Raw genomic sequence first — 62235 nt, 5'->3', positions numbered from 1 at the left:
TTCCATAAGGAAAACTATAAAATACTGCTGAAAGAAATCATAGACAACACAAACAAATGGAAACACATCACATGCTCATCGATGGGTAGAATCAATATTGTAAAAATGACCATATTGACAAAAGCAATCTACAAATTCAGTGCAATTCTCATCAAAACACCACCATCATTATTCATGGAATTAGAACAAAACAATTCTAAAATTCATATGGAACCAAAAAAAGAGCCTGCATAGCCAAAGTAAGACTAAACAAAAAGAACAAATCTGGAGGCATCACATTACCTGATTTCAAACTATACTATAAGGCTATAGTCACCAAAACAGCATAGTACTAGTATAAAAATAGGCACATAGACCAATGGAACAGAATAGAGAACCCAGAAATAAATCCAAATACTTACAGCCAACTGATCTTTGACAAAGCCAACAAAAACATAAAGTGGGGAAAGGACACCCTTTTCAACAAATGGTGCTAGGATGATTGGCTAGCCCCATGTAGGAGAATGAAACTGGATCCTCAGCTCTCGCCTTATACAAAAATCAACTCAAGATGGATTAAGAACTTAAACCTAAGACATGAAACTATAAAAATTCTAGAAGTTAACATTGGAACAACCCTTCCAGACACTGGCTTAGCCAAGGATTTCATGACCAAGAACTCAAAAAGCAAATGCAATAAAAACAAAGATAAATAGCTGGGACCTAATTAAACTAAAGAGCTTTAGCACAGCAGAAGGAACAGTCAGCAGAGTAAACAGACAACACACAGAGCGGGAAAAATCTTCAAAATCTATAAATCTGACAAAAGGCTAATATCCGGAGTCTACAATGAACACAAACAAATCAGTAAGAAAAAACAACAACAACAAAAAAACTCCATCAGAAAGTGGGCTAAGGACATGAATAGACAATTCTCAAGGAAAGATATACAAATGGTGAATGAACATATGAAAAAATACTCAACATCAGTAATGATCAGGGAAATGCAAATCAAAACCAAAGTGCGATACCACCTTACTCCTGCAAGAATGGCCATAATAAAAGAGTCAAAAAACTCTTTAGATGTTGGTGTGGATGCGGTGAACAGGAAACACTTCTACACTGCTGGTGGGAATGTAAACTAGTACAGCCACTATGGAAAACAGTGTGGAGATTTCCTAAAGAACTAAAAGTAGAACTACCATTGGATCCAGTAGTCTCACTCCTGGGTGTCTATCCAGAGGAGAAGTCAATTATTCGAAAAAGATACTTGCACACGCATGTTTATAGCAGCAAAATTCACAACTGCAAAATCATGAAACCAACCCAAATGCCCATCAATCAATGAGTGGATAAAGGAACTGTGATATCTATAGATATACATATAACAGTAGTATTCCATCGTGTGTGTGTATATATATAATATGTGATATGTATATATGATTATTCCACATATATACGGATATATATATGATATATGATATATATTCCATATATATTATGTGGAATTATATATGTGGAATAATATATGTGGATAATATATGTGGAATAATCATATATATGAATATTCATATATATCGCATATAATATGTGATATGTATATATGATGGAATATATGTGATATGTATATATATGATGGAATAGATATATCATATATCACATATTATATATATACACACACATGATGGAATACTACACGGCCACAAAAGGAATGAATTAACAGCATTTGCAGTGACCTGGATGAGATTGGAGACTTATTCCAAGTGAAGTAACTCAGGAGTGGAAAACCAAACATCGTATAATCTCACTGATACGTGGAAGCTAAGCTATGAGGAGCAAAGGCATAATAATAATGTGGTGGACTTTGGGGACTCTGGGGGAAGTGTGGGAAGGGGACAAGGGATTAAAAGACAACAAATACGGTGCAGTGTATACTGCTTGGATGGTATGTGCACCAAAATCTCACAAATCACTGCTAAAGAACTTACTCATGTAACCAAATACCACCTGTACCGCAATAACTTATGGGGAAAAAGTCTATTGCATGTTTATAAAGCAAAAACAGGTAGGACAAATAATATTTTTATAAAAACAGGAAGAATATAGGAGTCATAAGGAAAAGTCCTTTTTTGGTTTATTATCTATATGTTTTTGTTCCCATTTCTTCAGTGGTAGCTCTAGGGCTTACAATTTGCACCTTCAACTTACCACAGTTTAGTCATAGTATATGACTTTGTGAACTATGTAAGAGCTTTACAACAATACACACCCATTTCCTCTATTTCTAAAAATAAAATATTTCTATTATAAGCACCACAATACATAGCTTTATTCCTTTAAAAAATTAATTATTTTAAGAATAATTTTCAGCACAGTGGAGGAAGTAATGCTACCCCGCAGAGTTGGCGTGTGTTCTAGATTCATCCCGGCACCACCATGTCGAAGGTTTCCTTTAAGATGATGCTGACATCTGACCCGATGTCTGATGCCATACAAAGTACTCTGTATTCCTGAGAGTACACCTTTCACAGCAGTCTTAAAGTTTGCAGCCGAAGAATTTAAAGTTCATGCTGCAACAAGTGCAGTTATTACCAATGATAGAATAGGAATAAATCTTGCACAGACTGCTGGAAATGTTTTTCTAAAACAGGGTTTAGAACTGCGGATTATTCCTAGAGATCATGTTGGAAGTTGTGAATATCTACTACTTGGGCCGGGCGCGGTGGCTCACGCCTGCAATCCCAGTACTTTGGGAGGCCGAGGTGGGTGGATCACGAGGTCAGGAGTTCAAGACCAGCCTGGCCAAGATGGTAAAACCCCATCTCTACTAAAAATACAAAAAAATTAGCTGGGCATGGTGGCACGCGCCTGTAATCCCAGCTACTCTGGAGGCTGAGGCAGACAACTGCTTAAATCTGGAGGGCCGGAGGTTGCATTGAGCCGAGATCGCGCCACTGCACTCCAGCCTGGGCGACAGAGTGAGACTCTGTCTCAAAAAAAAAAAAAAAAAAAAAAAAAAAAAAAATCTGCTACTTGGAACATACGATTTGGAACTTATGATTGCCTTTCAGAATAAATATTGGTATTTTTGTGGAAATCAGGCATTTAGCATACTATGAAAACACCAAGAGTCAATGAACAATGAAAGGTGACTCATCTGTTTTTTTTTTTTTTGGTCCATACTCTTCATATGAAGAGGTAATGCATAAGAATTAAGGCTCCTACACCCACAGAAGATCATAGTCTTTGATTGCTACCTCACAACACAAACAGGTAGTTCACGGTGGGGGGTTGGGGGGGCGGGGAAATGAATTAGCGGAACTGTGTTAACTGGAAGCTTCTGATAATTTTATTTTTTAGAACAATTTGGAACATTAAAATGTACTGAGTCTTATATATTCATCTGAGTTAAAAATATAAAAAGAATTATGGATCTTAGATGGCAATTTGCTTGATAGCATCTGATTTGCACACTCATAGTTTGATTTTTAATTAAATATATAGGTTATGATGAAGTCAATAGACGTATCAGTGAACAGTTAACTATATTAAATTTTTATAATTTACTTTTTTAAAGATTCAGACCTCATGTATTATATAAATTTCAGTTTAATATCCATCAAAAAAATTAAAATTATAATCTAACTCTTATATGTATAAATTGATGTCTCATACCAGGTTTTAATGTTGGACTTGCAGAATCCAGTACTTGTAATGGTGGGAATTCACAATAAAGTAGAAGCATCCTTTGCTGAGTTATAGATTCCTTTATCAATCTCTTTTGATACAACTTTTAAAACAAGTATCTTCAAGAAACCACTGGTGTTTTGAGGATAATATTTCTAAATAGCATTCAGGAAGATAATATTATTGCACAGAAGATCTGATGATTAAAAAAGCAACAACAAAAGCTCAAGGAAATGCAGATCAAAAGTGCTGACGAGTTATATTTACTGAAGATCCAACTTTTAAGGAAGTTCTGAGATTAGTCACTCATGTGAATAAGAAGCCAGGAAAGGAAAGATGGGGAAGTCCAGATGACCAGGCTTCTGTTAAGGAGGAAAGCAACAGAGGAAAGCAGTGAAGGGGAACAGAAAGGTGTAGCAAAGTGTTACAGAAAAGCCGACTGGATAGGCAAAACTGCAGAAGGTAGAGGTTGGGGAGAACTGAAAGGGAAAACAAAATACTTGACATAGTCTGAAGTAGTAGAAGGCAATTAGAGAAAACTAAGTATCTACTGGCCTTGTCAACATACAGACTTCAAACTACCCCTTATGAGAATCTAAAGAATGACGTAAGGGAAGATTTTATTTGCCCTTCCAGAAGAAATCAGTATCTATGTAAATCCTGAAAGATGAAATCAAAGCTCATAATGATTCACATTCAGTGCTTGCCCTGCTGTATTCTGAATGGTGAACTCTGGAAGCAGGGATTGTGTCTGTCTGGCTCTTTTTTAGAGCTGGAAATGTAGTGGCTTTCATTAAACACTTGCTGTGAAGTCTCTCTAAGACCAATTGTTACTTTAGTATGTTTCAATAGCTTCTCTATCGTAGGCCCTAGGTTCATTGGGGAAAAAAATATATAAGAAAATTCAACAGAATCAGCATTTGAAGTGTGCCATTGGTAGTTGTTTATGAAGTTACCAGATATTCATAAAAGTGACAAATGAACAGCAGGATTATGAATTATCAAAGGAAAAAACATTTGCTGAGGTGAAAAAATCTGACGTTTGGGGAAGTTTTTATTTTTATAAACAAAATCTGATGTTCAAAGGCTCCTGTTTCTTACAATAACTATTGAGCCTCAGTTAACCAGAAATTTATGAACACTCATTTCCTGACTTTTTGCTTTAACTTTTTCTCCACTCTGCAAACACAACAGTTTGCCTGCTGTGTTGCAGAAATAAATTTATGTTGTCCTCTGCCATAAAGTGATGTATTTAATATTTTTATTCTTTGTTTTTGAAAATTATGAGTTTCTAAAAACGTTTTATTAAACTAGACATTTTGTTATTAAATAAATGTGATCTGTAATTTGTGCAAATGATTTGAGGTATTGTATTTAGTTTACATGCATTTTGGGTTCATAATTAATATCCGATGAAAATACATTTTGTCGTATTGAAAAAAGAATAATTTTAAGTGCAAAAGGATTTTTTATATTTATCTACATATTTACTATCTTCTGGGCTCTTCACTGTTTTTTGTAGGTCTGAGTTTCATTTAGGTATCATTTTCCTTCCACCTAAAACACTTCCTTTAATATTTTTTCATAAGAAAGATCGGCTGGTGACAAATTCCCTCAGATTTTCAGAACTCCTTTTTTTTTGTCTGAAGTCATTACTTTGCCTCCATTTAGGTAGGTCTCTTTTTTTTTGTGGTTGTTATAGGTTGTTATAGGATCCTAGGTTGACAATCTTTTAGCACGTTGTAGATGCATAGTTCCGGATTCGGTACAGGTTTGCACAAACTATCTGTAAACAACATGTTAAAGAAAAATGGAGAAGCTGGAATGAGAGAATACGAAGATTTACTGAAATGAAAAGGTGGTCATTGAAAGAAAGTGGGTTATGAAACAGCATGAACATTATGACCTCATTGTAACAAACGTGCGTTACATACACATATGTGTAATATATACGTACGTGTATCCATATACACATTGTGTATATATACTGCAATTCGTTTTACTTACTTACTTTCGCCTCCACTGGAGCCTGTATTAATCAGCCCCGCATTAATCGCTGCTCGCACCTTTGGGCCACTCAGCATCAGTGAGAACTGGGCCTCAGACAGAGCCGCCCGGGACATCCGCGAGGGTCCCGCAAGGCTGGCAGCACGGAGCCCGGCCAAGGGCGAGCTCTCGGCCAAGGATGGGGAGTTGACCAAAGAGAGGAGGATTACAAAATCCAAATACTCGGACAGGTGCTAAATACTCGGGCGGGTGCTAAAGACTGCAGTAGGGCAGAAAAGCAGAACGCTGGCTGGTTTCTTTTGTATCACGAGCAGTGTGACAGTTACCGGGGTTGACCAAACACAGCGCACCGGCCGCCGTTAAATCCTACTCTGGCTCGGGGTCTGCGGAGCCTGCCCCGGCCGCAGACTCCATAAACCCAGCCAGGAACCAAGAGTGGACCAATCTGCACACCTGCCCCATTTGGCAAGGGAACGGAAGCGGAGGCCCGAAACAGAAGCGGAGGCCCAAATTCTTGCCCCGGTCTCCAAGACCCACTTTCTGGGGCGTTGGGGAGAGAAGCTCAGCTTGGGGTCTGGGCAATTCGAGCGGGTTGGAATGGGAAAGCTCTAGCGAGAGCTCAGGTGGACTCTCCGAGGGGTACCTGGAAGGTGGGACCGCAGGCACCGGGAGAGAAGAGGTTGCGAGGAAGGAACCGGCCCACCCCGTTGGAAGCGCAGGAGCAGACGGCTGCGTGGGCCTGGGAAGCTCTTCTCTTTCTTCATAATCTTTATTCTTTGTTTTAGTGTAATCCAGATAGATCAATAGACAGATGATAGGGAGGGAGGGTTGGATGGAGGGAGCGAGGAGACGGAGGAAGGGTGGCAAGAAGGGGGAGGAAAAAAAATCCCCAAATTCCCCGAAACTAAGACACGTGGCAACAGTCAGGAAGTTGGGAGCTTCCAGAAAATTAAACGCTGCAAAGAGTTCGCGGGCTTAGTAGACCCGCCCATTGGCGCGTGCATCCTCTGCGTGGGAAGTGCACAGGATGGCGCCAACCCGCTAGTATATAAGGACCCGACCTGGGCGCTTCCAGGGAAACGCGAAGGGGGCTTCGGACGCGCTGGAGCTTGAGAGGTAAGAGAGGGTCCCGGCCCCTAGCCTGGGACTCCGGAGTTCCGTTTCTACCCGTGCTTCAGGGTCTAGTCCAGCTGAATCCCCGTTGGGCTGTAACTCGAATGCCAGGTTCGAGAAGAGAGCAGCACCCGCCCCACCTCACTCCAGCCAGGGTGTGGGGTGTTGGGGGTGTGGGGAGGGGCTGGAGGGGTGCGGAGGGTCTGGGGGTGGAGTGGAGTGGGGGTATCTGTGCTTTTCTCCCCTGCCTGGGGGCCCAGCTAGTTTGCTCAGCAGGTTGCCTGAAAAGCGGGCTATGGAGGACTGGGAGGCGGTGCGCGGGTGGATAATGGCTGCGGAAGGCATTGGGGGCGGGGCGGGCCTGACCTGTGCACCTGCTCCCGCTAGAAGTTGGAAGAGCCCCTGGCCAGCGAGCAGCGGTTTCTGGGGGGCGCGGAGCAGGAACCGAAGCCTGGGAGGTCACAGGGTCAAGTGCACCTTGGTGGCTCCCAGGGCTGCAGGTCTCAGGCTTCAGAGTTCTTGGTATTGTAGACTTGAGAAACTAGTTCTACAGGTTTCGTGTGACCGACCAACCGCTCTAAACTATGTCCCTTAATATAGAAACTTACAGCAGAATTAGAATTGCCATTACCCTGCGGGGAGGTTTATAATCTAGAGAGGGGAGAAATGAGAAAAATGTCTCCCTGTGGACAAGATCTGTAGAATACACGTGCTATCCAAGAAGGACAAAGAGCTCTATGTTTTAGTTTTCCAAGAGGGCACGTCTGTCGCAGCCCACTTTTCTTTCTTTTCTTTTTTTTTTAAATTAATTTTTAATTTCTGTGGGTACATAGTAGATGTATATGTTTATGGGTTACATGAGATATTTTAATACAGGCATGTCATGTTTAATAATCACATCAGGGTAAATGGGGGTATCCATCACCTCAAGCATCTGTCCTTTGTGTTACCAACAATCCAATTATGCTCTTTAGTTTTTTATCTTATTTTATTTTTGTAGGTACATAGTTGATGTATATATTTATGGGGTACATGAGGTGTTTTGATACAGACATGCAATGTGAAATAAGCACACCATGGAGAATGGGGTATCCATCCCCTCAAGCATTTATCCTTTGAGTTGCAAACGATGCAGTTACACTCTTTAAGTTATTTTAAAACATACGATCAAGTTATTATTGACTGTAATAACTGTTGTGCTATCAAACAGTAGGTCTTATTCATTCTTTCTTTTTTTTTTTTTTTTTTTTTTCGAGACAGAGTCTAGCTCTGTCGTCCAGGCTGGAGTGCAGTGGTGCGATCTTGGCACACTGCAAGCTCAGTCTCCCGGGTTCAGGCCATTCTCCTGCCTCAGCCTCCTGAGTAGCTGGGACTACAGGCGCACACCACCACGCCCGGCTAATTTTTTGTGTTTTTTAGTAGAGACGGGGTTTTACCGTGTTAGCCAGGATGGTCTCGATCTCCTGATCTCGTGATCCGCCCGCCTTGGCCTCCCAAAGTGCTGGGATTACAGGCGTGAGCCACCACGCTCGGCCATTCTTTCTAATTTTTTTGTACCCATTAACGCTCCCCACCTCATCCCTTCCCTTCTACCACCCTTCCTCAGGTAGTCATCCTTCTGCTCTTAGAATAAAATTGTTTTGATTTTTAGATGCCACAAATAAGTGAGAACATGCGATGTTTGTCTTTCTGTGCCTGGCTTATTTCATTTAACCTAATGATTTCCGGTTACATTCGTGTAGTTGCAAATGATTGGATCTCATTCTTTTCTATGGCTGAATAGTACTCCACTATGTATATGCACATCATTTTCTTTTTCTTTTTTTTTTTTTTTAGGTTTAATATTTTTTTTTAAATTTATTTATTACTATTATACTTTAAGTTGTAGGGTACATGTGCATAACGTGCAGGTTTGTTACATATGTATACTTGTGCCATGTTGGTGTGCTGCACCCATCAACTCATCATTTACATCAGGTATAACTCCCAATGCAATCCCTCCCCCTCCCCCCTCCCCATGATAGGCCCCTGTGTGTGATGTTCCCCTTCCTGAGTCCAAGTGATCTCATTGTTCAGTTCCCACCTATGAGTGAGAACATGCGGTGTTTGGTTTTCTGTTCTTGTGACAGTTTGCTAAGAATGGTGGTTTCCAGCTGCATCCATGTCCCTACAAAGGACGCAAATTCATCCTTTTTGATGGCTGCATAGTATTCCATGGTGTATATGTGCCACATTTTCTTAATCCAATCTGTCAATGATGGACATTTGGGTTGATTCCAAGTCTTTGCTATTGTGAATAGTGCTGCAATAAACATACGTGTGCATGTGTCTTTATAGCAGCATGATTTATAATCCTTTGGGTATATACCCAGTAATGGGATGGCTGGGTCATATGGTACAGCTAGTTCTAGATCCTTGAGGAATCGCCATACTGTTTTCCATAATGGTTGAACTAGTTTACAATCCCACCAACAGTGTAAAAGTGCTCCTATTTCTCCACATCCTCTCCAGCACCTGTTGTTTCCTGACTTTTTAATGATCGCCATTCTAACTGGTGTGAGATGGTATCTCATTGTGGTTTTGATTTGCATTTCTCTGATGGCCAGTGATGATGAGCATTTTTTCATGTGTCTGTTGGCTGTATGAATGTCTTCTTTTGAGAAATGTCTGTTCATATCCTTTGCCCACTTTTTGATGGGGTTGTTTGTTTTTTTCTTGTAAATTTGTTTCAGTTCTTTGTAGGTTATGGATATTAGCCCTTTGTCAGATGAGTAGATTGCAAAAATTTTCTCCCATTCTGTAGGTTGCCTGTTCACTCTGATGGTAGTTTCTTTTGCTGTGCAGAAGCTCTTTAATTTAATGAGATCCCATTTGTCAATTTTGGCTTTTGCTGCCGTTGCTTTTGGTGTTTTAGACATGAAGTCTTTGCCCATGCCTATGTCCTGTATGGTACTACCTAGGTTTTCCTCTAGGATTTTTATGGTATTAGGTCTAACATTTAAGTCTCTAATCCATCTTGAATTAATTTTCGTATAAGGAGTAAGGAAAGGATCCAGTTTCAGCTTTCTACTTATGGCTAGCCAATTTTCCCAGCACCATTTATTAAATAGGGAATCCTTTCCCCATTTCTTGTTTCTCTCAGGTTTGTCAAAGATCGGATGGCTGTAGATGTGTGGTATTATTTCTGAGGACTCTGTTCTGTTCCATTGGTCTATATCCCTGTTTTGGTACCAGTACCATGCTGTTTTGGTTACTGTAGCCTTGTAGTATAGTTTGAAGTCAGGTAGTGTGATGCCTCCAGCTTTGTTCTTTTGACTTAGGATTGTCTTGGAGATGCGGGCTCTTTTTTGGTTCCATATGAACTTTAAAGCAGTTTTTTCCAATTCTGTGAAGAAACTTGTTGGTAGCTTGATGGGGATGGCATTGAATCTATAAATTACCTTGGGCAGTATGGCCATTTTCACCATATTGATTCTTCCTATCCATGAGCATGGTATGTTCTTCCATTTGTTTGTGTCCTCTTTTATTTCACTGAGCAGTGGTTTGTAGTTCTCCTTGAAGAGGTCCTTTACATCCCTTGTAAGTTGGATTCCGAGGTATTTGATTCTCTTTGAAGCAATTGTGAATGGAAGTTCATTCCTGATTTGGCTCTCTGTTTGTCTGTTACTGGTGTATAAGAATGCTTGTGATTTTTGCACATTAATTTTGTATCCTGAGACTTTGCTGAAGTTGCTTATCAGCTTAAGGAGATTTTGGGCTGAGACAATGGGGTTTTCTAAATATACAATCATGTCATCTGCAAACAGGGACAGTTTGACTTCTTCTTTTCCTAACTGAATACCCTTGATTTCTTTCTCTTGCCTAATTGCCCTAGCCAGAACTTCCAACACTATGTTGAATAGGAGTGGTGAGAGAGGGCATCCCTGTCTTGTGCCAGTTTTCAAAGGGAATTTTTCCAGTTTTTGCCCATTCAGTATGATATTGGCTGTGGGTTTGTCATAAATAGCTCTTATTATTTTGAGGTACGTTCCATCAATACCGAATTTATTGAGTGTTTTTAGCATGAAGGGCTGTTGAATTTTGTCAAAAGCCTTTTCTGCATCTATTGAGATAATCATGTGGTTCTTGTCTTTGGTTCTGTTTATATGCTGGATTATGTTTATTGATTTGCGAATGTTGAACCAGCCTTGCATCCCAGGGATGAAGCCCACTTGATCATGGTGGATAAGCTTTTTGATGTATTGCTGAATCCGGTTTGCCAGTATTTTATTGAGGATTTTTGCATCGATGTTCATCAGGGATATTGGTCTAAAATTCTCTTTTTTTGTTGTGTCTCTGCCAGGCTTTGGTATCAGGATGATGTTGGCCTCATAAAATGAGTTAGGGAGGATTCCCTCTTTTTCTATTGATTGGAATAGTTTCAGAAGGAATGGTACCAACTCCTCCTTGTACCTCTGGTAGAATTCAGCTGTGAATCCATCTGGTCCTGGACTTTTTTTGGTTGGTAGGCTATTAATTATTGCCTCAATTTCAGAGCCTGCTATTGGTCTATTCAGGGATTCAACTTCTTCCTGGTTTAGTCTTGGAAGAGTGTAAGTGTCCAGGAAATTATCCATTTCTTCTAGATTTTCCAGTTTATTTGCGTAGAGGTGTTTATAGTATTCTCTGATGGTAGTTTGTATTTCTGTGGGGTCGGTGGTGATATCCCCTTTATCATTTTTAATTGCATCGATTTGATTCTTCTCTCTTTTCTTCTTTATTAGTCTTGCTAGTGGTCTGTCAATTTTGTTGATCTTTTCAAAAAACCAACTCCTGGATTCATTGATTTTTTGGAGAGTTTTTTGTGTCTCTGTCTCCTTCAGTTCTGCTCTGATCTTAGTTATTTCTTGCCTTCTGCTAGCTTTCGAATGTGTTTGCTCTTGCTTCTCTAGTTCTTTTAATTGCGATGTTAGAGTGTCAATTTTAGATCTTTCCTGCTTTCTCTTGTGGGCATTTAGTGCTATAAATTTCCCTCTACACACTGCTTTAAATGTGTCCCAGAGATTCTGGTATGTTGTATCTTTGTTCTCATTGGTTTCAAAGAACATCTTTATTTCTGCCTTCATTTCGTTATGTACCCAGTAGTCATTCAGGAGCAGGTTGTTCAGTTTCCATGTAGTTGAGCGGTTTTGATTGAGTTTCTTAGTCCTGAGTTCTAGTTTGATTGCACTGTGGTCTGAGAGACAGTTTGTTATAATTTCTTTTCTTGTACATTTGCTGAGGAGTGCTTTACTTCCAATTACGTGGTCGATTTTGGAGTAAGTACGATGTGGTGCTGAGAAGAATGTATATTCTGTTGATTTGGGGTGGAGAGTTCTATAGATGTCTATTATGTCTGCTTGCTGCAGAGATGAGTTCAATTCCTGGATATCCTTGTTAACTTTCTGTCTCGTTGATCTGTCTAATGTTGACAGTGGAGTGTTGAAGTCTCCCATTATTATTGTATGGGAGTCTAAGTCTCTTTGTAAGTCTCTAAGGACTTGCTTTATGAATCTGGGTGCTCCTGTATTGGGTGCATATATATTTAGGATAGTTAGCTCTTCCTGTTGAATTGATCCCTTTACCATTATGTAATGGCCTTCTTTGTCTCTTTTGATCTTTGATGGTTTAAAGTCTGTTTTATCAGAGACTAGTATTGCAACCCCCGCTTTTTTTTGTTCTCCATTTGCTTGGTAAATCTTCCTCCATCCCTTTATTTTGAGCCTATGTATGTCTCTGCGTGTGAGATGGGTCTCCTGAATACAGCAGACTGATGGGTCTTGACTCTTTATCCAGTTTGCCAGTCTGTGTCTTTTAATTGGAGCATTTAGTCCATTTACATTTAAGGTTAAGATTGTTATGTGTGAACTTGATCCTGCCATTATGATATTAACTGGTTATTTTGCTCGTTAGTTGATGCAGTTTCTTCCTAGCCTCGATGGTCTTTACATTTTGGCATGTTTTTGCAATGGCTGGTACCGGTTGTTCCTTTCCATGTTTAGTGCTTCCTTCAGGGTCTCTTGTAAGGCAGGCCTAGTGGTGACAAAATCTCTAAGCATTTGCTTATCTGTAAAGGATTTTATTTCTCCTTCACTTCTGAAACTTAGTTTGGCTGGATATGAAATTCTGGGTTTAAAATTCTTTTCTTTAAGAATGTTGAATATTGGCCCCCACTCTCTTCTGGCTTGGAGAGTTTCTGCCGAGAGATCTGCTGTTAGTCTGATGGGCTTCCCTTTGTGGGTAACCCGACCTTTCTCTCTGGCTGCCCTTAAGATTTTTTCCTTCATTTCAACTTTGGTGAATCTGGCAATTATGTGTCTTGGAGTTGCTCTTCTCGAGGAGTATCTTTGTGGCGTTCTCTGTATTTCCTGGATTTGAATGTTGGCCTGCCCTACTAGGTTGGGGAAGTTCTCCTGGATGATATCCTGAAGAGTGTTTTCCAACTTGGTTCCATTTTCCCCCTCACTTTCAGGCACCCCAATCAGACGTAGATTTGGTCTTTTTACATAATCCCATACTTCTTGCAGGCTTTGTTCATTTCTTTTTCTTCTTTTTTCTTTTGGTTTCTCTTCTCGCTTCATTTCATTCATTTGATCCTCAATCGCAGATACTCTTTCTTCCAGTTGATCGAGTCGGTTACTGAAGCTTGTGCATTTGTCACGTATTTCTCGTGTCATGGTTTTCATCTCTTTCATTTCGTTTAGGACCTTCTCTGCATTAATTACTCTAGCCATCAATTCTTCCACTTTTTTTTCAAGATTTTTAGTTTCTTTGCGCTGGGTACGTAATTCCTCCTTTAGCTCTGAGAAATTTGATGGACTGAAGCCTTCTTCTCTCATCTCGTCAAAGTCATTCTCCATCCAGCTTTGATCCGTTGCTGGCGATGAGCTGCGCTCCTTTGCCGGGGGAGATGCGCTCTTATTTTTTGAATTTCCAGCTTTTCTGCCCTGCTTTTTCCCCATCTTTGTGGTTTTATCTGCCTCTGGTCTTTGATGATGGTGATGTACTGATGGGGTTTTGGTGTAGGTGTCCTTCCTGTTTGATAGTTTTCCTTCTAACAGTCAGGACCCTCAGCTGTAGGTCTGTTGGAGATTGCTTGAGGTCCACTCCAGACCCTGTTTGCCTGGGTATCAGCAGCAGAGGCTGCAGAAGATAGAATATTTCTGAACAGCCAGTGTACCTGTCTGATTCTTGCTTTGGAAGCTTCCTCTCAGGGGTGTACTCCACCCTGTGAGGTGTGGGGTGTCAGACTGCCCCTAGTGGGGGATGTCTCCCAGTTAGGCTACTCAGGGGTCAGGGACCCACTTGAGCAGGGAGTCTGTCCCTTCTCAGATCTCAACCTCCGTGTTGGGAGATCCACTGCTCTCTTCAAAGCTGTCAGACAGAGTCGTTTGCGTCTGCAGAGGTTTCGGCTGTGTTTGTTATTGCCCTGTCCCTAGAGGTGGAGTCTACAGAGACAGGCAGGTTTCCTTGAGCTGCTGTGAGCTCCACCCAGTTCGAGCTTCCCAGCCGCTTTGTTTACCTACTTAAGCCTCAGCAATGGCGGGCGCCCCTCCCCCAGCCTCACTGCTGCCTTGCCGGTAGATCACAGACTGCTGTGCTAGCAATGAGGGAGGCTCTGTGGGTGTGGGACCCTCCCGGCCAGGTGTGGGATGTGATCTCCTGGTGTGCCTGTTTGCTTAAAGCGCAGTATTGGGGTGGGAGTTACCCGATTTTCCAGGTGTTGTGTGTCTCAGTTCCCCTGGCTAGGAAAAGGGATTCCCTTCCCCCTTGCGCTTCCCAGGTGAGGCAATGCCTCGCCCTGCTTCAGCTCTCGCTGGTCGGGCTGCAGCAGCTGACCAGCACCGATCGTCCGGCACTCCCCAGTGAGATGAACCCAGTACCTCAGTTGAAAATGCAGAAATCACCGGTCTTCTGTGTCGCTCACGCTGGGAGTTGGAGACTGGAGCTGTTCCTATTCGGCCATCTTGCTCCGCCATGCACATCATTTTCTTGATCCATTCATCTGGTGATGGATGCTTAGGGTGCTTCCAAATCTTAGCTATTGTAAACAGTGCTGCAAGAAACATAGGAGTGCAGATGTCTCTTGGATATATGATTTCCTTTCTTTTGGGTCAATACTTATGAGTAGAATTGCTGAATTTTGTGGTAACTCTATTTTTAGTTTTCTGAGGAACCTCCAAACTGTTATCCATAATAGTTGTACTAATTTACACTCCCACCAACACTGTATGAGTGTTCTCTTTTCTTCACATCCTTGCCAACATTTGTTATTGCCTGTCTTTTGGATAAAAACCATTTTAACTTGGATGAGATGATACCTCATTGTAGTTTGGATTTGCATTTTTCTGATGAACAGTGATGTTGAGCACCTTTTCACGTGCCTGTTTGACATTTGTCTTCTTTTGAGAAATGTCTATTCAAATCTTTTGCCCATTTTTCAACAGGATTATTGCATTTTTTCCTATAGAGTTGTTGGAGCTCCTGTTATATTCTGGTTATTACTCCCTTGTTGGATGTGTAGTTTGCAAATATTTCCTCCCATTTTGTGGGTTGTCTTTTCACTTTGTTGATTGTGTTCTTTGCTGTGCAGAAGCTTTTTAACTTGATGTGATCCCATTTGTCCATTTTTGTCCATTTTTGTTTTGGTTGCCTATGCTTATGGGGTATTGCTTAATGAATTTTTGCCCAGATCAATGTCCTGGAGATCTTCCCCAATGTTTACTTGTAGTAGTTTCACAGTGTGAGGTCTTAGATTTAAGTCTTTAACCCATTTTGATTTGATTTTTGTATGTGACAAGAGTTAGGAGTCTAGTTTCATTCTTCTGCAGATAGATACCCAGTTTTCCCAGTGCCATTTATTGAAGAGAATGTCTTTTCCCCAGTGTATGTTCTTGGCACCTTTGTGAAAAATGAGTTCACTGTAGGTGTGTGTATTTGTGTCTGGGTTCTCTATTCTGTTCCATTGGTCTGTGTGTCTGTTTTTATGTCAGTATCATGCCATTTTGGTTACTACAGTTCTGTAGTATAATTTGAAGTCAGGTAATGTGATTCCTCCAGTTTTGTTCTTTTTGCTTAGGATAGCTTTTGCTATTATAGTTCTTTTGTGGTTCTATATAAATTTTAGGATTTTTTTTCTGTTTCTGTGAAGAATGTCATTGGTATTTTAATAGAGATTGCAGTGAATCTGTAGATTGCTTTGAGAAGCATGGATATTTTAACAATATTGATTCTTCCAGTCCATGAACATGGACTACCTTTCCGTATTTTGGCTCTTCAATTTCTTTCATCATGATTTCACAGTTTTTATTGTAGAAATCTTTAATTTATTTGGTTAATTCCTAGGTATTTAATTTTATTTGTGGCTATTGTAAGTGGGATTACTTTTTTTATTTCTTTTTCAGATTGTTCACTGTTGGCATATAGAGATGCTATTGATTTTTGCATGTTGATTTTGTATCCTGCAACTTTACTGAATTTATCAGTTCTAATAGTTATCTGGTGTAGTCTTTAGGTTTCTTCCAAATATAAGATCATATCATTTGCAAACAGGGATAATTTGACTTCTTCCTTTCCAATTTAGATGCCCTGTATTTCTTTCTCTTGTCTAAGTGCTCTAGCTAGGATTTCTATGTTGAATAACAATGGTGAAAGTGAGGATCCTTATAGTGTTCCAGATCTTAGAAGAAAGGCTTTCAGTGTTTCCCCATTCAGTATGCTACTAGCTGTAGGTCTGTCGTATGTGGATTTTATTATGTTGTGGTATGTTCCTTCTATACCCAGTTTTTTGAGGGATTTTCCATGAAGGGGTAATGAGTTTTATTAAGTGCTTTTTCAGCATCAGTTGAAATCATATGGCTTTTGTCCTTCATTCTGTTGATATGATGTGTCACATTGACTGATTTGCATATGTTGAACCATCCTTGCATCCCTGGAATAAATAGCACTTAGTCATGATAAATGATCTTTTAAATGTATTGTTGAATTCAGTTTGCTAGTATTTTGCTGTAGTGTTTTTTTCTTTGATATGTCTTTGGTTTTGGTATCAGTAATACTGGCCTCATAGAATGAGTTTGGAAGTCTTCCCTCCTTCTCTATTTTTTGAATAGTTTGATAAGGTTGGTATTAGTTCTTCTTTAAATGTTTGGTACAATTCAGTGGTGAAGCCATCGGGTCCCAGGCTTTTCTTTGCTGGGAGACTTTTTATTATGGCTTTATTCTCATTACTTCTTATTGGTTTGTTCAGGTTTTGGATTTCTTTATGGTTCAATCTTGGTAGGTTGTATGTGTCTAAGAATTTATTTTCTCTAGATTTTACAATTTATTGGCATACAGTTGCTCATAGTAGCCACTAATGATCCTTTGAATTTCTGCAGTATCAGTTGTATTGTCTCCTTTTTCATCTCTGATTTCGTTTATTTGGGTATTCACCTTATTTTCTCAGGTAACCTGGGTAAAGGTTTGTCAATTTTGTTTGTCTTTTCAAACAACAAACAGGTAGTGAAGCCAGCCAAGCTGTGTTCTTTTCTTCAGAGTGGCAAGTTCCCTCAGGACCTAGGTGAGTTCACGGATGCTATCCAGGAGTCAGGGACTAGAGTAAGAAAACCTTAGAAATCTACCTGGTGTTCCATTCTACTGTGGCTGAGATGGCCCTCAAATCATGAGACACAGTTCTTCCCACTCTTTCCTCCTTTTTCCACAGGCAGAGGAGATTACCCTGTGGCCATCATGACCATGGGTCCACAGGGAGTACTGTTAGCTATTGCTGATATTCACTTAAAGCCCAAGGGCTCTTTAGTCAGCTTGTAGTGAATGCTACCAGGTCTGGGACTCACTCTTCAGGACAGTGGACTACCCTCTGACCCAGGGCAGGTCCAGAAATGCTGTCCAAGAGCCTACTTGGTGCTCTACCCCTGTGGCTAAGCTGGTATATACGGTGCAAGACAAAGTCCCCTTTACTTTTCCCTCTGCTTTTCTCAAGCAAAGGTGTCTCTGCCTGTATGTGCCACAGCTGGGATTTTGCTGAGTCTCACCTGAAGCCAGCAGATTCTCACCCAAGACCCACGGCATATTACCTGGGTATCATTGCTGATTACTCAGGGACCAAGGGCTCTTTAGTCAGCAGGTGATAGATCCTGCCAGGACTGGGTCCTTCCCTTTAAGGCAGCAGTTTCCCTTCTGGCTCAGAGTGTGTCTAGAAGTGTACAGGAGATAGGGTCTGGAATGGGTGTCTCATGACCCTGACCAGTGTCCTATCCTACTGTGCCTGAGCTGACATCCAAGATGCAAGACAGAAGTCCTATTTAGTCTTCTCTCTTCTCTCCTCAAGTGGAAGGAAGTGATCTTTTTGGAGCTGAGAGCTGCACTATCTGGGGTTGGGAGGGGTGTGGTGCAAGCACTCTCTTAGTTGCTGCAGCTGGTATCTCAGTAGGTTGTGTGCCCTCCAAGCCTACTGGCTCTGAGCTCAGCTCAGCACTAGGACTTGCCTAGGAGTTTCAGTCCTTATGGCCTAGAATGCCTTTCAAGTTTATTTAGAGCACCATAGCACTTCAGCTACAGTGGCGAGGCTTGCTGGAACTCAGGTTTCAATTGCTGGATGGACAATTTCTATCTCACTAGGGCTGGTCCAAATTCTGCCTTCATGGGCAGGTATAAGCTGGATTCAGCCTGGTTTTGCTTTTCACTGTAACAGGGCAGCACTGAGTTCAATGCAAAGTCTTAAAATCGCTGTGCCCTCCCTTTCCAAGCACACAGATTTCTCTGCACCACGTGGTCACTGTAGGAGAAGGGGGATGGTAGGTGGAGTCTTCTATTACACCACCTTGTTCTGCCCTCCCATTTCCCTTTCTGTTCAGTTTCTATCTGAGGCTAGCCAATCCCCTGTGATCTAGGGGAGATGGGTGGGAGGATGGAAGGAAAGGGGAAGTAAAACAAAAAATAAGAACCATCCAGAAGCATACAGAAAATTGGGCACCACTAGACAATTTGACATTGCAAAGTTTTCCCAGGCTAATTCCTCACCTTTTAGGGAGTTTGCTGAGCAAATTAGGTAAGCCTTCCTGGCAGGGGAGAAATGCACAGATGCCACCCACTCAGCCCCCTGCTTGGGGGTGGTTGTCCCCGCGTGTTCATGTCAGACTCACTGTTCCATCAGGGGTCCTACAGGACCGCTGGGGCATGGGGAGAAATGGGGACAGCTAATAAATGGAAATCATACGGCTAATAAATGGAAACCGTACAGCTAATAAATGGTGGAACTGGGATTTGAACCTAGGAAATCTGAGTCTTAATCCTTGAACTCTGCTACCTCTGTCTACATAGGTTTCTGTATACAGAGCCTTCAGGACTGCTTTTGGTGGAAAGAGAGCATGTGGTGCTAATTCACTGTGTTGGTGGGAACACTGGCTGCACTGAAAGGTTTGAGAAAGTTATCCTGTAAACCGACTAGAATCAGGTGCTTTTGTTTCTGAAGTGCTTTGGTAAGTGTCCTGAGTTTCTTTTCTTAATTCTTAATTTCTTATTAACTTAGTTTAATTTTATTTAGGATTTCAAATTTGTATGGGACAATATCTCTACCTTACAAAGAATGTGCAAGTGATGCTGATTATAATTCCTTTAATCCTAAGGAAACAGCTAGGGATAGAGCTCTCTAAGCCTTTTTTGCCTGCAAAAGAATCTAAGCAGATGGTGGAGTTGCTGTTTAAATACAGTTGCCAGTGGAAAACTATCAGCATCTATTGGCTTTGACAATAAAGTTTATGGGGCAGAGAAAGTATTTAACTATGAAATCCCTATATATCAAAAGGAGTATTTTACAAATAACTTGATAAAAATGTTTCAATGGTCTTGGAATGCAGAATGGAATTTTGAGAAATATAAATTTGTAGGCAAGGGTCTAAAGTAGGCAAGATGGTAAGAATGTGGATGTGCCACCAGCCTTCCTTTTTTTTTTTTTTGTTTTTTGAGACAGATTCTTACTTTGACTCCCAGGCTGGAGTACAGTGGCACGATCTTGGTTCACCACAATCTCATCTCGAGGGCTCAGGAGATTCTACCACCTCAGCCTCCTGAGTAGCTGGGACCACAGGTGAGCACCACCACACCTGGCTAATTTTTGTATTTTTTGAGGAGACGGGATTTCACCATGATGCCCAGACTGGTCTCAAACTCCTAGGCTCAAGTGATCTGCCTGCCTCAGCCTCCCAAAGTGCTGGGATTATAGGCGTGAGCCACCGAACCTGGCCCAGCCTTCACTTTTATCTAACAAATTTCTTCTAAATGTCTTCATACCTCAGTCATCTCATTCCTTCTGTCACCTGCATCAACATCCACCTTCTCTGTTCAGAGTTACTAGCACCCACTCAGACTTGTAATTTCAAGCCTTTAGTGTAGGATGGATTTTTGTAGGAAGGGAAAATAAGGCTGTGATAGTCTGCTTCTACATATTGTATATATCCTTGATGACTTCAAAATAGGTTATGAATATACTGATTGCTTTAAGTTTTATTTTATTTTAATAATTTTCCAATAATGATGCAAGGTATTTGTTGATTATATTTAAAATATTTATTAAAAAAATAATTTTCAAATAATGATGTGAAGTATTTGTTGATTGTACTGGTTTTTTACAATTTCATTTTAAATAATAATTTTCAAATAATGATATCAGTTATTTGTTGATTATATTGATCTTTTTGAACAATTCTTAATCTTGATTATTCGTAATTTTTATTTCAAAGTTCACTCTCCTTCTTTTTTATTTCCCTTATTGAGACCTACAATCCATTCACCTTTTTACTTTGTTCCTGTCAATGAGATCCCTGCCACCCTCACTCCCTGACCTATTTGTCTTAGAATGCGTAGTCCAGATTTCAGTTACTTCCGTGATAAAATCCTACCCTTCCCCCGACTACCGTTTTAATTCGAAAGAGGATGACTTTTAAAAAATGTTGTAATAACTCAGAATTCCAGAAATGCAAAGAGAAGAAAACAACAAAAATTTATGTCCCACTCACCTCTGAGATGTATTTAGTACAGGTGCTTTTTCTTCTGAACTTATAGCATTGTATGTACAGCTAAAGGTTTCTTAATTCTCTAATCTCATTCTTTTCCATACTTATTTGTAACCTCTGTTAAAAAAAAAGTGCATTTTTATTCACGATGTTTTTCTCCTTTTACGAAACATAAACATATTTATTATGGTTTTTAAAATATTTTAATCTAAATGCTATTCTATTGTGTGTTATCTTCTGCAAACCTGCTTTTAAAATTTATCATGCTTTGTGAGTTTATCTATATTTATGCTTGAAGATATGATTTACTTATTTTGTCTGCTGTATTAATCTTTCATTGTAAGTTGTTTGTTTCCCATGTCAAATATCTATCTTGTTCTTTATAATGTCTGTTTCAAACTGTCTCTGTTCTGTTATTAAAATGTTTTTGTCAGCTGGGCATTGTGGCTCACGCCTATAATCCCTAGCACTTTGGGAGGCCAAGGCAGGGGTATTGCTTGAGCCGGAGTTTGAGACCCACCTGGGCAACATGGGGAGACCCCCATCTCTACAAAAAAAAATTTTTTTTTAAGAATTAGCTGGGTATAGTTGCTGTGCGCCTGTAGTCCCAGCTACTCGGGAGGCTGAGGTGAGAGCATTGCTTGAGCCCCAGAGTTTGAGGCTGCAGTAAGCTGTGACTGCACTCCAGCCTGGATGACAGAGTGAGACCCCATCTCACACACACAAAATGTTTTTGTCTTGTTTTTATACCAAGTGCCTCTGTCTCAGGGAGTCACTTTATTTTCTACCTCAAAGAGAAAAGTGAAGCTATCAGAAGGGGACTCTTTCAGCTTCCTCCCACCAAAGCGATACGCCTACCTTTCGCCCATGCCAATTATCTCCGTTTCTCCTCCTCCTGACCTTCTTCTGCATCCTGGATCACCTTCCTTCCTTACCTCTCTTTTCAGGGCCTTCACTGTCTCAATCATCCTAACTTCCTTCTATCTCTTTAAATTTTCACTTCCCTACTAGCTTCTTCCCATCTAAATATGTTTAGACCTTTCCCATCTTAATAAAATTCTTTAGCTTCTTCTTTTCCTCCAGCTACATTTCTTTTTACCTCTCTCCTTTATAGCTTCATATAGTGAACAAGTTGTATATATGTGGTGATACTATTTCCTAACCTCCCATTCATTCTTTGACTCATTGTGAAATGGACAGTTAATATAGATTCCTTTACTAAACACCTGTGAACCAAAGCATAGTGTTAAATCCTTTTTGAGAATTATTCTCAATTAATCCTCATAATAACAGGCATATTAAGGTGGATGCACCATGTTTTATAGGTAAGAAAACAGAGTTAGAAAGATTAAATATCTAGGTTAATGTTACAATACATTTAATGACAAGTGGAATTCAAGCCATCTCCATTAACTCTAGTCTCTAAGACCTTAGCCTGTGATTTATTGCCTCCTGGTGCCCACTGCCCAGGTGTCTGAACAGCATTTTTCAAAGTCACCAATAACCTTAATTTTACTAAACCTAATAACACGTTCGAGTCATCACCTAGCTGTACCTGTCAGCAGTATTAGACACCTTGGCTCTGTCACGCCCCACCTTTGCAGCCTCCGTTTTTCATTATATCATAGATCTGAGACCTCTGCGCAGGTGATTTTGTTTTGGGCTTCCTTAATACCATATACCCTTGGTTTTTCTCCTACCTCTGGTTTTTCACAGTCAGTCCTTTCTACAGTCTCCTTTTCAATGTTGTCTTCTTTTACTCATTCCCTAAAGTCAATGTTCACTGGAACATCAACAATCTAAACTGAGATAGTCTCATTCCATTGTACACATGCCCTTCATGTGATCCACCGCTTCCATTCTTCAATGCTGATAACTTCACCCGGCCAATTCAAAGGCATCCTTCAGGTCTTGATTAAATGTCACCTTTGCCTTGGAAGTCTTGTTGAACCATCGTCTCCAGATTCGTTTAGATACCCCTTTAGTGTATTTTTCTTCTCATAACTCATATAATACATGATGTTAAATGCTAATTTCATTAGCACCCTTCCTTACCAACCATTCTCCTCCTAAAGAGAAGGGATTGCTCCTGTTTTGCTTGCTAGTTTATTGCCTTCTCTCAGCACATATTAGACAGAAAATAATATATTAATAAATGAATTGCATGCATGTAACAATTCATGTCTTCTAATAGTTTCAGCTGTGAGTTCAACATGGAGGCAAATCAGTGCTCCCTGGTGGTGGAACCATCTTACCCAGACCTGGTCATCAATGTAGGAGAAGTGACCCTTGGAGAAGAAAACAGAAACAATCTGCAGAAAGTTCAGAGAGACCAAGAGAAGGAGAGAGTTTTACGGGCTGCATGTGCTTTATTAAACTCAGGAGGAGGAGTGATTCGGATGGCCAAGAAGGATGAGCATCTCGTGGACATGGGGCTGGATTTAGAAAAGTCTTTGAGAGAGCTTATTCAGTCTTCAGATTTGCAGGCTTTCTTTGAGACCAAGCAACAAGGAAGGCGTTTTTACATTTTTGTTAAATCTTGGAGCAGTGGCCTTTTACCTGAAGATGGCTCTGTCAAGCCCCGCCTTTGCAGCCTCCGTTCTTCATTACACCGTAGATCTGGGACATCTGAACTTCTCATGAACTCAAGAGAGGCATTCTGTTTCCTGAAGAAAAAGAAAAATGATGCAAAAATCTTGGAAGAAGGACCTTTTCACAAAGTTCACAAGGGTATACACCAAGAGCTCCCTAACTCGGATCCTGCTGACCCAATTTTCCAAAAAGACTATCTCGAATATGGTGAAATTCTACCTTTTCCTGAGTCTCAATCAGTAGAGTTTAAACGGTTCTCTACAAAACATATCCAAGAATATGTAAAAAAGATAATTCCAGAATATGTCTCTGCATTTGCAAACACTGATGGAGGCTATCTTTTTATTGGAGTGGATGATAAGAGTAAGAAAGTTCTGGGATGTGCAAAAGAAAATGTTGACCTTGACTCTTTGAGAAGGAAAATAGTGAAAACAATACACAAACTACCTTGTGTTCATTTTTGCCAAGCCCAGTGCCAGATAACCTTCACACTCAAAATTGTGGATGTGTTAGCTAGGGGAGAGCTATATGGTTATGCTTGTATGATCAGAGTAGAGCCATTTTGCTGTGCAGTGTTCTCTGAAGCTCCCAATTCATGGATAGTGGAGGACAAGTATGTCTGCAGCCTGACAACTGAGAAATGGGTAGGCATGATGACAGACACAGATCCAGGTAAGAGGGAGAAAGCTCCTCCCTTTCTGTCCTTTCTACATCCTTGGGACCTCCCATATTAAATTTTCCTTTGCTGCCTATGACTTTGAATATCTTACATCCACTAAACACTTTATTTTGAATCCCCAAGTATCCTACTTTTCATACATGAGAAAATTTTGTTGGGTGATTAGAAATCTAACTCACGTGTCTATAAGTGGTGATTTTCTACATTTGTAACTGAACAGAAAATTATTTGAGAATGGCCACCCTTGCAGTGGTGTACTGGAATGGCTCTTACTGGCTTTAGAATCAATTATTAAATTTTCAGGAATTTTTGAGGTAGTTGTTAAACATATTTATTACTAAAAATTAGGTTATATATACTTGCACCTAAATAAATTGTATCAGAAACAAATGTAATAAATTCAAACTCACCACTTCCTAATTATTTGCTACATTTTACTATTATCTTTGCTTGAGAGATTATTTACATCTATTGTATCTTTGTGGTGGTAATACTATAAAATGGAGTGCTACTGTGCATTGCTTTCCAACGCTGTATTTAGTGATAATCCATCAGGAGCTTGAAATTGTCTGTGGTGGGAAGATTTATAACACCGAAACTGGCAGTTGGCTATGAACGAGGGATCTCTTCTCAACTAGATCTGTTTATCAAACCATCACCAGCATAGTACTGCTTTCTGGGGTTGCTTGTTTGAAGTATTAAAAGTCCTTTGGGCTGGGCTCGGTGGCTCATGCCTCTAATCCCAGCATTTTGGGAGGTCGAGGTGGGTAGATCACCTGAGCAGGAGTTCAAGACCAACATGGCGAAAGCCTATCTCTACTGAAAATAGAAAAATTAGTCAAACGTGGTGGTGTGTGCCTGTGGTCCCAGCTACTTGGGAGGCTGAAGCAGGAGAATTGCTTGAATCTGGGAGGAGGAGGTTGCAGTGAGCCGAGATTGTGCCACTGCACTGCACTCTAGGTGATAGAGGGAGACTCTGTCTAAAAAAAAAAAAATCCCTTTAGATTGAAGTTTGCTGTCACTTCATAATAGTACCCTGCCTAAATTAAGATGTAGTTTATCTCTTGATCCTTGAGGACATTGTTGATTTTGTAGCTCAGGAAAATTTGAAAGCAGCTCAGAGCCAAGTGTGGTGACTGACGCTTATAATTCCAGCACTTTGGGAGGCCGAGGTGGGAGGATCACTTGAGCCCCAGAGTTTGAGGCTGCAGTGAGCCATGATTACACCAATGCACCCCAGCATGGGTGAGAGTGAGACCCTGTCTCAAAACTAAAAGAACAGAAAGTATTTCAGGGTGAGGAGGGTCATGGGGATAGAGGTGTATTCAAGGTTTGTCCTCAGCACCCTTTCATATTGTTCTGTGTCTCTGTTTATCCTGTTGATATTTTGCCTTTTCTTCCACTCATCACCATGTACCCATTATGCTCTATGCCAGCAGCTATAATCTGCTCTACCCCTCTGCTCCTAACAGTTTGAAATATTTCTTGCCTTGCATCACTACTGCTTCCCAAACATATTTCTGTATATACCCCATCATGCTATAATTTGGCAGGCTGGTGGGCTATCTCAGTGTCTCTGGAACACCTGAGAACACCCTAAGCCTGTAGAAATACAGAGAGAACATAAAAACTGGGACACAGTCTTCTGAGTAAAGTGGATGTGTACTTGGAAAGGAGATGTTATAAAGCCGATTCCAATCTCCAAAGCACATGAAAAAGTTAATGCACTCTATAACGTCCTTTGATTTCACACAGTGTCTCATTTTAACATCAGGAATAAGCATAGGTGTCAGAATGTCGCCCAGGCTGGAGTGCAGTGGCACGATCATAGTCCACTGCAGCCTTGAACTCCTGGGCTCAAGTGGTCCTCTCACTTCAGTCTCTTGAGTAGCTGAGACTACAGGCATGAGCTACTGTGCCCAAGCTCTAAGCTATTTTTTAAGTGTGAGTAACGGTGATTGCAAATCAGTGATGAGATGATATTTAACAGGGATGAGAGTTGGGTTCAGGAGAGGTGGTAACGGTTGGAGAGGGGATGTAAAATAAGATACATGCACAGACAGCAGTACTAAAAGAATGTGCTAGGTATCATAAGAGGTGTGCAAACAAAATGCTGTCCTGATACAGAGAACGAAGAATTATACTGAATGGAGAAATACATTTAAACTTCCAAATAATGGCTTTTCAGGGTGGGTTTTGGCAACCTTGATATGCAATAAAGGCACTTATCTAGACAGAGTGAGTGGAGAGTTATTTTGATATTATCTCTCAAGTCACACTATTTAGAAAGTCACACATTCCACCTACTGATAAGGCCTCTTTCAGTATGAAGAGATTAACATGTCAGAATAATGTGAATTTTCTTTCTTAAGATCTTCTACAGTTGTCTGAAGATTTTGAATGTCAGCTGAGTCTATCTAGTGGGCCTCCCCTTAGCAGACCGGTGTACTCCAAGAAAGGCCTTCAACATAAAAAGGAACTCCAGCAACTTTTATTTTCAGGTAATTATGGTTTGTCTTCTCAACACCAGCCAGTTTCTATGTCAGGATAAAGGGAGATTAAACTGTTTTATTTGTTTTGTAAAGTCCTGAAAGTGCTCTGCAAACCCATAGATAAGACGTGATGATGTTACAATCTTCTTGGTGATAAGTGGTTTAGAAATGAACCCTCACTGACCCCAGTGGCTAAGGCAGTACCACACATAGAATCCAGGAACATTATTTCCCTTAAAGATTATTTGTTCTTGTAGTTCCCAACTCTGGCTGATCATCAGTGTTTCTGGTCATTTTTAAAAGGACACATATCTGAGTTCCTCCTCCACTCATAACAAGTTGGAATACCTGGGAAGAGTGGCTTGCAATATGCACTTTTCTCAAACTACCCTCATGATTTTATGCTAATCTAGATTGGAAAACTTTTATCTAGTCAAACTAGTTATACACTGCACCAGAGAGCAGCCAAAAAACTGCCTACCCTTGCCAGATTTTCCAGAGGAGTGGTGGTTGTAAATATGAGAAAAGAATATAAATCTAGGTCAAGATGGAAAACAAAACATTTAAAATGGAGATGGATTATGCATTTCTTCCCATGTTTTGGGTTTAGGACAATCATGTAGCAGCACAAACACAATAATTCAGGACCAAGGTCAACGCCTTTTCTCTACTCTTATCCCTTGCTCCCATGATAGGCTTTGTTTAGGAATCCATTGCTGTCTTCTTTGTAGAATCCCAGAGAGGGAAAACCACTTGCCTAAATCTGTGCAGTAAGTCAGTGGCTTATCTGGCACTGTAATTGATACATAAATGTCCTATATATGTGTAAATATCTGTCAAGGATCATTAAATTAATAGATAATGATTGCCCCATTACAATTTCATTTTTTCCCTTATCCAAGGTCCTTGCATTCATTTACGTATCAAACTTATATTTTAGAAACTGTCCACAATAAACAATGTAATCTAAGAGTAAACCTATTAAGCACTGCTAATCATTTTTTAAGCTCAATAGATTCATTTTAGTAGAGCTTATTACCATGGAATAAATTATAACTAAGACAAAATAATAAGCTATATGCCCATAGAGGAGCAGCCTATTATTCTGGTATTAAAAAAATCAATTTTCTAAAACTTCTACCAAACTTTTGAAGAATAGGCATATTTTAGACTATTTGCATTGTTCTGGATTCATAGAAAATTAACAAAAATTCCCAAGTCATTGTTTTTTGAGACAGGGTCTTGCTCTGTCACCCAGGTTGGAGTGCAGTGGTGTGATCATAGCTCACTGCAACCTTAAACTCCTGAGCTCAAGTGATCCTCTAACCTCAGTCTCTTGAGAAGCTAAGACTATAGGCATGAGTTACTGTGCCCAACCCTAAGCTATTTTTTAAGTGTGAGAAATAGTAATTATAAAACTTGTTAAAGATAGAAAAAAAAGAAAAAGGAAAACTCAGACTAATCTTACTTATTAATGAGGATGCAAAGACAGAATTCCAGAAATACAAGGATGTATCAGCATTTGGAGAGTTAATGTAATTCATCATTTCTATGTATCTATGCAGATAAATTATATATTTGTCTTCTAATACATCAAAAAGGCATTTGTAAAGCTCAATACATGTTGTTTTTTTAAAGGTCCTCAACAAAACAGTAACCTATAAATAGTGCTTTAATATTATATTTATATTTACATATATATATGTATATATATCCACCAAGAACATCATGTTAATTGGGAGAGATTATAGGCATTCTATTAAATTCAGGAACAAAACAGCCACTTGCATATTACAAGCACAATGTCATATTAATTGACCAATACAGTTAGATAAGAGAAAGAAATTAGAGGGATTAAATGGAAGAAGATAGGACTATATATCTGGAGAACTCATGGGAATCAAATGAAAAGCTACTGTAAACAGTAAAAGAATTCAGAATGAATATAAGTACTTATATTAGTATTATAAGAAACAACTATAAAAATTAATATGCAGAATTCAGTATCTTTAATATAACGTATAATGAAAGAAAACACCCAATTTCCAATAACAACAAAAAGGTAAAATATCTGCAATAAACCTATCTAAAGCAAAAGTTAAATTAATATTGAAGGACACAGAAGCATAAGTGAATCAGGGAATGTTATGTACTTTGAAGGAAGAATCATCATCACAAAGTTGTCAATTCTGAAATTATTTTATATATCAATTTTAAAAGAGATTATTTAAATCTAAACATAAAAACTAAATTAGCAAGAACAGGTGGAAAATTAAAACCTGAAAAACAAGAGAGGCTATCTATAAATAACATATATTATTTATAGATATATAAATACATATAATATATAATTATATAACTATAATATATAGATATAAAAATATTATATATCTATATATTATGTAAATAAGTATACATTTTTATTTTATTATTTCATATTTATATGTTATATACTTATATTATGTATAATATATATTATTTATATATTTAAATATATAGTATATATATATAAATAATAAAAAGAGTTGTATTGGCATGTAATTAGTATATATATATAAGTAATAAAAAGAGTTGTATTGGCATGTAATTAGACCAAAGTTATGGAATGTAGGATCTGGAAATACACAGAAACATAAATTAAAATTTAGTTTATCATGAAACTGGCCTTGCAAATAAGTAGAGAAAAACAGAAATGTTCATAAATATATAGGGTAGCTTGGTGGCAATTAACTTTTTAAAAGATGAATTCATACTTTACTTCATATACTAATATAAACTCCAAATGGATCAAGAATTTAAAACAAAAAGCCAGAAAAGTTCTAGAAGAAAACATAGGCAAACATCTTTATAATTTTTGCGTTAGACTTAAAAATATCAAGATTCAAAATCTGTGAACCATAAAAGACTGATATATATCACTGCATACAAATAAGTATTGTGCATGACTAAAGCCACTAAGAACAAAGTCAAGTGACCATGACCAAGTAGAAAAAATATTTGCAACCCATATCACAACCAAAGGGCCAGTGTCTCTAATATATAAAGAGCTTCCAGAAGTTGATAAGGACACACACACACACACAGACACACACACACACACACAAACAGAAAAATCAACAAAGATAGTCCAGAGAAAATAAAATTCATACAGCTCTGAAACATTTGAAAAGATGCTAAATATTAATCAAAATAAGAGACATGTAAATTAAAAGGAGATATTATTTCCATCTACTAGATTGTTAAAAAATGAAAAAACCTGACATTATCTCTTATTTGCTAGATTGTGGGGAAACACACCTTCTTGTACATTGCTAGTGGGAGTCCATATTCGTACAACTCCATTGGAGGACAATTTGGCAATATATTAATATATTGGAATCACAAATGTATTTAACTTTTGGGATTTTATTTTGTGTGTGTGTGTGTGTGTGTGTGTGTGTGTGTGTATGCTACATATGCTTGCATACATACCAGACATACAAGGTTACTCGCTGTAGTGTTAACATAATAGCAAAAGATTGGGGGGAAAACTAAAGGGCCCATCAATAGGGACTGGTCAAGCAAGATATGGTACATCCATATCTGTGTTAGATAGCTGTAAGAAAAGAATAAGAAATTGTGCATTGATACAGAAAGATCTCCACAATACATTGCTAAGTGAAGAAAAGTAGTTGCTGAGTGGTTTGCTACCTGTTGGGAAAGAAAGGGCAGAATATTTGTTTGTATTTGCATAAAGCAATTTCGGAAGAGTAGGCAAGAAACTTAAAAGTGTCTGTGATAAGGGAGAAGGGTGAGATTGGGAAGGCAGGAAATTAAGAAAATGGGAGTAGGAGTGTTTGGGTATTTGGTATAGGAATATATTAACCAAAGTTTTTTTTTAAATGACATTTTTCACTTTTGGAACATTGTTATTGTTATTAGATTTTGAACATTAATAGTGGTAAACAAATTATGTTTATAGTTTTACAAATAGATTCCAGATATTAAGAATAAAGATGTTCTGGTTTTTTGAAAAGATCAACAAAATTGATAGGCCACTAGCAAGACTAATAAAAAAGAAAAGAGAGATCAAATAGACGCAATGAAAAATCATAAAGGGGATATCACCACTGACCCCAGAGAAATACAAACTACCATCAGAGAATACTGTAAACATCTCTATGCAAATAAACTAGAAAACCTAGAAGAAATGGATAATTTCCTGGACACTTACACTCTCCCAAGACTAAACCAGGAAGAAATTGAATCCCTGAATAGACCAATAGTAGGCTCTGAAATTGAGGCAACAATTAATAGCCTACCAACCAAAAAAAGTCCAGGACCAGACGGATTCACAGCCGAATTCTACCAGAGGTACAAGGAAGAGCTGGTACCATTCCTTCTGAAACTATTCCAATCAATAGAAAAAGAGGGAATCCTCCCTAACTCATTTTATGAGACCAACATTATCCTGATACCAAAGCCTGGCAGAGACAAAACAAAAAAAGAATTTTAGACCAATATCCCTGATGAACATCGATGCAAAAATCCTCAATAAAATACTGGCAAACCGAATCCAGCAGCACATCAAAAAGCTTACCCACCATGATCAAGTGGGCTTCATCCCTGGGATGCAAGGCTGGTTCAACATACGCAAATTAATAAACATAATCCAGCCTATAAACAGAAGCAAAGACAAAACCCACATGATTATCTCAATAGATGCAGAAAAGGCCTTTGATAAAATTCAACAGCCCTTCATGCTAAAAACTCTCAATAAATTCGGTATTGATGGAATGTATCTCAAAATAATAAGAGCTATTTATGACAAACCCACAGCCAATATCATACTGAATGGGCAAAAACTGGAAACATTCCCTTTGAAAACTGGCATAAGACAGGGATGCCCTCTCTCACCACTCCTATTCAACATAGTGTTGGAAGTTCTGGCTAGGACAATCAGGCAAGAGAAAGAAATCAAGGGTACTCAGTTAGGAAAAGAAGAAGTCAAATTGTCACTGTTTGCAGATGACATGATCGTATATTTAGAAAACCCCATTGTCTCAGCCCAAAATCTCCTTAAGCTGATAAGCAACTTCAGCAAAGTCTCAGGATACAAAATTAATGTGCAAAAATCACAAGCATTCTTATACACCAGTAACAGACAAACAGAGAGCCAAATCATGAATGAACTCCCTTTCACAATAGCCTCAAAGAGAATAAAATACCTAGGAATCCAACTTACAAGGGATGTAAAGGACCTCTTCAAGGAGAAATACAAACCACTGCTCAGTGAAATAAAAGAGAACACAAACAAATGGAAAAACATACCATGCTCATGGATAGGAAGAATCAATATGGTGAAAATGGCCATACTGCCCAAGGTAATTTATAGATTCAATGCCATCCCCATTAAGCTACCAATGACTTTCTTCACAGAAATGGAAAAAACTGCTTTAAAGTTCATATGGAACCAAAAAAGAACCCGCATTGCCAAGACAATCCTAAGCCAAAAGAACAAAGCTGGAGGCATCATGCTACCTGACTTCAAACTATACTACAAAGCTACAGTAACCAAAACAACATGGTACTGGTACCAAAACAGCATGGTACTGGTACCAAAACAGAGATATAGACCAATGGAACAGAACAGAGCCCTCAGAAATAATACCACGCATCTACAGCCATCTGATCTTTGACAAACCTGACAAAAACAAGAAGAAATGGGGAAAGGATTCCCTATTTAATAAGTGGTGCTGGGAAAATTGGCTAGCCATAAGTAGAAAGCTGAAACTGGATCCTTTCCTTACTCCTTATATGAAAATTAATTCAAGATGGATTAGAGACTTAAATGTTAGACCTAAAACCATAAAAACCCTAGAAGAAAACCTAGGTAATACCATTCAGGACATAGGCATGGGCAAGGACTTCACGTCTAAAACACCAAAAGCAACGGCAGCAAAAGCCAAAATTGACAAATGGGATCTAATTAAACTAAAGAGCTTCTGCACAGCAAAAGAAACTACCATCAAAGTGAACAGGCAACCTACAGAATGGGAGAAAATTTTTGCAATCTACTCATCTGACAAAGGGCTAATATCCAGAACCTACAAAGAACTCAAACAAATTTACAAGAAAAAGCAAATAACTCCATCAAAAAGTGGGCAAAGTATATGAGCAGACACTTCTCAAAAGAAGACATTCATACAGCCAACAGACACATGAAAAAATGCTCTTCATCACTCGCCATCAGAGAAATGCAAATCAAAACCACAATGAGATACCGTCTCACACCAGTTAGAATGGCAATCATTAAAAAATCAGGAAACGACAGGTGCTGGAGAGGATGTGGAGAAATAGGAACACTTTTACACTGTTGTTGGGACTGTAAACTAGTTCAACCATTGTGGAAAACAGTGTGGTGATTCCTCAAGGATCTAGAACTAGAAATACCATTTGACCCAGCCATCCCATTACTGGGTATATACCCAAAAGATTATAAATCACGCTGCTATAAAGACACATGCACACGTATGTTTATTGCAGCACTATTCACAATAGCAAAGACTTGGAATCAACCCAAATGTCCATCAGTGACAGACTGGATTAAGAAAATGTGGCACAATACACCATGGAATACTATGCAGTCATAAAAAATGATGAGTTTGTGTCCTTTGTAGGGACATGGATGCAGCTGGAAACCATCATTCTCAGCAAACTATTGCAAGAACAGAAAACCAAACACCGCATGTTCTCACTCATAGGTGGGAATTGAACAATGAGATCACTTGGACACAGGAAGGGGAACATCACACACCGGGGCCTATTGTGGGGAGGGGACAAGTGGGAGGGATAGTATTAGGATATATACCTAATGTAAATGACAAGTTAATGGGTACAGCACACTAACATGGCACACGTATACATATGTAACAAACCTGCACGTTGTGCACATATACCCTAGAACTTAAAGTATAATAATAAAAAAATTTAAAAAACAATAAAGATGTTCTTAGCACATTAATTATTAGCATTGATTGACAATAAATTAGGTTCGGATTCAATGCTGTCAGTGCTTCTCTTGGAAGAAATGCAATGATTGTCTCAAATAGAAATTTTGTCTGTAATGGGGTTACTGGCACTAAAGATATTCAGGGCCTGGTGTAGCAGATCAGAATCAGCCAGTCCCAGTGTTCTTCCTCTTGGTGTCCTAAACCTTTAGGCTCCCTCACCTGATTGATTTCTTATGGTTTGAGAACAACTGCCCTGGACCCTTAACTGCTGTTTCTAAAGATTCCCTAGATCCATGGTTGAAATTAGTTCCCAGAATGGATACGAGGTGGGAGCTCCAAGGACAGAAGGATGAATATGGGAGCTCTGGGGAGGATGAGGAGTTTATCAAGTGATCAAGGTGGAAGAAGACATCAGAGTTTCAGAGCAAACCTGTGCAGAGGCACAGAGTCCTCAAATCACATGGAGAGTGATGACTACTCTGGTGAACCTGGAATGGTGGCATTAATTGAACATCTAGTCTGGTCCCTATCATTACTGTTATGTGGAATATCAAAGAAATGAAAGAGACACTTCTGATCTTCCCATAATTTCCTTCAGAAGCATGTTCCATTATACAATTAAAGAAAAAGAAGACCTATGCAATAATGAGGTAAATAAATATCAAGTGTTTTAGTGACTTTTACCATTTATCAGGCAGGAGTAGTCTGTGACTTGCCGGGCAGGGCAAAAACAGTAGAGGATCTGATGTCCAAGAGACTTGGGTTCAGACTCTGGCCCTGCCTTTTCCTAGTGGTGTGATGTTGGGCAAGTCACTTGATCTCTTTTATTTTTTATTTTTTGAGACACTATCTTGCTCTGTCGCCCGGGATGGAGTGCAGTGGTATAGTCATAGCTCACTGCAGCCTTAAATTCCCTGGCTCAAGCAATCCTCCTACCTCAGCCTCCTGAGTAGCTGCACCCAGCTCTCACTTGACCTCTTTGAGTCCTTATCTACTCATATGAAGATGGGAATAAATATATATTCCTTGGAAAATTTGTGAGGACCAGAGATATGTGCAAATTCCCTGGTACAATCAACAAATGGTGTATTTTCTTATTTTACATTTCTTTGGTTTCCAAAGCTTCATTTTAAACATATGCTCAGTTATCCTATTTTATCCATTCTAAGATGTGTGTTTCCCCCTATATTTTAACATCTCTAAAATCTGGATGTGTCTCATGATAGATGCCATCTCCTACTCACTGTCATCCAGGTTGCAGGCATAATCAAGTTGTATGAGCACCTGGTACGAAAGAGAAAGCACCAGCAACAATGAACAATAAACAATTACCAATAAAATCTGGGTAATTTCATTTGAAATTACCACTGCAAATCTTGATTTGGGTTTGTACTCTAACACTACCACAACAGGACAATAGTTATCTTCCCCCCAACTTTGGAACCCATGATCATTGAAATAAGTTCATAATCCTCCAATGCAAGTATATTCTCATGTCACAGAATTATTTCTTGTTTGTGTGTGACAAAGGGAAGACTTTTGTGATAGTGGGGAGCCATACGTTGATCTTTAAGTGATGCAAGAATTCTGCTTCAGGAGAGATAGCTTTAAGGATCTTCTAGTCCAGGACTGCAGGAAATTCGCTGCCAATAAAGGCTTTAATATGACTCCCTCTGCCCCGCAAATATGGAGTTAATGAATACCTTCTTCCTGGGGCCGGGGGAGGGGCTCCTGCTACTCCCAGCAATGGGGCATTTTGAGATTCAGGTACCTCGAAAGTAGAAAGGGGAGGAAGAGAACCAACATTTCTCAAGCAGCTACAACGAACCAAACATTTTATGTTATTTCATTTATTCCTCCTCATAGGAAATGTGCTATTCTTAGTTCTGTTTTACAGATGAGACAGCAAAGTCTTAGGTTAAGGAATTTCCCAAGGTTGTAACTTTTAAAAAACACATGGATTTAGATGAAGTATACCAGGTATTCCAAGCGTTCTTTTCCTTTATAATTAATATTTATAAAATAATATTTGAAACTTTCATAAGTAATAATCCAGTTAATCAATTAGTTAATTATAATTAGTCATCATAATCAATAGGGTTATTTCTCTTCCCTTAATTTATCATTCTTTTCACATACAGTCCCACCAGGACATTTGCGATATACTCCAGAGTCCCTCTGGAGGGACCTGACCTCAGAGCACGAAGGACTACAGGAGTTAATAAACAAGCAAATGCAACCTTTCTCCCAGGGAATTGTGATCCTCTCTAGAAGCTGGGCTGTGGACCTGAACTTGCAGGAGAAGCCAGGAGTCATCTGTGATGCTCTGCTGATAGCACAGAACAGCACCCCCATTCTCTACACTGTTCTCAGGGAGCAGGATGCAGAGGGCCAGGACTACTGCACTCGCACCGCCTTTACTTTGAAGCAGAACCTGGTGAACGTGGGGGGCTACACCAGGAAGGTGTGTGTCAGGGCCAAGGTCCTCTGCCTGAGTCCTGAGAACAGTGCAGAGGCCTTGGAGGCTGCAGTGTCTCCGATGGATTACCCCGCGTCCTATAGACTTGCAGGCACCCAGCACATGGAAGCCCTGCTGCAGTCCCTCGTGATTGTCTTGCTCGGCTTCAGGTCTCTCTTGAGTGACCAGCTCGGCTGTGAGGTTTTAAATCTGCTCACAGCCCAGCAGTATGAGATATTCTCCAGAAGCCTCCGCAAGAACAGAGAATTGTTTGTCCACGGCTTACCTGGCTCAGGGAAGACCATCATGGCCATGAAGATCATGGAGAAGATCAGGAATGTGTTTCACTGTGAGGAAAAGAGAATTCTTTACATTTGTGAAAACCAGCCTCTGAGGAACTTTATCAGGTAAGCAGTTGGATCTTATGTCTCTAAGTATTATTTAATCTGGGTTTAATTTTTTCTGCTAAGTCACCTTCCTTCTTGAGAATTGAGTGGTAAAATCATCTGTGATAACATACTGTGCTCAGAGGAACATGATACATTCATTTTCTCCCCTTGCTTTTTTTGGATAAAACTTGAGTGTGTTCTTTTAATTTTTGCAGTGATAAAAATATCTGCCAAGCAGAGACCCGGAAAACTTTCATAAAAGGAAAGTTTGGACACATTCAACACATCGTCATTGACGAAGCTCAGAATTTCCGTTCTGAGGATGGGGACTGGTATGGGAAGGCAAAAACCATCACTCGGAGAGCAAAGGATGGCCCAGGAATTCTCTGGATCTTTCTGGACTACTTTCAGACCAGCCACTTGAATTGCAGTGGCCTCCCCCTTCTCTCAGACCAGTATCCAAGAGAAGAGCTCACCAGAATAGTTCGCAATGCAGATCCAATAGCCAAGTACTTACAAAAAGAAATGCAAGTAATTAGAAATAATCCTTCATTTAACATCCCCCCTGGTTCCCTTGAGGTACTTCTTGAAGCTGAATGGTCCCAGGGTGTTCAGGGAACCTTACAAATTAAGAAACACTTGACTGTGGAGCAAATAGTGACCTTTGTGGCAGACACCTGCAGGTTCTTCTTTGAAAGGGGCTATTCTCCAAAGGATGTTGCTGTGCTTGTCAGCACTGCAAAAGAAGTGGAACGCTATAAGTATGAGCTCTTGAAAGCAATGAGGAAGAAAAGGGTTGTGCAGCTCAGAGATGCATGTGATATGTTGGGTGATCACATTGTTTTGGACAGTGTCCGGCGATTCTCAGGCCTGGAAAGGAACATAGTGTTTGGGATCCATCCAAGGACAACTGACCCAGCTATCTTACCCAATATTCTGATCTGTCTGGCTTCCAGGGCAAAACAACACCTATATATTTTTCTGTAGGGTGGCCATTAGGAAGAACTCCAACCCAAAATGCTCTGTAAATGTCTATGGGTGACGGTCTGCTGATGGTAGAAACCTTTCTTTTTAGTTTACAAGTCAGAGATTTGGACAGAGCTGACACAAAGAGTTTGGAGCTCCCCCATTTCTGGCTCTCCTTTCAGGGTTCCTCACCCAACTCTTTTCGGCAGTGGTGGTTGCCCCCGTTCTGACCCCTGACTCTTTCAGCCAGAAAGATGGTGGCTTTCTAAAGGAACATTAGCTGCCCTGCACAACACAGATCTGTGTCTTGCACTTTGGGTAAAAGCCATAAAAATAAGAAACTCAGTGTGTGGCCTTTCTTTCTTCCAAGGCTGGGCTTCTTTTTTTAAGTCCCTTCATGTAGTTTGTTGTTTTTAAAAATTTGTCCAGAATTGTTTTCTGCAGAAGCCTGGTCTGTTAGGAGCTTACAGGCCATAGCAGAAGCAATTGTTCCTGAATTCTTCACATTCATCTTTGCTGTATCCATTTAGTGCTTGGGAGAGTCCGAAGATAATTCAGTCACTGTCAGATTAATAATTTTGTCAGAACAAAGAATACCGTTGTGAATATTTAATCCTTTAAAATTGTGATCTTCAGAGCTTGTTCTCAGAATGGCGCAGACGAAGCCTTAATTGTGATAGTGAACATTAATGGTCACTTTAAAGAGAAATTATAGGCCAAAATGAAATGAACAGAAACCTGTTTGCCCTGGCTTTCAGTGGAAGATAATATTAGAGACCAAAATCTGGTTCTGAAGGTGTGTATCAGCCCTAACGTGAACCGAACTTGGGAAAGATTGTCTTTAAAAACCAATGAGCTTATGTTTTTAACTTCTCAGTTTAGTTCTATGCATTGCTCTGTAACACACCTAGTGAAGTTTTATGTCATTCTTGAACTATGATTTTTTTTTTCCATTTACTTTCATGGTTTGGTGGGCCATTGTTATGGACTGAATGTTTGCATCCCACCCTTCATCCCCAAATTCCCATATTGAAGCCCCAACCTATAGTGTGGAGCTGGGGCTGTTAAAAAAGTAACGAAGGTTACATGAAGTGATGGTGGGGCTGTGATCTGCTAAGGTTGGTGTCTTTATAGGAGGAGACCCCAGAGAGCTTGTTCCCTCCCTCCTTGGGCATGCAAACAAGAGGGCATGGGAGTACACAGAGAGATGGCAGCCACCTACAAGCCAAGAGGAGAACCCTCACAATGAAACTCTTGCTGCTGGCACCTCTGTCTTGGACTTCCAGCCTCCAGACTGTGAGAAACAAATTTCTGTTGTTTCAGCTGCTCAGTCTCTGCTGTTTTGTTATTGCAGCCCGAGAACACAGCTGTATGATTATTTGTCAAACAGAAAACACTGATACTTAACAATACTAATGCAATTATTTATTTGCTTTTCAGTCTCTACAAAACATTGTAAAACACTAATCTAAATACTAACAATAAAAAATTTGCGTAACTAATGGAAATTAAGAAATCATATGCCCAACATTTCACTTATTAATAATCTTACTCTGCTGATTTCCCCCCAGATTGTGAGTTTTGAACTTCCCTGCCTTTCTCCTGTCTTTCTGTGTTAACTCATGGAATTCCAGTTATCTAGCCTTGAAATTGTAGGTTCTCCTAACTTAAGCAAAATCTGACAGATCAGCAAAGTAAGGAGAAAAATGCTGCTTCTTTCTTTCTGACTGCACTAAATCAGGTACAACTCAGCATTAAAAAGCTATCTTTGTAAATGTTGTTCCTAATAAATTAGTCTTATAAGATCCCTGGACTTTGGAGTTGTTGTAATGTCGTTGAGAGTAATTCTTTAAAAGTCTAATTTTGACTGGTTGTATCTCTTTATGATTTATTGCCCCACTAACAATATTTGAAACAATATATATTTTTAAATGTATAAATAATTATGAAATTTTGTTTAGACCAAAGAGGATTACTGATATTTGTTTCCATATGAATGGCAAAAGATTTAGCTTACAGATCTACTGCATTTCTGTTTTAAATAAAAAGTTGAGAGTTTGTGTCTCATTAAACTGGAAAAAAAATGGTCTTGTAAAATAAATGATTAAATGGGGGAAAAGGAGAAGACTGAGGCCAGTGACTCCATGCGAGAGCCAAAACGAGCCAGTAAAAGATTAAGCAACATTAACTTTCCATTTTTTTTTGAGAGACAAGATCTCACTATGTTGCCCAGTTTGGAATGCAGTAGTGCAATCATAGCTCACTATAGCCTCAAACTCCTGGGCTCAAGTGATCCTCCTGCCTCAGCCTCCCAAATTGCTGGGATTATAGGCGTGAGCCAGTGCACCAGGCTCAATTGGGTGCCTGCCTGTCTCTGGACTCTGCCTCTAGACATCTGGGACGTACTTCATTAAAGATCTGAAAACCTACCCAGCCATTATAAAGTGAAACAAAGTGTTTTTATATTTTAAATTAACTTATTATTTTAGAATAGTTGGAGAATTACAGAAAAAGTTACAAAGATAGTACAGAAAGTTCCTGTGTCCCCTTCATTTAGTTTCCTCTTTATTTTATTTTATTTTATTTTGACAAGGTCTTGCTCTCTCACCCAGGCTGGAGTACAGTTGGGTGATCAAAGCTCACTGCAACCTTTAACTCCTGGACTCCAGTGATCCTCTCACCCCAACTAGCTGAGAAGCTGGAACTGCAGGTACATGCCACTACACCTAGCTAATTTTTAGAAACTTTTTTTGTAGAGGACGGGGTCTTATTATGTTGCCCAGGCTGGTCTCAAACTCCCAGGCTCAAGCAATCCTCCTGCGTGGGCTTCCTACAGTGCTGGGATTAGGTGTGAGCCATTGCAGTGGCTAGTTCCCTTTTTTATTACCGTATTGTTGTGATTCACTCATCATAACTAAGGAACAAACCTTACTTAGTACATGACTATTAACTAAACCCCACATTGTGTTTGGATTCTCTAGTTTTTTGTTTGTTTGTTTGTTTTTGAGACAGAGTCTCGCTCTGTCGCCCAGGCTGGAGCTGGAGTGCAGTGTCGCGATCTCGGCTCACTGCAAGCTCCGCCTCCCGGGTTCACGCCATTCTCCTGCCTCAGCCTCCCAAGCAGCTGGGACTACAGGCGCCGGCCACCACGCCCGGCTAATTTTTTGTATTTTTTTTTTTTAGTAGAGACAGGGTTTCACCATGTTAGCCAGGATGATCTTGTTCTCCTGACCTCGTGATCCGCCCGCCTCGGCCTCCCAAAGTGCTGGGATTACAGGCGTGAGCTGCCGCGCCCGGCCTGGATTCTCCAGTTTTTCTCTAGTGTCTTTATTCCAGGATCCCATCCAGGACACCATACTACATTTAGTGGTCATGTTTCCTTACCCTCCTCTGACCTGTGATGCTTTATTTTTGATGACCTGGACAGTTCTGAGGAGTATTGGTCAGGTATCTACAAATAAAATGTCCTTCAGTTTGGGTTTGTCTGATTTTTTTCTCAGACTGGGATTATAGGTTTTCAAGAGGAAGACCACAGAAATGAAGAGTTATTCTCATCACATCACATCAAGCGTATATGCTATCAACATGCCTTATCACTGATGATATTAACCTTGGCCAGCTGACAGAGGAAGTGTTTGCCAGGTTTCTCTACAGTGAAGTTACTTTCCCTTCCTCCCATGTTGCTAAGGGCAGCTCACACTCAAAAGGGTGGGAATTGAAGCTCCACTTTCTTGAGGGGGCCAATATCTGCATATCCTGCAAAATAATTTATCCACATAAATGATATTTTATCATTTATATATATTTTTTCTATTTACTTGATTTTCTCTCTGTGTTGCTCCTAGGCCCTCTTGTTTGCATGCACAGGGAGGGAAGGAACAAGCTTTCTGGGGTCTCTCCCTATAAGGACACCAAGAGCAGATCAGAGCCCCACCACGACTTCATGTAACCTTAATTACTTTTTTAGCAGCCCCAGCTCCACATTACCGGTTGGGGCTTCAACATGGGAATTTGGGGGTGAAGGGTGGGATGCAAGCATTCAGTCCATTACAATGGCCCACCAAACCATGAAAGTATATAGAAAAAAAAATCAAGTAAATCAGGACACACACACACACACACATACATATATATATATATATATATATATAATCATTTATCAATTATGTAGATAATTTATCTACATAAATTATTTGGAATTATTCCTTTACTTGTAAGAATGGACTTATAGATATTTATTTAATACTTTGCATTATATTCCAATGCTACATTGTTTATTTAGTTGCTCAGATTGTTCTAGTATTAGACGTATACAGGATATCTGGCAAAAACCACAACAGATCAAATATGGTGGCTCATGCTTGTAATTCCAGCACTTTGAGGGCTGAGGTGGGCAGATCACTTGAGGCTAGGAGTTTGAGACCAACCTGACCAATATAGTGAAATCCCACCTCTACCAAAAATACAAAAAAATTCAGCTGGGCATGGTGGCACAAGCCTGTAGTCCCAGCTACTTGGGAGGCTGAGGCATGAGAAAAGCTTGAACCTGGGAGGCGAAGGTTGCAGTGAGCTGAGATTGCACAATTGCACTACAGCCTGGGTGACAAAGCAAGACACTCTCTCAAAAAAAAAAAAAAAAAAAAATCCACAACAGTCAACATCAACAAATTAAACAAATAAATAACAATGAGGATCCAGATCTTGCTTTCTAATACCCTTAAGTATACAATACATTATTATTCTCTATACTCACCATGCTGTGCAATTGATCTCAAGAACTTATTCATCCTAACTGAAACCTTGTATCTTTTGACCAACATCTCCTCATTCCCTGACCTCTGTCCCCCATCCAGCCCCTGGCATTTTTCTACTCTCTGCTTCCATTAATTCAACTATTTTAGATTCCACATATAATTGGAATAATGCAGTATTTGTCCTTCTGTGCCTAGATTATTCCACTTAGCATAATGTCCTCTGAGTTCATCCTTATTGTTGCAAATGACAGGATTTCCTTCTTTTCTCAGGCTGAAGAGTATTTCATTTTGTGTGGTTTGTGCTTGAGAGAGAGAGTGTGTGTGTGTGCATATGTAACACATTTTCTGTATCCATTCATGCATAGATGGACAGTTTAATTGCATATCTTGGTAATTATTAATAATACTGCAATGAACACGGGAGTGTAGATACCTCTTTGACATACTGATTTCATATCTTTTAGATATATACTCAGAAAAGGGTGCTAGAAAATTGAAATTTAATATAAAACAAGATATACATCCAGAAATGGGATTGCTGGATCATATGATAGTTATTTTATAACTATGGTTGCTACTTCAGGAGAACATGGTTACTTCCTTGACTCACCAGCAGTATGCATTGACTTTTCTTTTCTTTCTTTCTCTCTCTTCCTTTCCTTTCCTTTTTCTTTTTCTTTTTTTTTGAGACAGGGTCTTGCTCTTTTGCCCAGGCTGGAGTGCAGTCACTACAGCCTGGAAACTCTGGGCTCAAGGGATCCTCCCACCTCAGCCTTCTGAGTAGTTAGGACTACAGGCGCAGGCCACCAGGCCTGGTTAGTTTTGTTTTTCTTTTTTGTAGAGAGGAGGTCTCCCTTTGTTGCCCAGGCTGGTCTCAAACTCCTGGGATCATGTGATCTTCTCACCTCAGGCTCCTCAGTAGATGAGACTACAGGCCTGCTCACCATATTCGGCTAATTTTTTTTTTTTTCTTTTTTTTTTTTTTTTGTAGCTATGGGATCTCTCTGAATTGTCCACGCTCGTCTTAAACTCCCCTCAAGCGATCCTCTCACCTTGGCCTCCCAAAGTGCTGGGATTACAGGCATGAGCCACTCCACCCATAGTGGCTTTCTATACCCTCAGAAAACAGCTAATTATGTGCGCCTACGGAGTTATTCCGTTTGTACCATCAGGGTAACATTTTCAGCCGTCCTAGTTCTCTGGCAAAACATTTTGGGCCCTCGGTGACTTTTTGCTGAATGGGTGACCCCCTCCCAGTGCAGAGCCATCAGAATCACTGGAGAGCTGAGGGTCTGGGGAGGCGCAGAGAGAAGGCTGAAGGCGGTCTCGCTTTCCTGCAGCAGGAAAGGGAACGAGGAGCGCTGCCCTCTCCCAGTCCCGGGGAGGACAAGAAAACGCTGCCACGGCGGAGACAGACGCCTACTGCGTGGGCTTTAAATCCAGCGTGGGTGTGAGGCAGCGCTGAGGCTCGATCTTCCGCCCTGCCCCTTAGACAGAGAAGGGAAGGAAGTCGAGGTCAGGAGGGGAGGGAGGGGAAAGGAGGGGAAGGAGGGAAATCGGAAGAGGGAAGGGCCTGGGAGGGAGGGAAAGAGGCCCGGGAGGATACGCCTGACGCTTCGATTGTAGTGGGGCTTCACTTGCTAAGGTGGAAGTGGTTGCGCCGGTGGGTACACTTTTTTGTACGTCTGAAATATTTCATAATTAACATTTGAGGAATTGTTTCTTTTTTGAAACAGGAACTAGCTCTGTCGCCCAGGCTGGAGTGCAGTGGCGCGACCACGGCTCACTGCGGCCTCCAACTCTTGAGCTAAAGGGATTCTCCTGCCTTAGTTTCCTAAGTAGTTATCACTACAGGTTAGGGCCACCACGCCTGGCTAATTAAAAAAAAAAAAAAAAAAAATCCTCCCGCCTCTGCCTTTGCCCGTGAATTTGCTGGGATTGCAGGACTTAACCGTAGTGCCTGACCTAAGGAATCACTCAACCTCATTCCCGCAGGGATGACCACACGTGTCCAGGACGTTTCCCTGGTAACTGGACGCATCTTTAGTTCCCTGGGCTGCTCTCCTCCCGCGGTGACAGCCATTCCCGGGTTGACCTCACTGTGCGCCCTGGAAAGGGTGAGACCGACCTCAGTACCCGCCTCGGTTTCCTTGCGGAGAATTTAAACCACATCTGAGGGCCCTGTAGACACTTGTACGTCTTTTTTTTTTTTTTTTTTTCCCCCAAATGAGCTTTCTCCAGCCTCTTTCGCAGACCCTGCGAACTTCAGATTCTCCCCTCATCCCGGCGGGTCTGGGGGTCCTCACCCTGACCAGTTGTTGGTGGGCGTGAAGGCCAGCGTCCCCTGGGGCTGGACCCCGTCTAATCCTCGCCTGCCCGGAAAAGGAGTGGGTGGGCATCAATCTCTGCAGCGGCGAGTAGCAGGGGGTTGGGGAGGCGCGTAGGGTAGGGAGGTGGGTGCGGGCCTAAGCTTCTGAGCGCAGCACCCCGCCTCAGGAGGAGCCAAAGAAGATGCCTGCAGCAGGAGTCTCAGGTCCCGCGCCAAGGGCGTTGCCTTGGGGGATTGTCTTGGCCTCTGGGTTCTGGAGATGCGACAAACTAGGCCTGAGACCACAGCTGCAGGGAAAGGCGACCAGTGCACAGAGCCTGTGCCCTATTGCTTTATATATTACTATAAAAATAGCTGTATTGAGCTGTAATCGACATACATGAAATTGCACTTGTTTAAAGTGTACAAAATGATGGATAGCCACCTATGTAGAATCCCTTGAAATCATCACCGCACTTAAGACAATGAGCCTATGGGGAGGGCTGGGTAAGGAGAGAGAGGCAGGAGAGTGAGGCACCTGCTAGTGCAAAATGGAAGGGGGCACCAAAGAAACACCACCTCTCAGTGACCAAGATGCACAATATTTTAAAATCAAAATTAATGCAAACATTTTTGATGAATGAAATATAAAAATGTTAAATGAAGAACGGATCCAACTTTGCATTTGCTGGGCCCTGTGTCACTCCTCTCACCCCAGTCACACCTGTTGGGATTACAGGCATCAGCCACCATACCCTGCCAATTCTGGGTTTTAAACTGTACTTTATTTATTACTATTCTCTTTTTTAAAACCTGATCAACCATAAGCATGCAGAAGTTCTCTGAATGAATGGAACTGTTTTCATAACACACTGTATATTAATAGGCAAATTTTGAAGGTCATTCGATTTGGAATTTTCTTTTTTATAGCACTTCTAATCAGTGTGTGTGACACACCACAGAGGTAGGAAAGACCATTTTTAGTAAATTATCTTCTTAATTGTAGAGAATTTCTGAAAATAAAACTGATGAAATTGTAAATTCTGCTTTTGAGGAGTTCCAAACAACAGATCCATGGTGTCCTATTTGAAGAATTAATGCCCTGGAATGTTCCAGCCTTTGTTGGACACTTGATAACAAGATCCACCAGGGGTCAGGACAAGTGCACTAAGAAAGCCTTCTATTACTCTCCATCTCTGATTCTTTGGACCACCCAGTCTTACTGGCAGAGAGGTCAGTGATGGCTCTGTTGTACCCATAGGAACATGCAACAGTTGTGGAAGGAGTGATTACATTCTCCTCAGATGAGAACACAGTTCTCTTGCTTGTTTTCAGCTTGACACCCAATAAGGGCATCCATCACCTGGACCCTGCAGATGGCAGTTGTGTGGCACTCCATGTCCCAGCTCTACATGCCCACTGTGTTTCAGATCTGGAGACAGAACATTTTTGTTGCCGTTCTAACTCACAGCCTGTGTTCCCAGAGTGAGAAGACAAGGCATGGGGCTCCTTGCCATCTTCCACGTTAGCGCTGGCAGCTGTGCAGAGCCTATAGTGGAGACTGGATTGTTGTTATTTATTCAATAGTGTTGAGACTAAATTCCAAGTAAGACACAATTATTGGACCAGATTAAAAAAAAAAACAAAAACAGAACAAAACAAAAAACCCACTATCGGGGTGCCCAGGTAAGAACTGTGTGATTTTGGGGGTAGTGGGGAAGATAGACCAAAAAAAAAACCCCAAAACAAAAAACCACAAACTATATTTCCTATGCTCCAAAGCAGATAGATATGGCTTGTTCCCAAGGCCTGGCCAATGGAATATTGGAAGGTAATGTGTGTAATTTTCATATTGTGCCCTTGAAAAGAGTGTGAATTCTTTTCTGCTGGCTTGAAATGTGGACAAGATGCCAGAATCTGGTACAGTCATCTTGGAGCAAAAGATGGTGTGGTAAATTGAAATATTTTTTGGTAAGGTTGATGTCCCTATGCAGAAGTAGATCATATTCTGTGTCCCATTGGTGTCAGGCTTGGCAATGTGACATGTTATGATCAATGAAATATAAGCAGGCGTAACGTGTGTTACTTCCAAGAAGAATTCTGAAGAGCCATTGAGTGTTTCTGCCATGTTCTTTTTTCTTCCTGGTATAAGATAGGCAAATGACCCAGATGTGGCCGCTTTGTCTGGGTCCTGGAATGAAAACAATGAAGAGTAGAGCCAAATGGGATCCACAACAGACATGTTGTTTAAGAAAGAAATTAACATTTGTTATTTTTAAACAGTCACAGAAACTTTGGGGATAATTTGTTACCACGGCAAAATCTGGCTAGTTCTGATTTATACAGAAATTGGTGCTTAGAGGGGGATGCTGCATAACAAAATAACTTAAATTGTGGCTTTTGTTCCAGGGCTGAGTGGTGAGCAATGAGGAAAATATTATTGGAGGCTGGGAAGACAGCAACCCCTGTTTTATAGTAGTGAAAGACTGGACAAAGCAGTCACCTTTAATAACTTAGAATGAAGATAATGTATTAAATGAGCCTGTGGATTTGAGTGAAGAAGTAAGGAAACAGATTCTAGTAGTATAGTTTGATTGCTAATAGGTAGGGTAATACGAAAGGTGGGAGGAACAATAAGCTTGGAAAAGCACTAAACTCTCTGCAAGCAGGAAGGGAAGAAAATGGTCTACACATTTTTGGACTTTTAGAATAAGAAGTTGCAAATATTTCTTTTCTTCAACTAATAAAACATCTGAGAATGTCTTTGGGTAACAAAGACAGAAATTCAAACTCAGTCTTTGGCAAAGAGGCAGTTAATAAGTAGCTATTAAACCTATGGTGGAAACCTCTGAATCAACTAAGATGCCAGTCAATAAATCCTTTCAGTGGACAAAATTGCTCAGAGAAAAGAGCTTGAGTGCATTGCTTTCTGATGAAAGCCTGCTAATTCAAGGTAATATAATTAAATCTAAAGAGAAAAGCACGTCTCAAAAATATTGAATTGTATTAGCACACAGAGTTAACTGGGACCATAAAGATTTGAAAAAAAACCAACAAGATGTTTTTGATAAAGTTAAATTGCCAAGGAGCCAGACCTAGATTTTTAAAATCCAGAAAGCAAAAAGTGTGATGCTTTGGGACCTAACACAGCCCTTGGACTCCAACATTCTTTGGGCAAGCAGTAGATTGAGAAAGATGGTGAGCTCTAAAGGAAGGTATAGTCCCCAGTTCCTGCTTTAAATGTGGTTGAAGAAAATAATAGAAAAGGGAAACCTTCCACTTTAAAAGTGGAAGAAGGGCGACTGAGTGAGACTCTGTCTCAAAAAAAAAAAAAAAAAAAAATGGAAAAAGTTAATGACACCCTCCTGAGAGTGAAAGCAGGAACCATGGGTTCTATTCAAGAGATACTGAATTCCTAGCCAGAGCAATTAGGCAAGAAAAAGAAATAAAAGGCACCCAAATTGGAAAGGACAAAATAAAATTATCTGTGTTTGCAGATGTCATGATATTATATATAGAAAATATTGTGGGATCGGGCCAGCAGCCCGCATTGCAATGGGGCTCTTTCTTTGTTCCCAGACAGATCGGCAGGCCGAGAAATAAAAGACACACGTGAGATAGTGAAAGCTGGGTCCAGGGGAGTCACTGCTTTCTGGTCCTGCGATGCTGCCAATGCACTGGATATGCCAGCATTTATTATTAAGTTTAGTGAGGGCAGGGGTAGGTTAGTGAGGGATTTAGGTCATTTGATTATGAGGTGAGATGGTCACATGGGGATGAAGTAATTCTTTAACAGTATGCAGAAGTGCAATATACAGAGATAAGAAGTTACAATATAGTGTGTGCATCAGCAATTTTTAATAGAGCCTTAAAACAGAAACACAGTCTATTCATAACCTATGTTTAGCAAGATATTAATCAGCACTAACAGTTGCAGCAAAAGCTGGCTGCAAACAATCAATAGAAACAGGACATGAAGCTAGACAACTGGTTAGACCACAAATTCTCAGACAAGAGTATGCCTTAACCCTAAAGAGACCTAGAAGAGCCATGGCAAGATAAGGGTGTTTATAACCCTAGCTTATTCATATGAACAGGCACCCTCATGTGTCCGTTTATAGGCTCTCCACAGGAGTCGCATTCTATTCCCAGGGCTATGAACATCTGCTTTTCTGGGATAGGAATCTTGGTGATGTGAAACCTCCCTGACTGCATGTCCGTTTATAGGTTTTCTGCAGGGGAAGCACATCATGCGCTGTTGGCTCATTCTGGCAGCCCAACATTGCATTGTCTTTACACAATCCTGCATGCAATTTTGTATTTACAATAATCAGGAGCATTTCATCTTTTATTCTGTAGCAATGGTTTCAGGGCGTTTCCCTTCAAGAAAACCCTAAAAACTCCAGAGGAACTGTTAGAACCAATTAACAAATTCAGTAAAGTTGCAAGGTACAAAACCAATAATGCAAAAATCAGCAACGTTTCTGTCCGATAACAACTATGCAAAATAGAAATCAGCCAGTCATGGTGACTCACACCTGTAATGCCAACACTTTGGGAGGCTGTGGTGGGTGGATCACTTGAGGCCAGGAGTTTGAGACCAGCCTGGCCAACATGGTAAAACCCTATCTCTACTAAAAATACAAAAATTTGCTGGGCATGGTGGTGGACACCTGTAATCCTACCTACTCAGGAGGTTGAGATGGGAGAATCACTTGAACCCAAGAGGTGGAGGTTGCAGTGAGCCAAGATCAAGCCACTGCACTCCAGTTTGGGTGACAAAGTGAGACTCTGTCTCAAAAAAAAAAAAAAAAAAAAAAAAAAAGGAAAGAAAAGAAATGAAGAAAACCAATCCCATTTACAACAGCTACAAAAAAAAAAAAAACTTAGCAATAAGTTGAACAAAGGGAGTGAAAGATCTGTACATTAAAAATTATAAAACATTGATGAAAGAAATTGAAGAAGGCACTAATAAATGAAATGATATCCCATGTTCATGGATTGGAAGAATTAATATTGTTGAAATGTTTATTCCACCCAAAGTGAACTACAGATTCACTACAACTTCTATCAAAATTCCAAGGACATTTCCCACAGAAATAGAAAAATAATCTTAAAATTTCTATAGAACCACAAAAGACCCCAAATAGCCTAAGCAATCTTGAGTAAGAAGAACAAAGCAGGAGACTTTACACCACCTGATTTCCAAATGTAGTACAAAGCTATAGTAATCAAAACAGCATGGTACTGGCATAAAGAGAGTCATATAGACCAATTAAACAGAATAGAGATCCCAGAAATAAATATACACATTCATAGGCCAAGCAACCTTGAGAAAGATACCTTGAACATACATGGTGAAAGGATACTCTTTTCAATAAATAGTGTTGGGAAAACTGGATATCCAATGCAGAAGAATGAAATTGGGTCTTTATCTCTTACCATATAAAAATAAATTCAAAATTGATTAAAGACTTACATGTAAAAGCTGAAACTGTAAAACCACTGGCAGAAAACCCAAAAGATAATTTATTGATGTTGGTCTTGGCAATGAATATTTAGAATATGACCCCAAAAGTACAGGCAACAAAAGCAAAAAAAGACATATGAATGACACAAAACTAAAAAGCTTCTGCACAGCAAAGGAAATTATCAAAAGAATGGAGACAACCTACAGAAGGAGAGAAAATATTTGCAAACCATACATCTAATAAGGGGTTAGTATCTAAGATATAAAAAGAACTCAAACAATTCAATAGCAAGGAAACAAATAATTCAATTTAAAAACAAGCAAAGGCTCTGAGTAGACAAATATCTCAAAATAAGACATTTCAATGGCCAATAGGTATATGAAAAAGTGTTCAATATTACTAATAATCAAGGAAATATTAATTCAAAACACAAAGAGGTATCATCTTATACCCATATAGCTATTATTAAAAAGACAAAAGATAAGTGTTGACAAGGATGTGGAGAAAAGGCAGTATCTGCACACTGTTGGTGGGAACTTAAATTAGTGCAGCCATTAGAGAAAACAATATGGCGGTTCCTCAAAAAATTAAAAATAGGCCAGGCTAAGTGATTCACACCTGTAACCCCAGTACTTTCAGAGGCTGAGGCAGGAAGACCACTTGAAACCAGGAATCTGAGACCAGCCTGGGCAACATAACAAGATCTTATCTCTACAAAACATTTTTTAAAATTACCTGGGCATGGTGGCATGAGCCTGTGTTCCCAGCTGCTCTGCAGGCTGAGGCGGGAGGGTCACTTGGGCTCAGAAGTTTGAGGCTGCAATGATCTAGGATGCCACCACTGCACTTTAGCCTGGGCAACAGAGTGAAATCGAATTTCTAAAAATAATTAAAAATAAACATAACTGTCATATGATCCAGCAATCCTATTTCTGGGTGTATGTCTAAAAGATATGAGATCAGTAGGCCAATGAGGTATCTACAATCTCATGTTTGTTGTAGCATTATTAATAATTGCCAAGATATGGAATTAACCAAACTGTCCATTGATGCATGAATAGTTAAAGAAAGTATGACACACACACACACACACACACACACACACACACACACACACAGGAATACTATTCCGCCTTAGAAAAGAAGAAAATTCTGTCATCTGCAACAACGTGGATGAACCTGAAGGACATTATGCTAAGTGAAATCAGCCAGCCACAGAAGGACGACTGCCACGTGATTCCACTTATATGTGGAATCTAAAAAAGTCGAATTCATAGAAGCAAAGAAAGAATGCCAGGGGCTGGATGGTGGACAGAGGCTGGAGCATGGGGAAATGTTGGTCAAATGGTCAAAAGTTTCAGTTACACAAAATGAATAAGTTCTGGAGATCTATTGTACAGCATGGCAACTACAAGGAATAATAATGTATTGTATACTTAAAAATTCCCAAGAGAGTAGAAATTAATTGTTCTTATCACAAAACATACCTATGTGAGGTGATAGATATGTTAATTAGCTGGGTTTAATCATTCCACAGTGTATAAATGTATCAAAACATCATGTTGTACACTGTGAAGATACACAATTTTATTTGTCAATCATACCTCAGTAAAGCTGGAGTGAAATGGAGGAAAAAGCCATCGGGAACTACTGACTAGAATCAGAACCACTTAGGAAACAGTCCCCACCCCTGGGTAACAGTGCGTCACAGTGTCTGCCCAGCAACATTTCAAAATTTCTATGGACCAGAGACTATTCTGTGCCTCCCATTCTTCCCCTTCCCAGATGAGAGGTGATTTTTTTTTTTTGAGGCGGGGTCTCATTCTATTGCCCAGGCTGGAGTGCCATTGTGCAATATCCATCCCACCTCAGCTTCCTGAGTAGCTGTGATCATAGGCATACACAACCATGCCTGATAATTTTTGTAATATTTTTTAGAGACAAGATTTCACCATGTTGCCCAGGCTGGTCTCAACTTCCCATACTTAAGGGATCCATCTGCCTTGGCCTCCCAAAGTGCCGAGATTATAGGCATAAGCCACCACTCCTGGCCTATCAAATGAGAGGATTATTAAATGTTATTCTGTTATTTATTTCACTATTGTATAATGTGTGTGTATGCGTGATAACTTGTATTTTAAGTCATACATCTCCAAAGGAGTCATACCCAGGCCTGATAGAAGGACCACCACATGATCTGGACTTTGTCTATGATGGGACATCGCATTGGAATGGAATTTTTGTTATTTCTCTAAGGAAGGAAAGGTATATAAAAGGAATAAAAGTGAATATTTATGAGTAAATATTCTTGATAGTTTTTTTTTTTTTTCTTAAGAGACATGTTGCCCAGGCTGGACTTAAACTCTTGGGCTCAAGCAATCTTCCTGCCTCAGTCTTCTGAGTAGCTGGGACTATAGGCATGGGCCACTATGCCTGGCTGACTGTATTCGTTTCCAAAATATTTTCTTACACTCTTAGGATTACACTTCCTACTCCACTGCAATCAAGCTGGGCCATGTGATTTGTTTTGGCCAAATAAATGTGAGTAGAAATGATGTGTGCTACCCTGAACAAGAGCTTTCAGAGCCACTATTTAGATTCTCCATATACTTGTTTCTTTCTGCCTCAAGACTGACAATGTCTCAGACAGGGACCTTCTGTCAACCTGGATCCCCATGTGAGGAGGAATGTAGCCCTGCTCAGGGCCCAGTTGTGAACTTTCTGGGAAGGGATTGTGACCCCAGGCAAGGTGGCTCTGCAGTTGAGGCAGATTTCAAAGGAACTGACACTTTCAGGCTGTTTGCTGAGCGCCCTCTCCATATCTGGGTAGCAAGTACTTTAAAAGGGGATCTGGGGAGGGCATCCCCATGTCTATCACACCCCACTCTTCTACAGCCTTTTATTTTCTTTTGCATAAGGCTGTAAATACCTCATTACCCAAAATGTACTTCTTAGCTATTTCCCTGTTCAAGGCATTGATCACATTTACATGTATATGATTTGGTTCTGAACACCAGGATGAACTTCTCCTTGTTTTTTTGGGAATCTATATGACCAACAACTCCACAGCACCTGTTTCCTCTTTCTCTTACTTCTAGATTTGACACAAGGGGCAATGGAGGGAGGGTCAAGACATTTGTTTAACTTATTTTACTTCATAGGAGAAAAAATTAGTTATTTGAAATTGGAATGTATCTAAATTCTCCAGGTATCAGTGTCACTGAGATATTTAGTACCCACTAATATTGTCTGAGCTCTCATTATGTGTAAATAGACAAAGGTTTTTGTTTTTTAAACCTAGCTTCTTTCTGTTAAGATTTCTGAGAATTCCAGGAACACTTCTACGTTCCACAGATCTGTCCTGGTAGTCTCCGGCCACTTCTTGCAATAAAGTGCTGTACCAATGCCTCTGATAGTTTCTAGTTGGCTTGACATAATGGCTTTTCTAAGCTTCTGCTCCTCTATGCTCCTTTGTATCCCAAGCATGGAAAGAAGTCACATCTTTCATTTCACAAATTAACAGTCAACGCCTGGCCCAACAAAGCTAAGTAAAGCTTTGAGCATAGTGAAAGGCAAATATTTACATTATATATTAGCAGGAGGCTGAGGTGGGAGGATCATATGAGGCCAGCCTGGGCAGCATAGCAATACCCACCCCCCAGAAGACAAAAACAAAATATTATCTGGGTGTGGTGGTGTGCTCCTGCAGTCCTAGCTATTCTAGAGGCTGAGGCAAGAGGATCGCTTGATTCTTGGAGTTCAAGGTTGTAGTGAGTGATAATCGTGTCACTGCATCCTAGCCTGGGCATTAGAGTAAGACCCCATCTCTAACAAAATAATAATAAAACAATCAAAAGTTTAAAATTGGGTATTGGATGTCAGTGTGCCCAGAGTCCTTTGACAACAGATGATCCTGATGGCCTTCTCTTGCCTTGTCCCTGTGCCTCCTTCTACCATTTTTCTTCCTGAGACATTTGAAAATAAGTAGCAGACAGGGTTCCCATTTACCTCTAAATATTTCAGTAGGCATTTCCTTAAAAGACATTTATAGTACCAACATCAAAATCAGTAAATTAGCCCCGATAGTATTATCTAATCTATAGACTTTATTGAATTTTATCGGTTGTGCCACAAATGTCTTATGGCAAATAAGAAAAAATTCTGGTCTAGGATTTGATCTAATACCACGCGTTGTATTGAGCTTTCTTTTCTTTTAAGTCTCATTTAATCTGGAGATGTTAATCAGTCTTTGTCATATGTTTGCTGCTATTGAAGAGGATTGGCCTATTATTTTGCAGAGTATCTGATTTGGGGTCATTTCATGTGTTCTTATGATTAGATTCAGGTTATGCATTTTTGGCAAGAATTCCATAGAAGGGCGGTTATGGTTCTCAGTTCATGGTATTAGAAGGCATTTGATAGTGATTAGTTCCATTCCTGATGATGTTAACTCTGATCATTTGGATAAAGTGGCGTCTGCCAGGTTTCCCCACTGTGCAGTTACAATTTGCTCTTTGCAATCAATAGATTTCTTTTTTATTCTCATTTAAGAAAGAGTTTCTTTAACACATTGAAAAAATCACACAAGCTCACCAGCAATGAACCCAAACCAAGAAGTAATACCTGATGTATCCAAAAAAGAATTCAGGAGGTTAGTTATCAAGCTAATCAGGAGGCACCAGAAAAAGGCAAAGCCCAATGCAAGGAAATCCAAAAAATGATACAAGAAGTGAAGGGAGAAATATTTAAGGAAAAATGTAAATAAAAAACAATAAAAGCTTCAGGAAACGACGTTCCTGAAACACTTCTAGAAATGCAAAGTGCTCTGGAAAGTCTCAGCAATGGAATTGAACAAGTGGAAGAAAGAAATTCAGAGCTCGAATACAAAGTCTTTGAATTAACCCAATCCAACAAAGACAAAAAAAGAAAATATGAACAAAGCCTCCAAGAAGTCTAGGATTATGTTAATCCCAGCACTTTGGGAGGCTGAGGTGAGCGGATCACGAGGTCAGGAGACTGAGATCATCCTGGCTAATATAGTGAAAACCTGTCTGTACTAAAAATACAAAAAATTAGCTGGGGGTGGTGGCGTGTGCCTGTGGTCCCAGCTACTAGGGAGGCTGAAGCAGGGAGACTCTGTCTCCAAAAAAAAAAAAAAAAAAAAAAGCTCCTAGATCTTATAAATGAATTCAGTATTCAGTAAAGTTTCAGGATACAAAGTCAATGTACATAAACCTGTAGCACTGCTGCACACCAACGGTGACCAAGCTGAGAATCAAATCAAGAACTCAACCCCCTTTAAAACAGTTGCCAAAAAAAAAAAAAAAAAAAAAAAGTTAAATACTTAGGAATATACCTAACCAAAGAAGTGAAAGATCTCTACAAGGAAAACTATATAACACTGCTGAAAGTAATCATCGATGATACAAACAAATGGAAACACATTCCATGCTCATGGATGGGTATCATTCAATATTATGAAAATGATTACTTTACCTAAAGCAATCTACAGATTCAATGCAATTCTCTTCAAAATACCATCATCGTCCTTCACAGAACTAGAAAAAACAATCCTAAAATTCATATGAAATAAAAAAAGAGCACACATAGCCAAAGCAAAACTAAGCAAGAAGAACAAATCTGAAGGCACCACATTACCCGACTTCAAACTATACTGGTATAAAAATAGGAACGTACACCAATGGAACAGAATAGAGAACCCAGAAATAAAGCCAAATACTTACAGCCAACCAATCTTTGACAAAGCAAACAAAACATGAAGTAGGGAAAGGACACCCTATTCAAGAGATGAGGCCAGGATAATTGGCAAGCCACACGCAGAAGAAAGAAACTGGGTCCTCATCTCTCACCTTATATAAAAATCAACTAACGATGGATCAAAGACCTAAATCTAGGACCTGAAACCATAAGAATTCTAGAAGATAACATCAGAAAAACTCTTCTATACATTGGCTTAGGCAAATAACTTATGACCAAGAACCCAAAAACAAATGCAACAAAATAAAAAATAGATGGGACTTAAAGTAAAAGGCTTCTGCACAGCAAAAGAAATAATCATCAGAGTAAACAGACAACCCAGAGTTGGAGAAAACATTTGCAAACTATGCATCCAACAAAGGACTAATATCCAGAATCTACAAGGAACTCAAAAAAATTAGCAAGAAAAAATATCCCATCGAAAAGTGGGCAAAGGACATAAACAAACAATTCTCAAAAGAAGATATATAATGAACAACAAACATATGAAAAAATGCTCAACATCACTAATGATCAGGGAAATGCAAGTCAAAACCACAATGTGATCCCACCTTACCATTCTTATTTCTGCAAGAATGGCCATAATTTAAAAATTAAAAAAAAAATAGATGTTGGTATGGATGTGGTGAAAAGGGAACACTTTTACATTTCCAATGGGAATATAAACTAGTGCAACCACTATGAAAACAGTATGGAGGTTCCCTAAAAAACTAAAAGGATAGATATACCATTTGATCCAGCAATCCCACTACCTAATATCTGTCCAGAGGAAAATAAATCATTATATGAAAAAGACACTTGCGCACACATGTTTCTAGCAGGAGAACTTGAAATTGCAAAAATATCGAACCAGCCTAAATGCCCATCAACCAACAAGTGAATAAAGAAAATGTGGTATATATATCCCATTGAAAAGTGGGAAAAGGACATAAATATACAATTCTCAAAAGAAGATATACAATGGCCAAGAAACGTATGAAAAAATGCTCAACATCACTAACGATCAGGGAAATGCACATCAAAACCACAATGTGATACCAGCTCACCATTCTTAGTCCTGCAAGAATGGCCATAATTTAAAAATTTTAAAAAAAGTAGATGTTGGCATATATATACACATGTGTATATATATGAGTTACATATATATTATATACATACTATGGAATATGACTCAGCCATAAAAAGGAACAAAATAATGGCCTTTGCAGCAACCTGGATGGAGTTGGAGACCATTATTCTATGTGCAATAACTCAAGAATGAAAAGCCAAATATCATATGTTTTCACTTATAAATAGGAGCTAAGCTATTAGGACACAAAGGCACAAGAATGTTACAATGGAATTTGGGGACTTGTGGGGAAGAATGAGGGTGGTGAGGGATAAAAGGCTCCACACTGGGTACAATGAACACTGCCCGGATGATGGCTGCACCAGTAATTCAGAAATCACCACTAAAGAACTTATCCATGTAACCAAAAACCACAATAGTTCTGTAGAAAACTATTGAAATGAAATTAAAAAAAATAATTTGTCCAAATCCATAGAACGTACAACACTGAGAGAGAAACCTAATGTAAAGTATGGACTTTGGGTGATAATGATATGTCAATGTAGGTTCATCAATTGTAACAAATGTATCACTCTGGTAAAGATGTTGACTAAGAGCAGAGGGTTGGCGGCAGAGTCTACATGTGCTGGGCAGGGTGTGTACTGGAACTCTGTACTTCCCCTCAATTTTGCTGGGAATCTAAGATTGCTCTAAAAAATAAAAGTCTATTTTTTAAAAAATGAAAAATAATAAAAGATTAATGAGAAGATAGTTAATGGATTTTCAGTGTATATATAATTGGAGTCCGTCAAAGAGTCCATCAAAATAAAGCACTAGAATGGAGAAAAAATTTAAAGTGGTAATTGAATAAAATGTGTTCAAACTAAAAGAACACCCGAATCTATATATCCTAGAGCCCTACCATGTGTCTGAGAAGCTTAACACTGAGTAGTCAACACTGGGACATAACCCAAAATATACTTGTCGGAATGTAAAAACAGACTCCATTGGCAGTCACACAAAAAGACTGAGTCATTTATAAGAAAAAGAGCATCAGCCCCTCTCTGTAATCCCAGCAATTTGGGAGGCTGAGGTGGGTGAATCACTTGAGCCCAGAAGTTTGAGCCCAGCCTGGGCAACATGGGGAGACCTCATCTCTACAATAAGTACAAAAATTAGCGGGGGATGGTGGTGTCTGCCTGTAGTCTCAGCTACTCAGGAGGCCGGGGTGGGAGAATCATTTGAGCCTGGGAAGTTGAGGCTGCAGTGAGCTGAGATCACACCACTGTACTCCAGCCTGGGTTACAGAGCAAGACCCTGCCTCAAAAGAAAAAAAAGAAGAGCATCAGCTTCTGGCTGAAGACGACTGAGTAGAAGCAACTAGTGCCGGCCTCTCTCTCAGAGAGGAACACAAAGCAGTGAGAAAATACTAACTCTACAAGTGAATAGGCTGAGATCATGCTAGGATTTTCACCAAGGAAGTGATGGGACCTACAGAGAACAGAGAGAAGTGAAGCTGGAGCAGGGAGAAGCTTCCTAAGGCAGAGAAAGAGTCCCTGGGGAATCCACACTTACCACAGATCTTTGCAATTCGGGGTATGGGAGAGTCCCTTGACCAACCCCCGCCCCACTGTGTAGGCCTCCAGACCTACAGAGAGTTTGTGCAGAGGCACACTTAAGCCCACGTGGAACCCCATGGGCCTTTGATCCCCAAGCAGCCCTGCCAACAAGTGGGGCCAGGCTCTTCTGCACAACCCTAGGATAGATGCTGCAGCTGTGATGCTGAGGAGAGGCAAAACTGCACACTGCACAATGCCCGCATCGCCACTGCTCCTCACCAGACAGGGTCCCCGGCTTGGGCTCCCAGCACAGCTGCCCTGACCCCGCCTGAACACTGTGGCTCCTAACGGCTGTGTGTTCCTCCAGGATCAAGTTCCCCAGAGGTAACTGTCAAGCCCTCCATCGTCGCCACTGCCACTGCCTCCGCTTTTGCTGCCCTCAGGCCAAGGAGGGAACAAGAAGACTGGACACATTTGAGTGTACCTCCAGCATGGATGCCACAGCCAAGATATGGAGGAGTAGTGGACAGACTGCACACCAGGCAACTCTCCGCATACACTGTGACGCTCACCACCTTCTGGCACTCAGCGCACCCGCCCCTTTCCTGCTGGAACACTGAGGTGGAGACTGGGTGTTCCTCTGCGTGAGAACTCATCCAGGTAGCTGACAGGCCCTTTTCTATTTCTGCTGCCTCTGCCTCCCCCTCCACCCCTGTTGCTCCCGGGTTTGGGAGGGAACGAGGAGGCTGGACACCTTCGTGTGCCTTCAGCACTGATGCCTCAGCTGAGATAAGAAGGAGCAGAGGGTGTAACCGAGGACTCCCCGCGTCTGCTGTTCCCTGCCAAATGGGGCTCGCTGGCTTCCGGCCCACAAAGGCCTTCCTGTCCCCACCTGAAATTATGGCCATGGCTCGGTTCCTTTGAGAGCCCAATTCCCTGAGGCCAGCAACAAGCTTTTTGGCTCCATCCCTACCACCCAGGCCAGGATGGGAAGAGGAAGCTATGCACCTCTGTGTGCTCGCAACAGTGAAATCCAGCATTGCTTGTGTGGGAGGGAAGTGCAAGAGTGCCCTGTCCCCATTGCCCCAGCTGAGGGGTCCTGCCCTCCCCGGTGGAAGACCCACAGCACAGCCACCCTGCCCCATCTGAACATTTTCAGCTGCAGCCTAGAGCCCTTCTGAAAACCTAACCCCTCAAGCTTTTGATCTTCCCTTGGGATTCCACCGCCCAAGTGTTCTGCCTGCCCTCACCTGCGAGGTCAGCTGGTGACCGACCAGGGGACTAGACCACTCCTCCTCATCACAGCCAGTACCTGAAGTCTGGGCTAGTCTGACCCTGGTCCAGCCCTTTCTGGACTCATACACACTGTCCCAGCAGGCCGTCTAGGGTCCTGGAAACTGGGGAACTACCTATCCCATTCCATTTCTGCTGCCACCGGACAACTTCCTTCGGGGCCCAAGGTCAGGTCGACCCAATCAGCGGACACCGCCATAACCAACCACGTAAGGGGTTGGGGTGGAGCGCCCCCGGCCCCACCCTTCAGGTGAAGCAGCAGTGCTACCACATCGGAAAACAGAGGAGCCACAACGCTACCTCTATTGGGCTGAGTTATAAGGTTCTGCCCCAAACCACTCCCATGGAGACTCACATAACAGTTTCCTGTGGCCCTCAACCACATAGGGGTCCAGAGATTGACTATGTGCGTCTGAACTAGGAGTCACCAACCTCGCCCAGAACAGGGGTGTGATAGGGAAACAGATCATGTTCCTGCCTATGTAGGATGGGGAGCCAGTACAGCCCCCTAACCTCCTCACCCCACAGAGACCTCTGCGCATTTCACCAGGAGCCACCCAGCCACTCTCATCAGGGCTGGTGCCTGCACTCACTCTTGGGGCCGCCATAGGCAAGCCAGGGGCTCCAGCTACCCTCCAAGAACAGTAAAGCTTAGGGTAGGGGGCTCTTCACTGCCCAGCCCACCTCCTGAGACAATAGAGAGAACTTCACTGTAAAGAAAGATCAGATACACACTCATCTGCTCGTGCCGCAGCTGAAAATTACACTTAAGCGCCATCTACTGGCCTGTAGATCAAATCTCACAGCCCAATATAAAACCTGCCAACGGAAGTGCATAGGGTTACAGAAGCAAAGCCAAAAGGCCGTACTCAACATACTCTACAGCTATACCCTCCTAGAGACGGGGTGGCGGGGAAAGGGAAAGACAAAAAATTATTTCCGCATGAAAATAATTACAAAAATTGTAAGTGCTAGCCTCTCCAGATAAGAAGGAAACAGTGTAAGAATTCTAGCACCATGAAAAATCTGAATGTTGTGACACCACCAAAAGATTACACTAGTTCTCCAACAATGGACCCTAACAAAAGAGGAAGCTCAGAAATGACAGAGAATTCGAAGTATGGATTGCAAGGCAGCTCAACGAGATCCAAGACAAGGATGAAAATCAACACAAGGAAACTACTAAAGCAACCCGGAAAATGAAGGGAGAGATAAGAATCTTTTTTTTTTTTTTAATTATACTTTAAGTTCTCGGGTGCATGTGCACAACGTGCAGGTTTGTTACATATGTATACATGTGCCATGTTGGTGTGCTGCACCCGTTAACTCGTCATTTACATCAGGTATATCTCCTACTGGTATCCCTCCTCCCTCCTCCACCAAACGACAGGCCCCGGTGTGTGATGTTCCCTTTCCTGTGTCCAAGTTATCTCATTGTTCAATTCCCACCTATGAGTGAGAACATGCGGTGTTTAGTATTCTGTCCTTGTGACAGTTTGCTGAGAATGATGGTTTCCAGCTTCATCCATGTCCCTACAAATGACATGAACTCATAATTTTCTTATGGCTGCATAGTATTCCATGGTGTATATGTGCCACATTTTCTTAATCCAGTCTGTCATTGATGGACTTTTGGGTTGGTTTCAAGTGTTCGCTATTATGAATAGTGCTGCAATAAACATATGTGTGCATGTGTCTTTATAGCAGCATAATTTATAATCCTTTGGGTATATCCCCAGTAATGGGATGGCTGGGTCAAATGGTATTTCTAGTTCTAGATCCTTGAAGAATCGCCACACTGTCTTCCACAATGGTTGAACTAGTTAACAGCCCCAACAACAGTGTGAAAGCCTTCCTATTTCTCCACATCCTCTCCAGCATCTGTTGTTTCCTGACATTTTAATGATTGCTATTCTTTTTTTTTTTTGAGACGAGTCTTGCTCTGTCCCTGGAGTGCAGTGGCGCGATCTCGGCTCACTGCAAGCTCCACCCCCCGGGTTCACGCCATTCTCCTGCCTCAGTCTCCCGTGTAGCTGGGACTACAGGTGCCCGCCACCACGTCCGGCTAATTTTTTTTTGTATTTTTAGTAGAGACCGGGTTTCACCGTGTTAGCCAGGATGGTCTCGATCTCCTGACCTCCTGATCCGCCAGTCTGGGCCTCCCAAAGTGCTGGGATTACAGGAGTGAGCCACCGCGCCCGACCATGATCGCTATTCTAACTGGTGTGAGATGGTATCTCATTGTGGTTTTGATTTACATTTCTCTGATGGCCAGTGATGATGAGCATTTTTTCATGTGTCGGTTGGCTGCATAAATGTCTTCTTTTGAGACGTGTCTCCTCATATCCTTTGCCCACTTTTTGATGAGGTTGTTTGATTTTTTCTTGTAAATTTGTTTAAGTTCTTTGTAGATTCTGAATGTTAGAGCTTTGTCAGATGGGTACATTGCAAAAATTTTCTACTATTCTGTAGGTTGCCTATTCACTCTGATGGTAGTTTCTTTTGCTGTGCAGAAGCTCTTTAGTTTAATTAGATCCCATTTGTCAATTTTGGCTTTGGTTGCCATTGCTTTTGGTGTTTTAGTCATGAAGTCCTTGCCCATGCCTACGGCCTGAATGGTAGTGCCTAGGTTTTCTTCTA

At 40.5% G+C, this 62235-nt stretch overlaps 1 protein-coding gene and 1 pseudogene across 3 annotated transcripts; both read left to right on the top strand.

The window, feature by feature from the left end:
* Positions 1 to 2415: 2415 nt before the first annotated feature.
* On the top strand, positions 2416 to 2851 carry LOC135967873 (ubiquitin-fold modifier 1 pseudogene; annotated as a pseudogene).
* A 3827-nt stretch (positions 2852 to 6678) lies between these two features.
* SLFN11 (schlafen family member 11) lies at positions 6679 to 39197 on the top strand. Of its 3 annotated transcripts, XM_045375144.3 has the most exons (7): positions 6679 to 6789; positions 19126 to 19283; positions 19775 to 19891; positions 23011 to 24080; positions 26460 to 26588; positions 35713 to 36436; positions 36634 to 39197. In XM_045375144.3, exons 4-7 carry the CDS (start codon positions 23030 to 23032, stop codon positions 37403 to 37405), a joined length of 2676 nt encoding a protein of 891 aa, XP_045231079.2. In that variant the 5' UTR covers positions 6679 to 6789; positions 19126 to 19283; positions 19775 to 19891; positions 23011 to 23029; the 3' UTR covers positions 37406 to 39197. The 3 variants fall into 3 exon arrangements, with proteins under 3 accessions (XP_045231079.2, XP_045231077.2, XP_065387306.1); XM_045375142.3 differs by lacking the exon at positions 19775 to 19891; XM_065531234.2 differs by lacking the exons at positions 6679 to 6789; positions 19775 to 19891 and adding an exon at positions 18773 to 18853.
* Positions 39198 to 62235: the final 23038 nt, after the last annotated feature.

The sequence above is a fragment of the Macaca fascicularis genome, chromosome 16, assembly GCF_037993035.2.
Source record: "Macaca fascicularis isolate 582-1 chromosome 16, T2T-MFA8v1.1".
In the NCBI taxonomy this organism is placed as follows: Eukaryota; Metazoa; Chordata; class Mammalia; order Primates; family Cercopithecidae; genus Macaca; species Macaca fascicularis.
The sequence above is the reverse complement of the archived record's forward strand: the minus strand, read 5'-3'. Positions and strand labels throughout refer to the sequence as shown.

Excerpts from the sequence above, each read along its gene's own strand:
- SLFN11 (XM_045375142.3), top strand. The coding sequence starts at position 23,030 with ATGGAGGCAAATCAGTGCTCCCTGGTGGTGGAACCATCTTACCCAGAC. Across the intron at positions 26,589-35,712 it reads CCAGCAACTTTTATTTTCAG|TCCCACCAGGACATTTGCGA; the intron begins GTAATTATGGTT and ends TTTCACATACAG. Across the intron at positions 36,437-36,633 it reads CCTCTGAGGAACTTTATCAG|TGATAAAAATATCTGCCAAG; the intron begins GTAAGCAGTTGG and ends TAATTTTTGCAG.